We start from the raw sequence: 50,529 nt of genomic DNA, 5'->3' as shown, positions 1-50,529 counted from the left end.
CATGGGGTTATTCACTATCTAATCATGGCATCATGGGGTTGTTCACTATCTAATCATGGGGTTATTCACTATCTAATCATGGCATCATGGGGTTGTTCACTATCTAATCATGGGGTTATTCACTATCTAATCATGGGGTTATTCACTATCTAATCATGGCATGGGGTTATTCACTATCTAATCATGGTATGGGGTTATTCACTATCTAATCATGGCCTGGGGTTATTCACTATCTAATCATGGCATGGGGTTATTCACTATCTAAACATGGGGTTATTCACTATCTAATCATGGCATCATGGGGTTGTTCACTATCTAATCATGGGGTTATTCACTATCTAATCATGGAGTTATTCATTATCTAATCATGGCATCATGGGGGTATTCACTATCTAATCATGGCATGGGGTTATTCACTATCTAATCATGGCATGGGGTTATTCACTATCTAATCATGGGGTTATTCACTATCTAATCATGGGGTTATTCACTATCTAATCATGGCATCATGGGGTTGTTCACTATCTAATCATGGGGTTATTCACTATCTAATCATGGGGTTATTCACTATCTAATCATGGCATCATGGGGGTATTCACTATCTAATCATGGCATCATGGGGGTATTCTCTATCTAATCATGGCATGGTGTTATTCACTATCTAATCATGGCATGGGGTTATTCACTATCTAATCATTGGGTTATTCACTATCTAATCATGGGGTTATTCACTATCTAATCATGGCATCGTGGGGTTATTCAATGACAGGCATGTATTTGTTTAAAATCTATCACTTGATGGTGTCCTTTCAGAGGGACAAATAATTATGTTGTTTTGCAAAATGTTGTGTATCTGCCTCACTCTCAGATAAATGAGTAGTCTTGCTAGGTTTACACAGTCAAATGCAACAAATAACTACTTTTTTTCAAATAAAGAACTGTACAAACGATACAATTGTGATAACAGTACAGTAATATGAGATATGTATGTAAAACATTTACATTTGACATGTCAGTCATTTAGCAGATGCTCTTATCCAGAGTGACTCACAGTTACTGTTTCCGTCTTTAGATAGCTAGAGGAGACAACCACATTTCACAGTCAACTATGATACAGACATCACATTCCAGCTGAACAATATTGTGTTTTGCAGCAACAACAAAAATACTACACATCTAAAATCTATCAATAATAGTAATATTTTAAATGCACATGAGGGTACACACAAGCAATCTGAAAAAACACAAATGTGAAAAATGGTTGGATATATAGCTTTGGAAATTAACTCTTCACAGTGACACAGCTTAAAATGACCCGCCTCCTGCATCGTCAGTTATTTATTTATTATTTGAATAAAACATCCTTCATGTAAAGGTAAGAACACAGTCACTGACATTCTGTCTTGGAGAAGAAGAGTATCTCACATGCTAAACAAGATCTCTCTTTTATTCTCATCCTCTCTGCCTGTCGTTTTTCCTTCTCCAGGACATTAAAGAAAATGTCAAACTTTTCAAAAAGAGTCCCTTTGAAGTTGTGAGTGTTCTGGTTGGAGGGGAGGGAGAGAGGGATAGATAGAGGATAAAGTGTTGCTGTTTTTGTGGTCAAAGAGCAGAAGCAGTGGCTGGAGAGGGAGATTAGCAGTAACAGCAGAATGATCAACTCTGTATCAGGCTAGCCTGTACCCTCTGACATCCCATCTCTCTCAGAATGGTTTCATTCTTATTAAACTACTGAGAGAGGGAGGGGGACAGAGAGCAAGATGGAGGTAGACAGAGAGAGTGAGATAGGGACTGAAGGAGACAGAGAGAGGGAAGAGATTTGCAAGAGAGATAGAGTGAAAGAGTGACTGGGAGGAGAGATGCAGGGAGGGTGGGGAGGATGTATGGTGGAGGGGAGGGTGGTGGAGGGGAGGGTGGTGCAGGAGAGGGTGGTGCAGGAGAGGGTGGTGCAGGAGAGGGTGATGGAGGGGAGGGTGGTGGAGGATGTATGGTGGAGGAGAGGGTGGTGGAGGGGAGGATGGGGAGGATGTATGGTGGAGGGAAGGGTGGGGAGGATGTATGGTGGAGGGGAGGGTGGGGAGGATGTATGGTGCAGGAGAGGGTGGTGGAGGGGAGGGTGGGGAGGATGTATGGTGCAGGAGAGGGTGGTGGAGGAGAGGGTGATGGAGGGGAGGGTGGTGGAGGATGTATGGTGGAGGTGAGGGTGGTGGAGGGGAGGGTTGGCAGGATGTATGGTGCAGGAGAGGGTGGTGCAGGAGAGGGTGATGGAGGGGAGGGTGGTGGAGGATGTATGGTGGAGGAGAGGGTGGTGGAGGGGAGGGTTGGCAGGATGTATGGTGCAGGAGAGGGTGGTGGAGGGGAGGATGGGGAGGATGTATGGTGGAGGGAAGGGTGGGGAGGCTGTATGGTAGAGGGGAGGGTGGGGAGGATGTATGGTGCAGGAGAGGGTGGTGGAAGGGAGGGTGGGGAGGATGTATGGTGCAGGAGAGGGTGGTGGAGGGGAGGGTGGGGAGGATGTGTGGTGGAGGGGAGGTTGGGGAGGATGTATGGTGCAGGAGAGGGTGGTGGAGGGGAGGGTGGGGAGGATGTGTGGTGGAGGGGAGGTTGGGGAGGATGTATGGTGCAGGAGAGGGTGGTGGAGGGGAGGGTGGGTGGGGAGGATGTATGGTGGAGGGGAGGGTGGGGAGGATGTATGGTGCAGGAGAGGGTGGTGGAGGGGAGGGTTGGCAGGATGTATGGTGCAGGAGAGGGTGGTGGAGGGAGGGTGGGGAGGATGTATGGTGGAGGGTAGGGTGGGGAGGATGTATGGTGGAGGGGAGGGTGGGGAGGATGTATGGTGGAGGGGAGGGTGGGGAAGATGTATTGTGGAGGGGAGGGTGGGGAGGATGTATGGTGCAGGAGAGGGTGGTGGAGGGAGGGTGGGGAGGATGTATGGTGGAGGGGAGGGTGGGGAGGATGTATGGTGGAGGAGAGGGTGGTGGAGGGAGGGTTGGCAGGATGTATGGTGTAGGAGAGGGTGGTGGAGGGGAGGGTGGTGGAGGGGGAGGGTGGGGAGGATGTATGGTGGAGGGAGGGGTGGGGAGGATGTATGGTGGAGGGGAGGGTGGGGAGGATGTATTGTGGAGGGGAGGGTGGGGAGGATGTATTGTGGAGGGGAGGGTGGGGAGGATGTATTGTGGAGGGGAGGGTGGGGAGGATGTATTGTGGAGGGGAGGGTGGGGAGGATGTATTGTGGAGGGGAGGGTGGGGAGGATGTATGGTGGAGGGGAGGGTGGGGAGGATGTATGGTGCAGGAGAGGGTGGTGGAGGGGAGGGTGGGGAGGATGTATTGTGGAGGGGAGGATGGGGAGGATGTATGGTGGAGGGGAGGGTGGGGAGGATGTATGGTGGAGGGGAGGGTGGGGAAGATGTATTGTGGAGGGGAGGGTGGGGAGGATGTATGGTGGAGGGGAGGGTTGGCAGGATGTATGGTGCAGGAGAGGGTGGTGGAGGGAGGGTGGGGAGGATGTATGGTGGAGGGTAGGGTGGGGAGGATGTATGGTGGAGGGGAGGGTGGGGAGGATGTATGGTGCAGGAGAGGGTGGGGAGGATGTATGGTGGAGGGGAGGGTGGGGAGGATTTATGGTGGAGGGGAGGGTGGGGAGGATGTATGGTGCAGGAGAGGGTGGTGGAGGGGAGGGTTGGCAGGATGTATGGTGTAGGAGAGGGTGGTGGAGGGGAGGGTGGTGGAGGAGAGGGTGGGGAGGATGTATGGTGGAGGGGAGGGTGGGTAGGATGTATGGTGCAGGAGAGGGTGGGGAGGATGTATGGTGGAGGGGAGGGTTGGCAGGATGTATGGTGCAGGAGAGGGTGGTGGAGGGAGGGTGGGGAGGATGTATGGTGCAGGAGAGGGTGGTGGAGGGGAGGGTGGGGAGGATGTATTGTGGAGGGGAGGATGGGGAGGATGTATGGTGGAGGGGAGGGTGGGGAGGATGTATGGTGGAGGGGAGGGTGGGGAAGATGTATTGTGGAGGGGAGGGTGGGGAGGATGTATGGTGGAGGGGAGGGTTGGCAGGATGTATGGTGCAGGAGAGGGTGGTGGAGGGAGGGTGGGGAGGATGTATGGTGGAGGGTAGGGTGGGGAGGATGTATGGTGGAGGGGAGGGTGGGGAGGATGTATGGTGCAGGAGAGGGTGGGGAGGATGTATGGTGGAGGGGAGGGTGGGGAGGATTTATGGTGGAGGGGAGGGTGGGGAGGATGTATGGTGCAGGAGAGGGTGGTGGAGGGGAGGGTTGGCAGGATGTATGGTGTAGGAGAGGGTGGTGGAGGGGAGGGTGGTGGAGGGGAGGGTGGGGAGGATGTATGGTGGAGGGGAGGGTGGGGAGGATGTATGGTGGAGGGGAGGGTGGGGAGGATGTATTGTGGAGGGGAGAGTGGGGAGGATGTATTGTGGAGGGGAGGGTGGGGAGGATGTATTGTGGACGGGAGGGTGGGGAGGATGTATTGTGGAGGGGAGGGTGGGGAGGATGTATGGTGGGGGGAGGGTGGGGAGGATGTATGGTGCAGGAGAGGGTGGTGGAGGGGAGGGTGGGGAGGATGTATTGTGGAGGGGAGGATGGGGAGGATGTATGGTGGAGGGGAGGGTGGGGAGGATGTATGGTGGAGGGGAGGGTGGGGAAGATGTATTGTGGAGGGGAGGGTGGGGAGGATGTATGGTGGAGGGGAGGGTTGGCAGGATGTATGGTGCAGGAGAGGGTGGTGGAGGGAGGGTGGGGAGGATGTATGGTGCAGGAGAGGGTGGTGGAGGGGAGGGTGGGGAGGATGTATTGTGGAGGGGAGGATGGGGAGGATGTATGGTGGAGGGGAGGGTGGGGAGGATGTATGGTGGAGGGGAGGGTGGGGAAGATGTATTGTGGAGGGGAGGGTGGGGAGGATGTATGGTGGAGGGGAGGGTTGGCAGGATGTATGGTGCAGGAGAGGGTGGTGGAGGGAGGGTGGGGAGGATGTATGGTGGAGGGGAGGGTGGGGAGGATGTATGGTGGAGGGGAGGGTGGGGAGGATGTATGGTGCAGGAGAGGGTGGGGAGGATGTATGGTGGAGGGGAGGGTGGGGAGGATTTATGGTGGAGGGGAGGGTGGGGAGGATGTATGGTGCAGGAGAGGGTGGTGGAGGGGAGGGTTGGCAGGATGTATGGTGTAGGAGAGGGTGGTGGAGGGGAGGGTGGTGGAGGAGAGGGTGGGGAGGATGTATGGTGGAGGGAGGGGTGGGTAGGATGTATGGTGCAGGAGAGGGTGGTGGAGGGGAGGGTGGGGAGGATTTATTGTGGAGGGGAGGGTGGGGAGGATGTATTGTGGAGGGGAGGGTGGGGAGGATGTATGGTGGAGGGGAGGGTGGGGAGGATGTATTGTGGAGGGGAGGGTGGGGAGGATGTATGGTGGAGGGGAGGGTGGGGAGGATGTATGGTGCAGGAGAGGGTGGTGGAGGGAGGGTGGGGAGGATGTATTGTGGAGGGGAGGGTGGGGAGGATGTATGGTGGAGGGGAGGGTGGGGAGGATGTATGGTGCAGGAGAGGGTGGTGGAGGATGTATGGTGCAGGAGAGGGTGGTGGAGGGGAGGGTGGTGGAGGATGTATGGTGGAGGGGAGGGTGGGGAGGATGTATGGTGGAGGAGAGGGTGGGGAGAATGTATGGTGGAGGGGAGGGTGGTGGAGGGGAGGGTGGTGGAGGATGTATGATGGAGGGGAGGGTGGGGAGGATGTATGGTGGAGGAGAGGGTGGTGGAGGGGAGGGTGGGGAGGGAGGGTGGTGGAGGGGAGGGTGGGGGGATGTATGGTGGAGGGGAGGGTGGGGAGGGAGGGGAGGGAGGGGAGGGGAGGGTGGGGTGGGGAGGAGAGGAGAGGGTGGTGGAGGAGAGGGTGGTGGAGGGGAGGATGGTGGAGGAGAGGGTGGGGAGGGTGGGGAGGGAGGGGAGGGTGGGGTGGTGGAGGAGAGGGTGGTGGAGGCGAGGGTGGTGGAGGAGAGGAAGGGGAGGGTGGGGAGAGAGGAGAGGGTGATTGAGGTGAGGGTGGTGGAGGAGAGGGAGGGGAGGGTGGGGAGAGAGGGGAGGGTGGGGAGAGAGGGGAGGGTGGTGGAGGTGAGGGTGGTGGAGGAGAGGGAGGGGAGGGTGGGGAGAGAGGAGAGGGTGGTGGAGGTGAGGGTGGTGGAGGAGAGGGAGGGGAGGGTGGGGAGAGAGAAGAGGGTGGTGGACGTGAGGGTGGTGGAGGAGAGGGAGAGGAGGGTGGGGAGAGAGGAGAGGGTGGTGGAGGTGAGGGTGGTGGAGGAGAGGGAGGGGAGGGTGGGGAGAGAGGAGAGGGAGGGGAGGGTGGGGAGAGATGCAGGGAGAGGAGGCTGCTGCTGCAACTATGGGCTCATCCTGTGACTCAGCATATTCCACAAAACAACAACTGTTCTGTTCACCTGGTGGTGATAGAGAGGCTTAATGTCACACCTCAGTTACTAGAGCAAACACAATCCTATATGTACTGCATACCTGTCCGGATGTAGTCACTGTATACTCTTCTTGTCTTGATACAGTACCCAACAGTCATTTTGTATAGTTCTTGTTCAGTTCAACACAGTAGCTACAATTGATCTGGTTCCTCTCCCAGTAAATTATCTGATCTAATAATTACTAGTGTCTCTGTGATTCTGTTACCGTGGTAACGTAAATTAAATAATTGTGTGCAGGCACTGTTCAGTTACTATTGTTTGTTATTTATTGTTATCATTTACAATAACACCCTATGGACTGCTTTCTCAAAATAAATCACGCAGTGAATACATGTACACTGTACTGCTCTGTAACTTTCTGTAGTAGAAACTGCTCAAGTGCATCATTGTGGCACATGTATTTGTATGTGTAAATAAAACCAAATGTATTGTAAGGGATTGTGTTGCACAGTATAGCGAAGGTGCATCAACCTCACGCAAACTTAATGAGGCCAGAAGAAGGAACGTCTCTCAGCCTCAGTGTCACCGCAGAGAGTGATAATCAACCTGATAATTGAGGTATTGATAGATCTGATAATTTATGTATTGATAGATTTGGGCCATGTCGTGACATTGATAAATGTGAGACTGAAGGTCTTGTATCCAATGGCAAGGATGGCTGTCAGGGAGAATATTGACTTGCTATTGAAATGAATCTCTACACCCCACAGGCCTTTCTCTCCACATCACATCACAGCTACACTACTACAACCTCTGGATGGGAGAGGAGGAGAAGGATTAAAGAGTGACAGAGAGTATGTGGTAGATATTTAAAGAGAGGGATAGGGAGAGGCTGAGACAAAATAAATAGAGGAGGGAGAGCGAGAGAAAGACAGAGAGAGAGAGAAACAAAGAGAGAGAGAGAAAACGTGAGAGAGAGAAAGAGAGAGAGAGAGAGAGAGAGAGAGAGAGAGAGAGAGAGAGAGAGAGAGAGAGAGAGAGAGAGAGAGAGAGAGAGAGAGAGGAAATGTGAGAGAGAGAAAGAGAGAGAGAGAGAGAGAGAGAGAGAGAGAGAGAGAGAGAGATGCAGAGAAAGTAGGGTTTAAAGGTTCAGAGATGCCATTCTGTGTGCGTGGACAGCCGTGTAGTGCAGGATGGCAGAACGGAGCTGAATGCTGTAATTCTTCGGTGCACTGGACCAAAACAGAACGTCCCTTCTGGCTAACTCACAGGAAGTGGCATGTTATTGCCAACTGAACACAAATGTGTGTATTCTTAGTCTCCATATGTGCATGTGTGTATGGGTGTGTACTGTGAGTGTGTGTTTACTTGAGCATTTGCATCAGGGGATAAAACATTGGAACAGCTGAGATCCTCTTGCTGCATGACTTCATTTTGATATGCCCCATGAGCAGATGCAATGAGTTCTCTAACAAAATTGAAAAAATGATTTCTATTGAACGTATGAGGATGATTAGGACGTCTAGATAAAGCTGGTGACTGCTGAGTAGGGGTAGAGGGACGTTATATTGTTTTAAAAACCCTGTGAGAGAGTGCAGTCAGTGTGCCATTGGATCACCTCCATTTTTAGATTGACATTTTAGTCATGTAGCAGATGCTTTTATCCAGAGCGACTTACAGTTAGTGCATTCATCTCAAGATAGTTAGATGGGACAACCACATATCACAGTCATAGTAAGTACATTTTCCTCAATGAAGCAGCTATCAGAGGCAGAGACAGAAAGGAAGGGATATTGTGCAAGTGTTGGTTCAGGAATAACTGTTATTATTATTTATTATTTTTATGTGTGTGTTCCCCTCGACTAACCTTGCAGTGCTCTTCGGGGGATGCTTCATGCTCTGTGTTGGCCAGTACTCTTCAGGGGATGCTTCATGCTCTGTGTTGGCCAGTACTCTTCAGGGGATGCTTCATGCTCTGTATTGGCCAGTGCTCTTCGGGGGATGCTTTATGCTCTGTGTTGGCCAGTGCTCCTCGGGGTATGCTTCATGCTCTGTGTTGTCCAGTGCTCCTCGGGGGATGCTTCATGCTCTGTGTTGGCCAGTACTCTTCAGGGGATGCTTCAAGCTCTGTGTTGTCCAGTGCTCCTTGTGGAATGCCTCATGCTCTGTGTTGTCCAGTGCTCCTCGTGGAATGCTTCATGCTCTGTGTTGTCCAGTGCTCCTCGTGGAATGCTTCATGCTCTGTGTTGGCCAGTGCTCCTCGGGGGATGCTTCATGCTCTGTGTTGGCCAGTGCTCTTCGGGGGATGCTTCATGCTCTGTATTGTCCTGTTTCTGGGTTATGGAGGTCAGCGTTCTGGTCAGTCAATCAACTCTGCCATAACCACCATCTCCAGGTCCATTACTGATGGTTGGTAATGTAGTAGTCTCTCCAGGTCCATTACTGATGGTTGGTAATGTAGTAGTCTCTCCAGGTCCATTACTGATGGTTGGTGATGTAGTAGTCTCTCCGGGTCCATTACTGATGGTTGGTAATGTAGTAGTCTCTCCTGGTCCATTACTGATGGTTGGTAATGTAGTAGTCTCTCCAGGTCCATTACTGGTGGTTTGTAATGTAGTAGTCTCTCCAGGTCCATTACTGATGGTTTGTAATGTAGTAGTCTCTCCAGGTCCATTACTGATGGTTGGTAATGTAGTAGTCTCTCCAGGTCCATTACTGATGGTTGGTAATGTAGTAGTCTCTACAGGTCCATTACTGATGGTTGGTAATGTAGTAGTCTCTCCAGGTCCATTACTGATGGTTGGTAATGTAGTAGTCTCTACAGGTCCATTACTGATGGTTGGTAATGTAGTAGTCTCTCCAGGTCCATTACTGATGGTTGGTAATGTAGTAGTCTCTCCAGGTCCATTACTGATGGTTTGTAATGTGGTTGTCTCTCTTCAGGTCTGGTGTGTGTGGGGGCTGTATTGAGTGTGTGTGTGTACATGTTGTGTGTGTGTGTGCATGCACATGTGAAATGCTGTTAACACCACTACGTGCACGAACATGTTTTATCTCCACAGATTGAACACGAGATTAGCTGCACCTGCACCTGCATGTTGCTATGGCAACAGGGCATCCTCTCTGCGTCACCTGCAACCATGTTTGGTTAGGTTTCCTTTTCCTTTTTTTCTAAAACAGTTCAACCGAGAGAGAAGCAACATACTTCTGTTCCTCTTTTCTCTAGTTTGTGACATAACATCGCATAGCATTATTGTCCTCGAGAATAGAGAATATAATCGAGTTTCTGTGTCTTTTATCCACACGGATGTAAACAAATGATCATTATGAAATAGTGATGAAAGAACGGACAATACTAATACAATAAGCAGCAACAGCTATGGAAAAGTCACCGTTCACAGAAGCTATTTAGCGACAGCTATTTTCTAGAAAGAGAGAGAGCGAAAGAGAGGGAGAGAGAGAGAAAGAGAGAAAGAGAGCGAGGGAAGGAGAGAGAGAGGAAGGGAAAGAAAAAGAAAAAGAGAGAGTGAGAGAGAGGAGAGAGAAAGAGAGTGAGGGAAGGAGAGAGAGTGAGAGTGAGAGTGAGAGAGAGAGAGAGAGAGAGAGAGAGAGAGAGGGAGGGAGGGAGGGAGGGAGGGAGGGAGGGAGGGAGGGAGGGAGGGAGGGAGGGAGGGAGGGAGAGTGAGTGAGTGAGAGAGAGTGAGAGAGTGTGAGAGAGAGGTGGGGCAGGGCAGAGAGTCTCCACTGCAGTGAAACAGTACCCCTGAACCCCAACCAGCCAACCAGCTCTATCGATTCAGTGTAGCAGAGGGGGGAGCGGGCACGGGTTGGCACATCCACGCTTCAGGCTCTGCAGCACTACACAGTTTGAGGAAAACACTCCACTCTCCCTCCCTTGCCAGAAAGAAACCTCCATTCCTCCTCACCTCAGCTACCTTTTCAGAGATTCTCTCTTTCTCTCTTTCACCAGGTCCTCATTCAATGTCTCTCAGTTTGTGGTCAACTTAAGTCACTAAATTAAGTCAAATGAAATCTAATTTTATTTGTCACGAACACAGTTTACAACAGGTATAAAAGGTGCAGTGAAATGCTTATGTGCTAGGTCCCTTAAAAAAAGAAGAGATAATTAGAAGAATCACTCAGCCTGTGTTCCACATGGCACCCTATTCTATAATGTGCTACTTTTGACCAGAGTCCAATGTTCCCTTTGGGATGCATTCATGGACCTTCTCTTGCCTGTCAGTTGGGTTGATGTGCTGTCGGTCAGACCATTCCCTACAGCAGCTCTCCTCTTCCGTGTGTCTTTACATAACAGCCCATTGCATTATACATAGAGTCATCAGATGCACTTCCTCATCCAGGATGACTTATATAACATTCATTTTTTGAGAATGTGTTTCCCTGTCGCAGTAGTTTGATTAAAGGTTCTTTACCCAAGGGTCCATCTGTTGTGTTTGCATATGAAATGAAACCCTAGTTTTCCACATAAGGCATTACTTTAGCCATAGGCCCTGGTCAAACGTAGAGCACCATGTGGGGAATAGGGGACCTTTTGGGACACCGTCTCTCATCAGGGAGAGGATTTGGCCAAGGAAGTTGTTGTTGTTGATGCTGTTGTTGATTTGGCCTGAGAATGAGACAGTTTGGGACGGGCGGGAGAGGCTGAAGGAGCTGCAGGAAAGAGCCATTTGCAGTTTAGAATGCATTATTTATTTATTCCATTTATTTACTATAGGAATATCAGCTGTCTCCCAGTCATCCAGAAATTACAACCATTTTGAACATTTCATTTTGTTATGTAACTCCTGTTTGTTCCAGCATTATTATTGTCTTTAGGTTAAGATTGATGTGCATCCTTTTGGATGGATTAGGCTTTGTGAGTCATAAGAGCCTCTGCATCTTACCAAACTATTTAGATTCAGAGTCATCATCAGAGAAACTCTTCGTCTTGCACCAAATAGTTACTTAAATGTCTGGACTTTTTTGCAACTGAAAATGCTGAATCATTGGTTCCGTAAGAATCAATCACTGCACAGATCTGAGGACAGAGGGCTATCCTCTAGTAACAGCCCTATAAGCAGTCAGCCAATCTGACGTGAAATATGACCTATCATTAATAATGTATACGAGTCGCATATCACAACCACAAAGCAAACATTCCTTTACTGTACAGCTCATTCCTATAGTGTGTAGTGTTTCTACAGTTGAGAACATTCCTTTACTATACAGCTCATTCCTATAGTGTGTAGTGTTTTACAGTTGAGAACATTCCTTTACTATTACAGCTCATTCCTATAGTGTGTAGTGTTTTTACAGTTGAGAACATTCCTTTACTGTACATCTCATTCCTATAGTGTGTAGTGTTTTACAGTTGAGAATATTCCTTTACTATTACAGCTCATTCCTATAGTGTGTAGTGTTTTACAGTTGATAACATTCCTTTACTATACACCTCATTCCTATAGTGTGTAGTGTTTTACAGTTGAGAACATTCCTTTACTGTACAGCTCATTCCTATAGTGTGTAGTGTTTTTACAGTTGAGAACATTCCTTCACTGTACAGCTCATTCCTATAGTGTGTAGTGTTTTTAGAGTTGAGAACATTCCTTAACTATACAGCTCATTCCTATAGTGTGTAGTGTTTTTACAGTTGAGAACATTCCTTTACTATACAGCTCATTCCTATAGTGTGTAGTGTTTTTACAGTTGAGAACATTCCTTTACTATACAGCTCATTCCTATAGTGTGTAGTGTTTTTACAGTTGAGAACTTTCCTTTACTATACAGCTCATTCCTATAGTGTGTAGTGATTTACAGTTGAGAATATTCCTTTACTATACAGCTCATTCCTATAGTGTGTAGTGTTTTACAGTTGAGAACATTCCTTTACTATACACCTCATTCCTATAGTGTGTAGTGTTTTTACAGTTGAGAACATTCCTTTACTGTACAGCTCATTCCTATAGTGTGTAGTGTTTTACAGTTGAGAACGTTCCTTTACTATACAGCTCATTCCTATAGTGTGTAGTGTTTTTACAGTTGAGAACATTCCTTTACTATACAGCTCATTCCTATAGTGTGTAGTGTTTTTAGAGTTGAGAACATTCCTTTACTGTACAGCTCATTCCTCTAGTGTGTAGTGTTTTTACAGTTGAGAACATTCCTTTACTACACAGCTCATTTCTATAGTGTGTAGTGTTTTACAGTTGAGAACATTCCTTTACTATACAGCTCATTCCTATAGTGTGTAGTGTTTTACAGTTGAGAACATTCCTTTACTACACAGCTCATTCCTATAGTGTGTAGTGTTTCTACAGTTGAGAACATTACTTTACTATACAGCTCATTCCTATAGTGTGTAGTGTTTTACAGTTGAGAACATTCCTTTACTATTACAGCTCATTCCTATAGTGTGTAGTGTTTTTACAGTTGAGAACATTCCTTAACTATACAGCTCATTCCTATAGTGTGTAGTGTTTTTACAGTTGAGAACATTCCTTTACTATACAGCTCATTCCTATAGTGTGTAGTGATTTACAGTTGAGAACATTCCTTTACTATACAGCTCATTCCTATAGTGTGTAGTGTTTTACAGTTGAGAACATTCCTTTACTACACAGCTCATTCCTATAGTGTGTAGTGTTTTACAGTTGAGAACATTCCTCTACTACACAGCTCATTCCTATAGTGTGCAGTGTTTTACAGTTGAGAACATCCCTTTACTACACAGCTCATTCCTATAGTGTGTAGTGTTTTACAGTTGAGAACATTCCTTTACTATACAGCTCATTCCTATAGTGTGTAGTGTTTTTACAGTTGAGAACATTCCTTTACTATACAGCTCATTCCTATAGTGTGTAGTGTTTTACAGTTGAGAACATTCCTTTACTATACAGCTCATTCCTATAGTGTGTAGTGTTTTACAGTTGAGAACATTCCTTTACTACACAGCTCATTCCTATAGTGTGTAGTGTTTTACAGTTGAGAACATTCCTTTACTATACACCTCATTCCTATAGTGTGTAGTGTTTTCCTCTATACTATAGTTGAGAATACAGAGAATGCATTTCAAATGGCACCCTATTGCTTATATAGTGTATTACTTTTGACCAAGGCCATAGTGCATTGATCAAAAGTGGTGCACAATGTAGGGAATAGGGTGCCATTTAGGAATCAGAGAGAGAAAGCAGAAGTAAAGGACCTTTATAGCTAACGTATGATCCCTGTAGAATGAGATCAATGGGTCAGCAGATAAATAATACAACAAGCTCTATTGGAGAACTTTTCACCTGGCATATTTATTGTTAGTTCAAGTGCATTCATTCAATAATAAGAGGAGAAGCATTATGACCCCTTGACCTTCTCAGACACTGAGTCATTTATGGATGACCTTCAACGTAATTAGGTGTTGGCTTTAATGCATCTTGTCAACTCTTTGACAAAAAAAAGTGGATCCTACTTGGTTGTTGCTAGTGGACTGATTGATAGGTTATTCCTGGCCGTCAATAGGCATGATGTGAGTGAGTGAGTGTGTGAGTGAGTGAGTGAGTGAGTGAGTGAGTGAGTGAGTGCTATGTTCTGCTCATGAGGAGGTGTAGTGAATGAGTACAGAACCTGGCCAGGCCAGAGCTGTCCCAGTGGGTGGTGGGAAGTGAAGGAATGCTGAGTAAGCATTGCATTGTGCTCCGAGTGCTCTGAAACACTGCAGTGCTGCGGGGAGCTCCAGACATTGATCTCAGACAGCAGCATAGTAGAGCCAAGGCAAGGCCCAGACAGGACTATTCATCAGAGAGAGAGCACACACCCAGACAGGACTGTTCATCAGAGAGAGAGCACACACCCAGACAGGACTGTTCATCAGAGAGAGAGAGAGAACACACCCAGACAGGACTGTTCATCAGAGAGAGAGCACACACCCAGACAGGACTGTTCATCAGAGAGAGGGAGAACACACCCAGACAGGACTGTTCATCAGAGAGAGAGAGAGAACACACCCAGACAGGACTGTTCATCAGAGAGAGAGCACACACCCAGACAGGACTGTTCATCAGAGAGAGAGCACACACCCAGACAGGACTGTTCATCAGAGAGAGGGAGAACATACCCAGACAGGACTGTTCATCAGAGAGAGAGAGAACACACCCAGACAGGACTGTTCATTAGAGAGAGAGCACACACCCAGACAGGACTGTTCATCAGAGAGAGAGCACACACCCAGACAGGACTGTTCGTCAGAGAGAGAGAGAGCACACCCAGACAGGACTGTTCATCAGAGAGAGAGCACACACCCAGACAGGACTGTTCGTCAGAGAGAGAGAGAGCACACCCAGACAGGACTGTTCATCAGAGAGAGAGCACACACCCAGACAGGACTGTTCATCAGAGAGAGAGCACACACCCAGACAGGACTGTTCGTCAGAGAGAGAGAGCACACCCAGACAGGACTGTTCATCAGAGAGAGAGCACACAACCAGACAGGACTGTTCATCAGAGAGAGAGCACACACCCAGACAGGACTGTTCGTCAGAGAGAGGGAGAACACACCCAGACAGGACTGTTCATCAGAGAGAGAGCACACACCCAGACAGGACTGTTCATCAGAGAGAGAGCACACACCCAGACAGGACTGTTCATCAGAGAGAGAGCACAAACCCAGACATGACTGTTCATCAGAGAGAGAGAGAGAGCACACACCCAGACAGGACTGTTCATCAGAGAGAGAGAGAACACACCCAGACAGGACTGTTCATCAGAGAGAGAGACAACACCCAGACAGGACTGTTCATCAGAGAGAGAGAACACACCCAGAAAGGACTGTTCATCAGAGAGAGAGCACACATCCAGACATGACTGTTCATCAGAGGGGGAACACACACCCAGACAGGACTGTTCATCAGAGAGAAAGACAACACCCAGACAGGACTGTTCATCAGAGAGAGAGAACACACCCAGAAAGGACTGTTCATCAGAGAGAGAGCACACATCCAGACATGACTGTTCATCAGAGGGGGAACACACACCCAGACAGGACTGTTCATCAGAGAGAGAGAACACACCCAGAAAGGACTGTTCATCAGAGAGAGAGAACACACCCAGACATGACTGTTCATCAGAGGGAGAACACACACTCAGACAGGACTGTTCATCAGAGGGGCAACACATACCCAGACAGGACTGTTCATCAGAGGGGGAACACACACCCAGACAGGACTGTTCATCAGAGGGGGAACACACACCCAGACAGGACTGTTCATCAGAGAGAGGGAGAACACACCCAGACAGGACTGTTCGTCAGAGGGGGAACACACACCCAGACAGGACTGTTCATCAGAGAGAGGGAGAACACACTCAGACAGGACTGTTCATCAGAGGGGGAACACACACCCAGACAGGACTGTTCATCAGAGAGAGAACACACACCCAGACAGGACTGTTCATCAGAGGGGGAACACACACCCAGACAGGACTGTTCATCAGAGGGGGAACACACACCCAGACAGGACTCTTCATCAGAGGGGGAACACACACCCAGACAGGACTGTTCATCAGAGGGGGAACACACACCCAGACAGGACTGTTCATCAGAGGGGGAACACACACTCAGACAGGACTGTTCATCAGAGAGAGAACACACACTGTTCATCAGACAGGACTGTTCATCAGACAGGACTGTTCATCAGGGAACACACACCCAGACAGGACTGTTCATCAGAGGGGGAACACACACCCAGACAGGACTGTTCATCAGAGGGGGAACACACACCCAGACAGGACTCTTCATCAGAGGGGGAACACACACTCAGACAGGACTGTTCATCAGAGAGAGAACACACACCCAGACAGGACTGTTCATCAGAGGGGGAACACACACCCAGACAGGACTGTTCATCAGAGGGAGAACACACACCCAGACAGGACTGTTCATCAGAGGGGGAACACACACCCAGACAGGACTGTTCATCAGAGGGGGAACACACACCCAGACAGGACTGTTCATCAGAGGGGGGGAGCACACACACACATACCGTTTATGCAGACATGTGCTCTGACACATACGCAATTGTCCTACAGACACAAACACCGTAACACACCCACTGCATCATAGCTTTCTGACCGACAATTAGAGCCTCCGGCCTTGTTTACTCCTACTAACCTGCATAGCATTGATTGTGGTAGAACAGCCCTCCTCTCTCCACCCTCCTCCCTGCCCTCCAACTCCTCCTCCCCCAGCTCACTCCCCCTTACTGACTCACCCTGCACTGCTCTCACTCCCCTTCTCTCCATCTCCTCCTCCCCCAGCTTCCCCCTCACTGACTCACCCTGCCCTGCTCTGCTTCTCTCCATCTCCCCACCCCCAGCTTCCCCTCACTGACTCATCTGCTCTCCACCCACCCCATCTCCTCCTCCCACCTTCCCTCCCCCTCACTGACTCACCCTGCCCTGCTCTCACTCCTCTTCTCTCCATCTTTCCATCCCATTACACACATGCATGTCACTACTGGGCTTTATTTCTCTCTCTCTCTCCCTCTATTGTGTTAATTCAGTCATCTTTTCTTTCTTGCTCTCTGCCATCTCTCTCTCTCTGTCGTCTCTCTCTCTCTGCCGTCTCTCTCTCTCTCTGTCGTTTCTCTCTCTGTCGTCGTCTCTCTCTCTGCCGTCTCTCTCTCTGTCGTTTCTCTCTCTCTCTCTGCCATCTCTCTCTCTGCCATCTCTCTCTCTCTGCCATCTCTCTCTCTGTCTCTCTCTCGCTCTGCCGTCTCTCTCTGCCGTCTCTCTCTCTCTGCCATCTCTCTCTCTCTGCCATCTCTCTCTCTCTGCCGTCTCTCTCTCTGCCGTCTCTCTCTCTCTGTCTCTCTCTCTCTGCCGTCTCTCTCTCTCTGTCGTCTCTCTCTCTCTGTCATCTCTCTCTCTCTGCCGTCTCTCTCTCTCTGCCGTCTCTCTCTCTCTCTGCCGTCTCTCTCTCTCTGTCATGTCTCTCTCTGTCATCTCTCTCTCTGTCTCTCTCTCTGCCGTCTCTCTCTCTCTGCCATCTCTCTCTCTGTCATCTCTCTCTCTGTCTCTCTCTCTCTGCCGTCTCTCTCTCTCTGTCATTTCTCTCTCTCTGTCTTCTCTCTCTCTGTCTCTCTCTCTCTGTCGTCTCTCTCTCTCTGTCATCTCTCTCTCTGTCTCTCTCTCTCTGTCATTTCTCTCTCTCTGTCTCTCTCTCTCTCTGTCTCTCTCTCTCTGTCGTCTCTCTCTCTCTGTCTCTCTCTCTCTGCCGTCTCTCTCTCTCTGTCATTTCTCTCTCTCTGTCTCTCTCTCTCTGTCTCTCTCTCTCTGTCGTCTCTCTCTCTCTGTCATCTCTCTCTCTGTCTCTCTCTCTCTGCCGTCTCTCTCTCTCTGTTGTTTCTCTCTCTCTCTCTCTGTCGTTTCTCTCTCTCTCTCTCTGTTGTCTCTCTTTGTGTCAGGTTTAAGCTACATCCCTGTCTCACCCCAAGCCCTGTGGAAAGAAATGTGTGAGTTTATTGACAATGTTAACCGCACACTTGTTGTTGTGTACATGAATTTTATAACGTATTATGTTTTTCCCCAACACCACTTTCCATCCATTTTTATGGAAGACCCTCATGCCAAATTGAGTCTAAAGCTTTTTTGAAACCAACGAAGCATGAGAAGACTTTGCCTTTGTTTTGGTTTGTTTGTCATTAGGGTGCGCAGGGTGAATATGTGGTCTGTCGTACGGTAATTTGGTAAAAAGCCAATTTGATATTTGCTCAGTACATATTTTTCGCTGAGGAAATGTACGAGTCTGCTGTTAATGATAATGCAGAGGATTTTCCCAAGGTTGCTGTTGAGGCATCTCCCCCACACCCGGTATTTATTACGTTCAAATGTGTCTCCACTTCTGTGGATTGGGGTGATCAGTCCTTGGTTCCAAATATTGGGAAAGATGCCAGAGCTGCAGAAGATGTTAAAGAGTTTAAGTTTAACCAGTTGGAATTTGTGGTCTGTATATTTTATAATTTCATGTCGGAAACCAACAACACCACAGGACTTTTTATATATGCCATTTAGCAGACGCTTTTATCCAAAGCGACTTACAGTCATGTGTGCATACATTCTACGTATGGGTGGTCCCGGGGATCGAACCCACTACCCTGGCGTTACAAGCGCCATGCTCTACCAACTGAGCTACAGAAGGACGGTTGGTTTGTATTTTGTCTTGTAGTTCATTCAATGTAATTGGAGAATCCAGTGAGCTCTGGTAGTCTTTAATAGAGGATTCTAAGATTTGTATTTGATCATGTATATGTTTTTGCTTGTTTGTTCTTTGTTATAGAGCCAAAAAGATAGGATAAGTTGTTTATCTATACATCTCAATTTTGGATAGATAATTCTTCATGTTGTTGTTAGTTTAGAGTTTTCCAATTTTCCCAGAAGTGGTTAGATTTGCTGGATTCTTCAATTACATTGAGCTGATTTCTGACGTGCTGTTCCTTCTTTTTCCGTAGTGTATTTCTGTCTTGTTTTAGTGATTCACCATAGTGAAGGCGTAAACTCAGGTTTTCTGGGTCTCTATGTTTTTGGTTGGTTAGGTTTCTCAATGTCTTTCTAGGGTTTTTGCATTCTTCATCAAAACAGTTGTCGTTGTTGTTCATTTTCTTAGCTTGTCTGCTTGAATTTTTTAGATTTGACAGGGAAGCTGAGAGGTCAAATATACTGTTTAGGTTTTCTACTGCCAAGTTTACTACTACAGTGAAACCTTGTGTCCAGGAAATTCTCTAGAAGGGATTGAATTTTTGTTGCCTAATTGTTTTTGGTAGATTTCCACATCTATAGGATTTCTTAATGTTATTCAGCTCCTTTGGCTTTGATGCCTCATGATTGACTATTTCTCTGTTCAAGTAGACTGATTTTGCTGTGATCTGATAGGGGTGTCAGTGGGCAAACTGAACGCTCTGAGAGACTCTGGGTTGAGGTCAGTGATAAAGTAATCTACATTACTACTGCCAAGAGATGAGCTATAGGTGTACCTACCATAGGAGTCCCCTCAAAGCCTATCATTGACTCTTTACATACCCAGCATCCGACAGAGATGCAGGAGTTGTGGCCCGGTTATGTTGTCGTAGTTGTGCTTAGGGGGGCATATGGGGGAGGGAATGCTGTCACCTGCAGGCAGGTGTTTGTCCCCCTGTGTGCTGAGGGTGTCAGGTTCTTGTCCAGTTCTGGCATTTAGGTCGCCACAGACTAGTACATGTCGCTGGGCCTGGAAATGATGGTTCTCCCCCTCCAGGATGGAGAAGCTGTCATCGTTAAAGTACGGGGATTCTAGTGGGGGGATATAGGGGATTCCAATGGGGGATATATGTAGCACACAGGAGGACATTTTTCTCTGTTGAGATCATTTCCTTATTACATTCTAGGCAGATGTAAAATTTTCCTGTTTTGACTAATTTAATAGAGTGAGTTAGGTCTGCTCTATACCAAATTAGCATACCCCCTGAGTCTCTTCCCTGTTTCACACATGATAGCTTGGTGGATGGGACTACCAGCTCTCTGTAACCTAGAGGGCAACCAGTGGGTCCGTCTCCTCTATACCATGTTTCTTGTAGGATGACAATGTCTGTATTTCCAATTTCTTTGATGACGCCTGGGTTCCTGGTCTTTAGGCCAAAGCCAGATGACCTCAGACCTTTATATATTCCAGGATATAGTAAAAGCTTTGTCTTCCATAGTGTCTAGTGTTCTTTTGTGAGTTCGCTCTCTGTCGTCTCTCATCTCTAACGTCTCTCTCTCTGTCGTCTCTCTCTGTCGTCTCTCGCTCTCGTCTCTCTCAGCCCTTCCTCATCCTCTCCTTTTCTCTCTCTGGTTGATATCATTAAGGTCTAGTGGTAATGCATATTCAACAACGTCGGCCTCTATCACTAACCTCAGAGTTGTTATTTTTCCTTTTATTCGATCATGTAACTATGTCCAATGGACCTTGAGGACACTGTAGTCTAATTTGATTTGGAGATGGAGAAAGAGTGTGGATCAGCATCAGCAAGTGCTGACACGTTTAACACAGATAGAGAGATAGCGAGAGAGACATAGAGAGAGAGACAAGATAAAGTAGTCTACACTACTCCTTCCAAGAGATGAGATATAGGTTTACCTACCATAGGAGTCCCCTCAAAGCCTACCAACTCATTACATAACCAGCATATGTAAAGAGTCTGTTTGCTGATGATCTGGTGTTTCTGTCACCAACCAAGGAGGGCCTACAGCAGCACCTAGATATTCTGCACAGATTCTGCCAGACCTGAGCCCTGATAGTAAATCTCAGTAAGACCAAAATAATGGTGTTCCAAAAAAGGTCCAGTCAACAGGACCACAAATACAAATTCCATCTAGACACCGTTGCCCAAGAGCTACACAAAAAACTATATATACCTTGGCCTAAACATCAGCGCCACACATAACTTCCACAAAGCTGTGAACGATCTGAGAGACAAGGCAAGAAGGGCATTCTATGCCATCAAAAGGAACATAAAATGCAACATACCAATTAGGATCTAGCTAAAAAGACTTGAGTCAGTTATAGAACCCATTGCCCTTTATGGTTGTGAGGTCTGGGGTCCGTTCACCTACCAATAATTCACTAAATGGGACAAACACCAAATTGAGACTCTGCATGCAGAATTCTGCAAAAATATCCTCAGTGTACAACGTAGAAAACCAAATAATGCATCCAGAGCACAATTACCACAATCACCACCTTCCGGAGACACCTGAAACCCCACCTCTTTAAGGAATACCTAGGATAGGATAAGTAATCCCTCTCACCCCCCCTTTAAGATTTAGATGCACTATTGTAAAGTGACTGTTCCACTGGATGTCATAAGGTGAATGCACCAATTTGTAAGTCGCTCTGGATAAGAGCGTCTGCTAAATGACTTAAATGTAAATGTAGGCCGATACCCGCTAATTATCAAAATCCAGAAAAGAGACGTTAAATTCTACAACCACCTAAAAGGAAGCGATTCCTAAACCTTCCATAACAAAGCCATCACTTACAGAGAGATGAACCTGGAGAAGTGTCCCCTAAGCAAGCTGGTCCTGTGGCTCTGTCACAAACACAAACACACCCTACAGAGCCCCAGGACAGCAACACAATTAGACCCAAGAAAATCATGAGAAAACAAAAAGATAATTACTTGATACATTGGAAAAAATTAACAAAAAAACAGAGCAAACTAGAATACTATTTGGCCCTAAACAGAGAGTACACAGTGGCAGAATACCTGACCACTGTCACTGACCCAAACTTAAGGAAAGATTTGACTATGTACAGACTCAGTGAGCATAGCCTTGCTATTGAGAAAGGCCGCCGTAGGCAGACCTGGCTCTCAAGAGAAGACAGGCTATGTGCACACTGCCCACAAAATGAGGTGGAAACTGAGCTGCACTTCCTAACCTCCTGCCTAATGTATGACCATATTAGAGACACATATTTCCCTTAGATTCCACAGATCCACAAAGAATTCGAAAACAAACCCGATTTTTTAAAACCCCCATATCTACTGGGTGAAATATCACAGTGTGCCATCACTGCAGCAAGATTTGTGACCTGTTGCCACAAGAAAAGGTCAACCAGTGAAGAACAAACACCATTGTAAATACAACCCATATTTATGCTTATTTAATTTCCCTTTCGTACTTTAACCATTTGTACATCACTACAACACTGTATATATAAATAATATGACATTTGTAATGTCTTTATTCTATTGAAACTTCTGTGAGTGTCACTTTTGTATATTATCTTCATGACTTGCTTTGGCAATGTTAAGATATGTTTCCCATGCCAATGAAGATCCTTGAATTGAATTGAGAGAGCAAGAGAGAGCGAGCGAGAGCAAGAGAGAGAGAGAGAGAGAGAGAGAGAGAGAGATTTTTATTGTTTATTTCACTTCTGTATATTATCTACCTCACTTGCTTTGGCAAGTCATAGAGAGAGAGAGATAGCTGGAGAGGCATAGAGAGAGAGAGAGCAAGATAGTGAGATAATTAGATAGATAATATACAGAAAGACAGACAGACAGACAGACAGACAGACAGACAGACAGACAGACAGACAGACAGACAGACAGACAGACAGACAGACAGACAGACAGACAGACAGACAGACAGACAGACAGACAGACAGACAGACAGACAGACAGACAGACAGACAGACAGACAGACAGACAGACAGACAGACAGACAGACAGTGATAGCTAGAGAGAGAGATAGCTAGAGAGAGAGAGAGATCAATATAAGAGCTCATACAAATTATTTTCTCGTTATTTATCGTCAGATTGAAATCTGGCAAAACATACAATTGTAAAGCAAGCTATGATGGCCATGGTGGTATTTATATAATCAAGGTAAATATACACGGCTGCCATTTTGCTTCATTCTGGGCTGTAAGACAAGAGCTCCCTAGAAGTTTCTATTCACTGCAATATAAACAACCACTTTTTCCCCCAGTAAAGTTAGCCAAACAGTGTCCTCTGCTGGTTCAGAGGAAGAACTGTGTATTGCATTGGAAACCATTACCTCTCAAACAGCCTGACTCTCCCAGTCAATTACAGGCACATGGATGTCTAACAAAGGATGAAACAGGCACATTACAGAACCAGTCAGTCAGGCAGTGACATCAACCATGTGGGATGCCATTCACAGGATTATGGAGATGTCTGCATCTTAACAAGGGGTGTGTGTGTGTGTGTGTGTGTGTGTGTGTGTGTGTGTGTGTGTGTGTGTGTGTGTGTGTGTGTGTGTGTGTGTGTGTGTGTGTGTGTGTGTGTGTGTGTGTGTGTGTGTGTGTGTGTGTGTGTGTGTGTGTGTGTGTGTGTGTGTGTGTGTGTGTGTGTGTGTGTGTGTGTGTGTGTGCGTGCGTGCGTGTGTGCGTGCGTGCGTGCGTGCGTGCGTGCATGCGTGTGTGCAGTGGTTGTGGGTACCTGCAGAGTGAGACCTGCTGCCCAGCATGTCTGACAGATGGTGATGGAGAGACGAAGAGGAGGGGAGAGAGGAGATATTGACACATGTCAACCACCAGCCTGCAGCCCAGATCTACATCCTCCTCAGCATATTTCACGTCATTGGGCTCTACCTCCAGCTCAGATCAGTAGAACTCTAAAGCTGTCTGGAGGAGAGGAAGCTGTCTGGAGGAGAGGAAGCTGTCTGGAGGAGAGGAAGCTGTCTGGAGGAGAGGAAGCTGTCTGGAAGAAAGGAAGCTGTCTGGAGGAGAGGAAGTTGTCTAAGGTCTGAGGAGAGGAAGCTGTCTGGAAGAGTGGAAGCTGTTTGGAGGAGAGGGAGCTCTCTGGAAGAGAGGAGGCTGTCTGGAAGAGTAGAAGCTATCTGGAAGATTGGAACCTGTCTGGAAAAGTGGAAGCTGTCTGAGGGAGAGAGAGCTGTCTGGAGGGGGGGAGATGTCTGGAAGAGTGGAAGCTATCTGGAAGATTGGAAGCTCTCTGGAAGAGAGGAGGCTGTCTGGAAGAGTGGAAGCTGTCTGGAAGAGTGGAAGCTGTCTGGAGGAGTGGAAGCTGTCTGCTGGAGAGGAAGCTGTTGGAAGAGTGGAAGCTGTCTGGTGGAGATGAAGCTGTCTGGAAGTGTGGAAGCTGTCTGGAAAAGTGGAAGCTGTCTGAAGGAGTGCCAGCTGTCTGTAAAGGGGAAGCTGTCTGGAGGAGAGGAAGCTGTCTGGAAGAGTGGAATTTGACTGGAAAAGTGGAAGCTGTCTGGAGGAGTGGAAGCTGTCTGGAAGAATGAAAGCTGTCTGGAGAAGTGGAAGCTACAAACCTGGAAGAACGATAGCTACATGTCTGGAAGAGTGGAAGCTGTCTGGAAGAGTGGAAGTTGTCTGGAAGAGTAGAAGCTGTCTGGAGGAGAGGAAGCTGAGTGGAAGCTGTCTGGAAGACTGGAAGCTGTCTGGAGGAGAGGAAGCTGTCTGGAAGAGTGGAAGGCACCGCTCATCACCTTGCCAATACCATCCCTACAGTGAAGCATGGTGGTGGCAGCATCCTGCTGTGGGGATGTTTTTCAGTATGAGGGACTGGGAGACTAGTCAGAATCGAGGGAAAGATGAACAGAGCAAAGTACAGAGAGATCCTTGATGAAAACAGGCTCCAGAGCACTCAGGACCCCGGACTGGGGTGAAGGTTCACCTTCCAACAGGACAACAACCTTAAGCACACAGGTAAGATCCAGTGGCCCAGGCAGAACCCGGACTTGAACTTTATCGAACATCTCTGGAGAGACCTGAGAATAGCTGTGTAGCGACGCTCCCTATCCAACCTGACAGATCTTGAAAGGATCTGCAGAGAAGAATGGGAGAAACTCCCCAAATGCAGGTGTGCCAAGTTTGTAGTGTCATACCCAAGAAGACTCGAGGCTGTAATCGCTGCCAAAGGTGCTTCAACAAAGTACTGAGTAAAGGGTTTGAATACTTGTAATTTTTAATACATTTGCATGGAGTGTGTGTAGATATTGTGTGTAGATTTATGAGAGAAAAAAAACAATAATCCATTTCTGAATAAGGCTTTAAAGTAACAAAATGTGGAAAAAGTCAAGGGGCCTGAATACTTTTGGAATGCATTGTATAAGCGGTCCTTCATGTCCAACTGGACCCCCTGACTAAAGGCCAGGCTCAGAGACTCCAGGTCCCCAGTCTTCACACAGTAGTTGATGTTGATTTAGACCCTCTCTGGCTTGCCTATATACCAGGCCGAGTTGTCCTCGATGGGGTGGCCTGGCGTGCGGTCGCGGTCGAACCACGTGACGTCAATGCAGTGCTGGTACGTCTGGATCACGAAGTAGGGCGACCCGTCGTTGTCCCCCTGGTAAATAAGCTCAGGTGGGACGGTGCAGATAAGGGTGGGTGAATTTAGCCTTTTTACCTTTCTTCTTCTTGGGGGCATAGGTGGCAATGGTAAATGGTTTATGGAGGTATTTGAGGCCATTGAAGAAGTCATTGACGTTGACTAGTCTTCCTCTCCTCTTGTAGTAGGCCACTACCACTGTATAGAGCTGGTCTGGTTCTACTGGGACCTGGAGCTTCTGCAGCACGGACATAAACATCTTCTTGGATACCGTCTCCGTGCATTCGGTTCCTGATTCATCAAAAAAAGGCGTTCCGAAGGGCAGTCTCGTACTCGTGGGACCAATAGTAGAGAGTCAGAGCTCAGGGAGTGTTGGGATTGGACACACCGGGTTTGGAGTATTTCCTGTGTATCCTCTCTGATTTCTTTTCTCCCCTATAGGTTCAGGTTTTCCGGCTGGAGACGCGCCTTTGGGGGGGGGGGGGGTACTGTCACGTCCTGACCTTAGTTCTTTTGTTGTCCTTGTTTTAGTATGGTCAGGGCATGTGTTGGGTGGGTTGTCTATGTTAGTTTTTCTATGATTTGCTATTTCTGTGTTTGGCCTGGTATGGTTCTCAATCAGAGGCAGCTGTCAATCGTTGTCCCTGATTGAGAACCATATTTAGGGAGCCTGTTTTATATTGTGTTTCGTGGGTGATTATTTTCTGTTTTCTGTTGAGTGTCTGCACCAGCCAGAACCGTTTTCGGTTGTTCTCTTTGTTAGTTTTGTTATTTCCGTTTTCATTTAATAAATATGGACACATACCACGCTGCATATTGGTCCGATCTCTCATACTCCTCGTCAGAGGAGGACGAATCCTGTTACAGAAGGTCTATACCTCTCTGCGCTAAAAATCCGCAGCAGTCAGGCAGCGTAGTGAAGAGGTGTGTCCCCCTCTAATGTCATCACTCCCATGTCATCTGAGTTCGCAGACAGCACCTGGATCACCTTCAGGACAATTATAGTAACTGATGACGGTTGTATTCAAAACAACAGTTGACATATCGGCATGGTTTCCCAGACCAGAAAAAAGCCTTGTCCTGTTCAATGGAAAGTCTCTATTTAAAGGGCTTTTCAGTCCAGGACTAGACTTAATCTGGGTCCAGGAAACCGGTCCATGGAGTATAGACATACAGTATATGTGGCCATGTGGGAATCAGACCCACAACTAGACATGGTTAGCCTTTACTGACAGACATCTGACGTTCAAATGCATTATTTAAGCAATAAGGCCTGAGGAGGTGTGGTATATGTCCAATATACCACGGCTAAGGGCTGTTCTTATGCACGATGCTACGAGGAGTGCCTGGACAAAGCCCTTATCTGTGGTAAATTGGCCATATACCACAAGCCCTCAAGGTGCCTTATTACTATTTGTTACAGGAATTAAATTCCTATATGTTTTAATGCCCAATTACAATTAAACACTCTGTCAATTCCTAAGAATTTGTAAGACTCATATTTGCATAAAATGGTCAGCGACCAGTCTCAAAATCTATCAGCAGCGTTTATTCCCGAGAGTACTGAACATGATACAGTTTACCACAGATTATAAACTGAAAATTACATCATTAGTTTTCGAACTGTCCCGTCTCTTCTCCACCCTGGTACAAAAGCAGTATCTCAAGCCTTCCCACATCGTCTCTCCTAATTTAGATAATTTATGACCCGAGCCAAGGTCTGCCTGTGTAGATAAGCATTCTAGCCAGTCTGGCGATAAGTTCCTTCATTTCTACCAAGGAACAGACAGTCATTGTTCTAATTCTTGATTATATTTACACACATTATATTCAGTACTAGGATTAAAAGAAAATTCATACATCTATACAGCAACATAATAGTATTCTGATTAGTCAGTCCTGATTGAAATGTATACATAATTAGTCATTATTGATTTAAAAAAATCCCTTACTGACAGGCCGGTCAGTGCAGCCTGTCAGTACGGCCTGTCAGTGCAGTCTGTCAGTACGGCCTGTCAGTACGGCCTGTCAGTGCGGCCGGTCAGTACGGCCTGTCAGTACGGCCGGTCAGTACGGCCTGTCAGTACGGCCTGTCAGTACGGCCTGTCAGTACGGCATGTCAGTACGGCCGGTCAGTACGGCCTGTCAGTACGGCCGGTCAGTACGGCCGGTCAGTACGGCCTGTCAGTACGGCCGGTCAGTACGGCCTGTCAGTACGGCCGGTCAGTACGGCATGTCAGTACGGCCGGTCAGTACGGCCTGTCAGTACGGCCGGTCAGTACGGCCTGTCAGTACGGCCTGTCAGTGCGGCCTGTCAGTGCGGCCTGTCAGTACGGCCTGTCAGTGCGGCCTGTCAGTGCGGCCGGTCAGTACGGCCTGTCAGTACGGCCTGTCAGTGCGGCCTGTCAGTGCGGCCGGTCAGTACGGCCTGTCAGTGCAGCCTGTCAGTGCAGCCTGTCAGTGCGACCTGTCATGTGATGAATGACATTAAGAAGAATTCACACAGCAAAGTCTAAGTTACTTTATTCCATTCAACACAGGTATCTAGAGACTAGATGTCTAATTCAGACATTCAGGTCATTTACATTCACAAATTTCAACAGTTCAATTTTAGGAATAGAACCCTAGTTGAATCCAAAATGGCATACTTGTACCACTCCACCAAACTCTACCTCATAACACTAAAGTAGTGCACTACATAGGGAATAGGGTGTCCTTTCAGATTTGGCCTTTGATCTCCCAGAACCCCTCATGTCATGATCAGCTGAGTCAGGGTCGGCGCCCTGCACCAGGATGCAGAGGCACAGGCCAGCCAGCAGGAACACGGGTGTCCCGGCAAGCGAGACGTTGTTGACATCGGCCATGCTGTGTAGGCCACCTGTAGCCAGTGCATGGGGGGAAGACGCAGCAGAGGAGCACACCTGGGAAAAGAGCCAAGAGACACCGAGTCGGTGAGCCGATCAGATGGGATTACCCAGCAGGCCAGCAGGCTTTACAGACCAGGGAGAGGATCCCTTCTGATCTGTAATTAGATGTCCACAATCATCCCCTCAAAAGAGCCCAGCGTCATTGACTGTAACTGAAGACTGGACCGCACTGCAATTGAGGCTATTATCATAATTGGGTTTTAAGGAGTTTGTATGAGTGTCGTTGCGTTGGTTCCTTTGGAGTGGGTGAGTCGATTTGAGTCGCCTGAAACATAATACAATTGAAAAAGTCCCATGATGGTTGTGACTGCCCATTAATGCTTATCACTTAACCATCATTTATTCACATTACTTTACTTTAATAAAATATTTCAGTTGTGTATATTACATGAATTTGATGAATTTATTATTTCATTCCAAGTCATGATCTTATCTCTATAGAAATGCTGCCTGTGCTGTCTGACAAAATCACTATTTTGTAGTTCTTCAATGTAAATAAAACATACTTTTATGATAATGTATTTTCAGGTAGAGATACCTCCCGAAGCAACAGCTGCTCTCCCTGACAAGTAGATGCGCAATGGATTATGTCATTGTAGCAAAATTCTGGCCTCCCTAATACATTGCACAGTTCAGGCTGGATCGGATTAATCTCTAGAGAAACTGTGCAATGTGAGCATTTATCTTACAGAAGAAGAAAATGAAATAAATTCAGATAATTGAACCAAAAATTAACCGAAATTGCGGTCAATGGCTCAGCACTATTTGTTGACAAATTTAGTCAACATTAGGAGTGAAAATAATCAGTAATGCAGGGAATAGTTAGGACACTACTTTGTTCAAAACACAACCTCTGAAAAATGTCCCATAGCAACGGAATGCAAGGGTAAACTCACTAGAGGACTAGTCCGAGTCAATATTCACATAATAATAAGAAATCCCTTTCCCCCAGTGTAAAAAAAGCCAACTTTCTCGTTGATTTTTAAAAATACGGAAATAACTAAACAAGCCGAAAAGCTGCTGTTTTGTTCAATGTAGATGGAACGGTTCGCAATGCTCCCATATAGGGAAATAGACACCGCGAGAAGAGCCCTGTGGCTTCAGACTATTCCTCAGCGTGAGAGAGTGGGAAATTGTGGGGAGCCGTTGTCCAAGTAGGCTACACATGTAGCTAGCTATGTGTGTGTAAAAAAAAGTCCTCACACGTAAGACATTTAACTTGTTTAGTATAGTCCGTTTGTAACTCCATTCACTACTTGTAGCTGTATAGTCCATTTGTTAAATTGTTGGTCTTGGCTAGCTTAATGTTCCGGTCGGTAGCTAGCTAGCTAGCACTCACTCATTCACTCAGGTGGCTGCTGGAATCATCATGAAAAGGGCCTCAGGGAAGCTCTATAATATTACGTTTTTCTAAGTAGTGAGAACGCTTGGGAGCAGGCAATGTTTACTTCCGGGTTGGAGCGAGTGGTCGCATCGGCACTTCGCTCCCGCAGGTAGTATAACTTTTTCATTACATTTCATTATGTGTTCCAAGATGGCGTAGCAGTCGGACGTGTGTTTAGTCTTGTCCCGTCCTGTCTAGTGTAAATATAGTTTTCTTCGTTTTTTTTTTCTGTATATATTTCGTACATATTTTAATCTCACTTTCCAACTAGAGCTGAAAATACTCTCCTGCAACCCGCATCACCCAATGTGGTACGGATCTGCTTTTTCTATACTTTACTTTAGAACCGGAACCCCCATCAGAAGCTAGCCAGCTAACTAGCTACTAGCTAGTACTCAGTTAGCCATTGCTAGCGGTCTTCAAAGCTAACTAGGACACCAGCGCGACATCAACCCAGAGCACATCAGACTGCTTTTTCTCCGGATTCCTACCGCAAGCTCTGAACCTTTACACCGGATCATCGCAACTAGCTAGCTGCAATCCGAGTGGCTACTCCTGGCTAACATCTCTGTCCCAAAACAAGCACCAATTAGCCTTGAGCTAGCCTCGAGCTAAGCCCATCTCCCGACTAGCCGAAGAGGCCCAACAATACCTCTTTTGCCAATTGGCCTGGACCCTTTACTGCCGACACGGAGCCCCGCCGATCCATCACGACTGGTCCGCCGACATAATCGTCCGAGGTGGTTTCAACAGGCTTTTTCGTTGCGACATCGCCAAAGATCCATCTGCCGGCCAAGGCCCGCGAGCTTTCTGAAACGCTGTGTCTCCAGCTCACCTAGCGTACTAGAGCACCTGTAGCATACTCCTGGGCTACAATTACCCGGGCCCACGACCGGTCTGTCGATGTCACCGCATGAAGAGGAATAAACAGACTCACCCCATCGCGACGTCCCCCCAAAGGTTAACTCTCTAGCCCTCGCTATCTCCCTGCTTGCTAATTCGGCCTGCTAACGTCTAGCCCGGGCCTACGAACTGTTAGCTTGTTAGCACAGGCCTGCTAACCATCTGAATCACTGCATCCCAAACACTCTGAACCCATTTACTTTCTATCTCTTTTTGATTTTTATTTTGTTTATACCTTCCGGAAACCTGCCTCACCCACTGTGGTACGGAATCGCTGTTACTTTTAATTTTTATTTTATTTTTATGACACACTCAAGAACCTCCAGACGCTAACCAGCTAACTAGCTACAAGCTATTTAGTCATTGTTAGTTAAAAATAAAAAATAAAAACCTGGATAACAATCGCCAGCCCAGCCCCCCTGCCCCATCCACCGCTGCCTCCTGGACACTGATCTCTTGGCTACATAGCTGACGCACACTGGACTGTCCATTAATCACGGTACTCCACTCTGCTTGTTTGTTTTATCTGTCGGCCCAGTTGCCTAGTCAACGCCATTTTACCTGCTGTTTGTTGTGCTAGCTGATTAGCCTCGCCCACTGTTTTTAGCTAGCTTTCTCAATTCTACACCTGTGACTACTGTATGCCTCGCTGTATGTCTCTCTCAAATGTCAATATGCCTTGTATACTGTTGTTCAGGTTAGTTATCATTGTTTTAGTTCACAATGGAGCCCCTAGATCCACTCTGCATACCCCTGTTACCTCCCTTGTCCCACCCCCACACATGCGGTGACATCACCCATTACAACCAGCATGTCCAGAGATACAACCTCTCTCATCATCACCCAGTGCCTGGGCTTACCTCCGCTGTACCCGCACCCCACCATACCCCTGTCTGCGCATTATGCCCTGAATATATTCTACCATGCCCAGAAACCTGCTCCTCTTATCCTCTGCCCCCAACGCTCTAGGCGACCAGTTTTGATAGCCTTTAGCCGTACCCTCATACTACTCCTTCTCTGTTCCGCGGGTGATGTGGAGGTAAACCCAGGCCCCGCATGTCCCCAGGTACCCTCATTTGTTGACTTCTGTGATCGAAAAAGTCTTGGTTTTATGCATGTCAACATCAGAAGCCTCCTCCCTAAGTTTGTTTTACTCACTGCTTTAGCACACTCTGCTAACCCTGATGTCCTTGCCGTGTCTGAATCCTGGCTCAGGAAGGCCACCAAAAATTCAGAGATTTCCATACCCAACTATAACATCTTCCGTCAAGATAGAACTGCCAAAGGGGGCGGAGTCGCAGTCTACTGCAGAGATAGCCTGCAAAGTAATGTCATACTTTCCAGGTCCATACCCAAACAGTTTGAACTACTAATTTTGAAAATTACTCTCTCCAGAAACAAGTCTCTCACTGTTGCCGCCTGCTACCGACCCCCTCAGCTCCCAGCTGTGCCCTGGACACCATTTGTGAATTGATCGCCCCCCATCTAGCTTCAGAGTTCGTTCTGTTAGGTGACCTAAACTGGGATATGCTTAACACCCCGGCAGTCCTACAATCTAAGCTAGATGCCCTCAATCTCACTCAAATCATCAAGAAACCCACCAGGTACAACCCTAACTCTGTAAACAAGGGCACCCTCATAGACGTCATCCTGACCAACTGGCCCTCCAAATATACCTCTGCTGTCTTCAACCAGGATCTCAGCGATCACTGCCTCATCGCCTGTATCCGCCACGGAGCCGCAGTCAAACGACCACCCTCATCACTGTCAAACGCTCCCTAAAACACTTCTGTGAGCAGGCCTTTCTAATCGACCTGGCCCGGGTATCCTGGAAGGACATTGACCTCATCCCGTCAGTTGAGGATGCATGGTCATTCTTTAAAAGTAACTTCCTCACCATTTTAGATAAGCATGCTCCGTTCAAAAAATGCAGAACCAAGAACAGATACAGCCCTTGGTTCACTCCAGACCTGACTGCCCTCGACCAGCACAAAAACATCCTGTGGCGGACTGCAATAGCATCGAATAGCCCCCGTGATATGCAACTGTTCAGGGAAGTCAGGAACCAATACACGCAGTCAGTTAGGAAAGCTAAGGCCAGCTTCGTCAGGCAGAAGTTTGCATCCTGTAGCTCCAACTCCAAAAAGTTCTGGGACACTGTGAAGTCCATGGAGAACAAGAGCACCTCCTCTCAGCTGCCCACTGCACTGAGGCTAGGAAACACGGTCTCCACCGATAAATCCATGATTATCGAAAACTTCAATAAGCACTTCTCAACGGCTGGCCATGCCTTCCGCCTGGCTACTCCAACCTCAGCCAACAGCTCCGCCCCCCCCGTAGCTCCTCACCCAAGCCTCTCCAGGTTCTCCTTTACCCAAATCCAGATAGCAGATGTTCTGAAAGAGCTGCAAAACCTGGACCCGTACAAATCAGCTGGGCTTGACAATCTGGACCCGCTATTTCTGAAACTATCTGCCGCCATTGTCGCAACCCCTATTACCAGCCTGTTCAACCTCTCTTTCATATCGTCTGAGATCCCCAAGGATTGGAAAGCTGCCGCAGACACCCTGGACCCAAACTGTTACAGACCTATATCCATCCTGCCCTGCCTATCTAAGGTCTTCGAAAGCCAAGTCAACAAACAGGTCACTGACCATCTCGAATCCCACCGTACCTTCTCCGCTGTGCGATCTGGTTTCCGAGCCGGTCACGGGTGCACCTCAGCCACACTCAAGGTACTAAACGATATCATAACCGCCATCGATAAAAGACAGTACTGTGCAGCCGTCTTCATCGACCTCGCCAAGGCTTTCGACTCTGTCAATCACCATATTCTTATCGGCAGACTCAACAGCCTCGGTTTTTCGGATGACTGCCTTGCCTGGTTCACCAATTACTTTGCAGACAGAGTTCAGTGTGTCAAATCGGAGGGCATGCTGTCCGGTCCTCTGGCAGTCTCTATGGGGGTGCCACAGGGTTCTCGGGCCGACTCTTTTCTCTGTATATATCAATGATGTTGCTCTTGCTGCGGGCGATTCCCTGATCAACCTCTACGCAGACGACACCATTCTATATACTTTCGGCCCGTCATTGGACACTGTGCTATCTAACCTCCAAACGAGCTTCAATGCCATACAGCACTCCTTCCGTGGCGTCCAACTGCTCTTAAACGCGAGTAAAACCAAATGCATGCTTTTCAACCGATCGCTGCCTGCACCCGCATGCCCGACTAGCATCACCACCCTGGATGGTTCCGACCTTGAATATGTGGACATCTATAAGTACCTAGGTGTCTGGCTAGACTGCAAACTCTCCTTCCAGACCCACATCAAACATCTCCAATCGAAAATCAAATCAAGAGTCGGCTTTCTATTCCGCAACAAAGCCTCCTTCACTCACGCTGCCAAGCTTACCCTAGTAAAACTAACTATCCTACCGATCCTCGACTTCGGCAATGTCATCTACAAAATGGCTTCCAACACTCTACTCAGCAAACTGGATGCAGTCTATCACAGTGCCATCCGTTTTGTCACTAAAGCACCTTATACCACCCACCACTGCGACTTGTATGCTCTAGTCGGCTGGCCCTCACTACATATTCGTCGCCAGACCCACTGGCTCCAGGTCATCTACAAGTCCATGCTAGGTACAGCTCCGCCTTATCTCAGTTCACTGGTCACGATGGCAACACCCATCCGTAGCACGCGCTCCAGCAGGTGTATCTCACGGATCATCCCTAAAGCCAACACATCATTTGGCCGCCTTTCGTTCCAGTACTCTGCTGCCTGTGACTGGAACGAATTGCAAAAATCGCTGAAGTTGGAGACTTTTATCTCCCTCACCAACTTCAAACATCAGCTATCCGAGCAGCTAACCGATCGCTGCAGCTGTACATAGTCTATAAGAAAATAGCCCACCCATTTTCACCTACCTCATTCCCATACTGTTTTTATACTGTTTTTATTTATTTATTTTTCTGCTCTTTTGCACACCAATATCTCTACCTGTACATGACCATCTGATCACTTATCACTCCAGTGTTAATCTGCAAAATTGTATTATTCGCCTACCTCCTCATGCCTTTTGCACACATTGTATATAGACTGCCCATTTTTTTTCTAATGTGTTATTGACTTGTTAATTGTTTATTCCATGTGTAACTCTGTGTTGTCTGTTCACACTGCTATGCTTTATCTTGGCCAGGTCGCAGTTGCAAATGAGAACTTGTTCTCAACTAGCATACCTGGTTAAATAAAGGTGAAATAAAATAAAAAATAAAAAATTATATTTCATTATAGCACAACAGTTTGATTTGTGTAATCTTAGCAATTTCTTCTCAGCTAGCTACATTGCCATCTTTGTATCAAAGATAATTGCGTAATTATCGTATTTCGCCGTCCTAACGTAGTCTTCACTAGCCAGCTAGCTAACGTCCACTGATTAGCTGCACTGGAGAAACTATTACACTCAACTGAACGACTTGATTAGTGTAGTGTTAGCTAGCTACATAGCTGTCTTTGCTGTCTTCGTATCTTCGTATCCAAGATAATTGTGTAGTTTAGGTTTAGAGTGTGTAGTCTTAGAGTGATTAATCTTAATTTACCGAGGTTAGCTAGCCAGCTATTTGTCGTCCTTAACGTAGGAGACTCTGCTAGCTAGCCAACAGCTAGCCAACAGCTAGCCGACAGCTAGCCGACAGCTAGCCAACGTCTACCGAATAGACTCACAACCCGGTCGCATTCACAGGTAGTATCACATTTTCATTTCATTTCATTACAGTACAACGGTTTGATTTGTTTGATCGTAGCTAGCTACATAGCCGTCTTTGTACCAAAGATAATTGTGTAGTCTAGAGCGATTTTCTAGGTTAGCTAGCCAGCTATTGTCGTTCTTTTAACGCAACGTAACATAAACAACACTACTAGCTAGCCAGCTAGCCCCCGAATAGCAGCACTGTAGAAACTATTACACTCAACGGAACGACTTGATTAGTGTAGTGTCAACAACGCAACCACTGCCAGCTAGCCTACTTCAGCAGTACTGTATCATTTTAATCATTTTAGTCAATAAGATTCTTGCTACGTAAGCTTAACTTTCTGAACATTCGAGACGTGTAGTCCACTTGTCATTCCAATCTCCTTTGCATTAGCGTAGCCTCTTCTGTAGCCTGTCAACTATGTGTCTGTCTATCCCTGTTCTCTCCTCTCTGCACAGACCATACAAACGCTCCACACCGCGTGGCCGCGGCCACCCTAATCTGGTGGTCCCAGCGCGCACGACCCATGTGGAGTTCCAGGTCTCCGGTAGCCTCTGGAACTGCCGATCTGCGGTCAACAAGGCAGAGTTCATCTCAGCCTATGCCTCCCTCCAGTCCCTCGACTTCTTGGCACTGACGGAAACATGGATTACCACAGACAACACTGCTACTCCTACTGCTCTCTCTTTGTCCGCCCACGTGTTCTCGCACACCCCGAGAGCTTCTGGTCAGCGGGGTGGTGGCACCGGGATCCTCATCTCTCCCAAGTGGTCATTCTCTCTTTCTCCCCTTACCCATCTGTCTATCGCCTCCTTTGAATTCCATGCTGTCACAGTTACCAGCCCTTTCAAGCTTAACATCCTTATCATTTATCGCCCTCCAGGTTCCCTCGGAGAGTTCATCAATGAGCTTGATGCCTTGATAAGCTCCTTTCCTGAGGACGGCTCACCTCTCACAGTTCTGGGCGACTTTAACCTCCCCACGTCTACCTTTGACTCATTCCTCTCTGCCTCCTTCTTTCCAATCCTCTCTTCTTTTGACCTCACCCTCTCACCTTCCCCCCCTACTCACAAGGCAGGCAATACGCTCGACCTCATCTTTACTAGATGCTGTTCTTCCACTAACCTCATTGCAACTCCCCTCCAAGTTTCCGACCACTACCTTGTATCCTTTTCCCTCTCGCTCTCATCCAACACCTCCCACACTGCCCCTACTCGGATGGTATCGCGCCGTCCCAACCTTCGCTCTCTCTCCCCCGCTACTCTCTCCTCTTCCATCCTATCATCTCTTCCCTCCGCTCAAACCTTCTCCAACCTATCTCCTGATTCTGCCTCCTCAACCCTCCTCTCCTCCCTCTCTGCATCCTTTGACTCTCTATGTCCCCTATCCTCCAGGCCGGCTCGGTCCTCCCCTCCCGCTCCGTGGCTCGATGACTCATTGCGAGCTCACAGAACAGGGCTCCGGGCAGCCGAGCGGAAATGGAGGAAAACTCGCCTCCCTGCGGACCTGGCATCCTTTCACTCCCTCATCTCTACATTTTCCACCTCTGTCTCTGCTGCTAAAGCCACTTTCTACCACTCTAAATTCCAAGCATCTGCCTCTAACCCTAGGAAGCTCTTTGCCACCTTCTCCTCCCTCCTGAATCCTCCCCCCTCCTCCCTCTCTGCAGATGACTTCGTCAACCATTTTGAAAAGAAGGTCGACGACATCCGATCCTCGTTTGCTAAGTCAAACGACACCGCTGGTTCTGCTCACACTGCCCTACCCTGTGCTCTGACCTCTTTCTCCCCTCTCTCTCCAGATGAAATCTCGCGTCTTGTGACGGCCGGCCGCCCAACAACCTGCCCGCTTGACCCTATCCCCTCCTCTCTTCTCCAGACCATTTCCGGAGACCTTCTCCCTTACCTCACCTCGCTCATCAACTCATCCCTGACCGCTGGCTACGTCCCTTCCGTCTTCAAGAGAGCGAGAGTTGCACCCCTTCTGAAAAAACCTACACTCGATCCCTCCGATGCAACAATTACAGACCAGTATCCCTTCTTTCTTTTCTCTCCAAAACTCTTGAACGTGCCGTCCTTGGCCAGCTCTCCCGCTATCTCTCTCTGAATGACCTTCTTGATCCAAATCAGTCAGGTTTCAAGACTAGTCATTCAACTGAGACTGCTCTCCTCTGTATCACGGAGGCGCTCCGCACTGCTAAAGCTAACTCTCTCTCCTCTGCTCTCATCCTTCTAGATCTATCGGCTGCCTTCGATACTGTGAACCATCAGATCCTCCTCTCCACCCTCTCCGAGTTGGGCATCTCCGGCGCGGCCCACGCTTGGATTGCGTCCTACCTGACAGGTCGCTCCTACCAGGTGGCGTGGCGAGAATCTGTCTCCTCACCACGCGCTCTCACCACTGGTGTCCCCCAGGGCTCTGTTCTTGGCCCTCTCCTATTCTCGCTATACACATGGTCTCTCCTATCATTGCTATGCAGACGACACACAATTAATCTTCTCCTTTCCCCCTTCTGATGACCAGGTGGCGAATCGCATCTCTGCATGTCTGGCAGACATATCAGTGTGGATGACGGATCACCACCTCAAGCTGAACCTCGGCAAGACGGAGCTGCTCTTCCTCCCGGGGAAGGACTGCCCGTTCCATGATCTCGCCATCACGGTTGACAACTCCATTGTGTCCTCCTCCCAGAGCGCCAAGAACCTTGGCGTGATCCTGGACAACACCCTGTCGTTCTCAACCAACATCAAGGCGGTGGCCCGTTCCTGTAGGTTCATGATCTACAACATCCGCAGAGTACGACCCTGCCTCACACAGGAAGCGGCGCAGGTCCTAATCCAGGCACTTGTCATCTCCCGTCTGGATTACTGCAACTCGCTGTTGGCTGGGCTCCCTGCCTGTGCCATTAAACCCCTTCAACTCATACAGAACGCCGCAGCCCGTTTGGTGTTCAACCTTCCCAAGTTCTCTCACGTCACCCCGCTCCTCCGTTCTCTCCACTGGCTTCCAGTTGAAGCTCGCATCCGCTACAAGTCCATGGTGCTTGCCTACGGAGCTGTGAGGGGAACGGCACCTCAGTACCTCCAGGCTCTGATCAGGCCCTACACCCAAACAAGGGCACTGCGTTCATCCACCTCTGGCCTGCTCGCCTCCCTACCACTGAGGAAGTACAGCTCCCGCTCAGCCCAGTCAAAACTGTTCGCTGCTCTGGCCCCCCAATGGTGGAACAAACTCCCTCACGATGCCAGGACAGCGGAGTCAATCACCACCTTCCGGAGACACCTGAAATCCCACCTCTTTAAGGAATACCTAGGATAGGATAAGTAATCCCTCTCACCCCCCCCCTTTAAGATTTAGATGCACTATTGTAAAGTGACTGTTCCACTGGATGTCATAAGGTGAATGCACCAATTTGTAAGTCGCTCTGGATAAGAGCGTCTGCTAAATGACTTAAATGTAAATGTTCAAAATAAATGGTATGCCAGCAGCATACCACCCTGCATCCCACTGCTAGCTTGACGCTGAAGCTAAACAGGGTCCGTTCTGGTTGGTCCCTGGATGGGAGACCAGATGCTGCTGGAAGTAGTGTTGGAGGTCCAGTAGGAGGCACTCTTTCCTCTGGTCTGCAGTGATTGGGGACATGCCCTGTGTAGGGTGCTGTCTTTCGGATGGGATGTTAAATGGGTGTTCTGACTCTCTGTAGTTAAGGGTTATAACACCCTTATTGTAAAAGTGTTAACCCTGGTGTCCTGGCCAAATTCCCAATCTGGCCCTCATACCATCATCGCCACCTAATCATCCCTAGCTTCTAATTGGCTCATTCATGCCTCCTCACTAAGTATTCCCCAGGTCAATGCTGTAAATGACAATGAATTCCCAGTCAACTTACTTGGTAAAATAATGGTTTAAGAAGAGTATTTAGGCATGTTGTCTTTTTCTTAAATGTAGTTTTGTAATTGACTAAAACAAGCAGAAAACAAGAAAATTGTGTTTGAAAAAGTTTTTGCTGTGAGCCAATGAGGTAACCTAGGTAACCACAGTTTGCCACAATGTTCTATATAATTGTGTTTGAAAAAGGTCAAGATTTTTCTATGAGCCAATGGGGTAACCTACTGTAGGTAACCACCGGTTGCCGAGACTTTCTATCTAATACCTACTGGGAGTATGGGCCTCAACCTTGAGGAATAACTTCAAGCATCTTTAGTGCAGGCAGGCAAAGCAAATTCAATCTTACTCAATGGCTATGTTCTTAAGTGGGTAGAATTAAGGTTTCACTTCACTGACGCTGCAAATATCAGTTTATATGGTCTATGTTCGTGACTTTGTGGTTGAGTGACAATCTTTAAAAAGGTAAAAACAATAGGCCACAACGTGTCTGAGAAGGATTTAGATTCGACTGCATGAATAAACGAGGACGAATGTTACTCCCTCCTTCAAAATCCAAAGGTAGTCTCTAAATCTTCAGACTGGTGCTCAGCACAGTCAATTAGAGCTATCTTACATTTTTGGACACCAGATGTTACTAGTGCAACAACACTTTACTGCAAAGACAACTAAGTTCATGGTCAAGTGTGAGTCATTGTGGCCTGGACAGAAACAGCTTTGACAGCCTATTGTAGGCTACTGGTAAAATATCAAATATACAGGCTAAAACATGAATTATTTTTAGACCACAGATTAAGTTTTCACACAAAAGTGGGTGGAAGGAGGTGTGTCCCATATAAAGACGTAGTAGCATTGTAAATAATATAATTACAGTCCAGATTAATCATTGTCAGACTCTGTATGCAGATTCCTATGTGACCTCTGAGTTATTTCAAGATTGAGATTAATAGTAATATTTATTTTTTATCTGCATCGGTTGTGTCATCACTCATTGGAACAGAATGAGAAAGGGAAGTGGAGAATACAAGGGATATTGTCACACAGTAGACTGATGCAAGGCCATCAGTCTACTGTGTCTCTGAGCAACTCTCTCACTATGTCTCTTAGAAAGATCTTCTTGACCCCAAGACAGGTCACACAACTGAGACTGCTGTTCTCTGTGTCAAGGAGGCTCTCCACACTGCCAAAGCTAACTCTCTCTCCTCTGTTCTCATCCCCCTAGACCTAGCACCTGCCTTCGTCACCGTGAACCATCAGATCATCCTCTACAGCCTATCAGGGCTGGGCGTCTCAGGCTCTGCACACTCTTGGTTTGCATCCTACCTAGTAGGCCGCTCCTACCAGGTGACGTGGAGAGGATCTGTGTCTGCACCACATACTCTCACTACTGGTGTCCCCCAGGGCTCCATCCTAGGCCCTGTCCTCTTCTCCCTATACATCAAGTCCGTCATATCCTCACAAGGTCTTTCCTATTATTGCTATGCGGACGACACTCAACTACTTTTCCTCATCCCCCCGTATGACACCAAAGTGGTGACACGCATCCCTGCGTGCCTGGCAGATATCTCAGCTTGGATGTTGGCCCACAACCTCAAGTTCAACCTTGACAAGACGGCTGCTCTTCCTCCCGGGGAAAGCCTGCCCGCTTCAAGGCCTGCCTGCTCCGTCTGGACTTCTGAACTCGCTGTTGGCTAGGCTCCTTACTTGTGCCATCAAACCCATGCAATTTATCCAGATTGCTGCAGTCCACCTGGTGTTCAACCTTCCCAAATTCTCCCATGCCACCACACTCCTCTGAACACTCCACTGGCTTCCAGTCTAAACTTGCATCCAGAACATGACCGTGGTACTTGCCTACGGAGCAGCAAGGGAAACTGCCCCTCCCTACCTTAAGGCTCTGCTACAGTACACCCCAACCTCAATTCTGGCTTCTACTTTGGCTCATCTGTCCTGGGCTTCCAAAGCCAATTCTTGGGCTACCCAAGAGGAAACGCTGAATTTACAGAGGCAAGAGAGGGAGGGATCCTGGCGAAATTAAGGCGAAGGGAAAACTGGCCAACTCTTCCCTCCGTTATCACTTGATAATAAGATGGATGACCTTCGATTGTGGATTTGCTACCAACGAGACTCTCGAAACTGCAATATTCTCTCATTTCCTGAAATATTGCTCTTGGAAAGGATACCCCTCATGGCTATCCAACTCTATGGATTCTCTAATCACCATGCCGACAGGACAGTGGATTCAGGGAAATTGAGGGTGGGAGGGGTTTGCCCCTTCATCAATAACAACAGGTGTGCTGACCCGAGTGCGATGGAAGTGTCGACCCATTGTTCACCCGTCTTTGAATACCTGATGGTCAAATGCAGACCCTTTTTACCCCCAGAGGGAGTTTTCAGCTAATATTGTGACTGTTGTATACATTCCACCTCAGGACAAGAAAAATAACACCCGGGTACTTAACAAACTGTACAAGGCCGCTTTTCTGGTTGCTGCCGATTTGAATTCCACGTCATTAAGACGCGTGAAGCCCAACTTCCATCAACATGTCTCCCGCACCACTAGGGGTGATAAAGTCCTAGACCACTGTTATTCTACCCACAAGCAAGCATACAAGGCCCTCCCTTGTCCACCAATCGGCAAATCAAATCAGGACAGGACTGCTTTGCTTGCGCTGATTGGAATATGTTTCGGGACTCCACCAATAACATCGATGAGCTAACCACCTCTGTCATCGGCTTCATTAGGAAATGCATCGGCGATGTTGTCCCCACAATTAAGGTTCGCTGCTTCCCCAATCAAAAGCCCTGGATTAACACTGAGGTTGGCGCTAAACACATTTTTTACAATTCCTGGATGACACTGGGCCAGGATAGGGCTACCGCACACAGGGCCATCGCAGACAACCTTGAGACTACGGCTGTGGACAGGAACAAGTACAAGAAGTCCCGCTTTGACCTTCGCAGAGTCATCAAATTAGCAAATGGACAATATAGGAATAAGGTGGAATCATATTACACAGGCTCTGACATGCGCCGCATGTGGCCGGAGTGAGTAAAGTCTTTAATCAGGTCAATAACCGCAAGGCCGCAGGGCACATTCTCAGAGCATATGCAGAACAGCTGGCAGGTATATTCACTGTAATTTTCAACCTCTCCTTTCCCAGTCTGTACTCCACACATTTTAACATGATCACCATCATTCCTGTTCCCAAGAACTCTAAGAATTCATGCCACAATGACTACCGCCCTGTAGAACTCACATCTGTAATCATGAAGTGCTTTGAAAGGCTGGTCATGGCTCACATCAACTCCATTATCCCAGACACCCTAGACCCACTCCAATTTGCATACCGCCCCAACAGATCCATAGACGATGCAATCTCAATTGCACTCCACACTGCCCTCACCCACCTAGGTGTAATACCTATGTGAGAATGCTGTTCATTGACTACAGCTCAGCGTTCAACACCATTGTCCCCTCCAAGCTCGTCACCAAGTTTAGGAACCTCAGCCTGAACACCTCCCTCTGCAACTGGATCCTGGACTTCCTGACAGGCTGACCCCAGATGGTAAGAATTAGCAACATCACCTCTGCCATGAAGAACCTCAACACATGGGTGTGTCCAAGTTCCCTGCCATCCATGACCTTTACTGTTTATCAGGCGGTGTGAAAGGAAGGCCCAGAAAATAATTAAAGACTCCAACCATGCAAGTCACTGTTTTCCCTGCTTCAGGATGGCAAGCGATACCGGTGCATCAAGTCTGATACCAACAGGCTCCTGAACAGCTTCTATCCCTGTGCCATAAGACTGCTAAATAGCTTCACGGATGATCTAAACTGACCTTTGTATTTTATTCTTATTATCTATGCACACTCACAGGGCCCTACACACTACGCACATGGACACTCCAACACAGACACAAACACTCTCTCATTTGCTCACACTCACATTCAATTATCATATATGCTGCTGCTACTCTGTTTATCACATATCCTGATGCCTAGTCACCTTACCCCTATACATATCTACTCCCATCACTCCAGTATCCCTGCACATTGTAAATATGCTACTGGAACTGACCCTGTATATAGTATGCTTACTTACTTTATCATGTTCTTATTATTGTAAATGTAAATGTTGTAAGAACCACACTTTTTGGTATAGCTTAACTCAGAAAGTTTATTTCAAGGGAACCTTCAAGTTCTTACATCTCCACTTCATAGCCCCCTCAAATTAAAATCTGGACCTTGAAGCCAGTTCCATTCTTATTTGTTTCATTTAGACCCAGGACACCAGGTGGGTGCAATTAGTCATCAGGTATTCCAGAAAACCAACAGTACTCCAGACCTGCAGGGTAGGATTTGAATACCACTTCTTTACAGCCTCAATACAGAACAGTTTATGATTCAGGGTCATGTTCTGATGGTTGCATACTCTGTCTGTTGGTCTTTCTCCACCATCCTCCTACTAGTGGGAAGGTTGACCTCAGCATAGGTCATGTCTGCTCTCTGGTCCTACACACACACACACACACACACACACACACACACACACACACACACACACACACACACACACACACACACACACACACACACACACACACACACACACACACACACACACACACACACACACACACACACACACACACACACACACACACACACACACACACACACACACACACTATATCCACAGTAACAATCAAAGGGAATTATTTTGTTGACAACCCATTTACTTACATCCCTGTTGTTTGCTTGCACCATATTTCCTGGGTTGACTGGCATCTGATTTCCTGAAACACAATCTGAGAACAAACGACCATGAATCATTCATAAAATACACATTTAGCAAGTAAAATCTAATCAAATCAAATGTATTTATAGAGCCCTTCGTACATCAGCTGATATCTCAAAGTGCTGTACAGAAACCCAGCCTAAAACCCCAAACAGCAAGCAATGCAGGTGTAGAAGCACCTTGAGCAAAAAAGCACCAGAAGCAAAAATAAGGTTTTATTTTCTATACAACATTATAAATATCTACTGTATGAAGGAAATTAGTTCATTTCAGATAGAACAGAACCTGACTTCAGAAGGGTAAATAAGAGAGTTATAGTTGACTTACATGCCCTCCTTCTGAAGGTGACTGCGGTCACACACACACACACAGCCACACACACCACCACCCCCATTGGCACCCAGATCAGCAGCGACTGTTTAAGACCTGATGGAGGAAGACAGAGAGCACACCTGTGTCACTTGAGATCTGCCTGGCTCACAACAAGGAGGTTAGTGAAGGAGGGACTGGCACACAATAGTCCATAGATGAAGTACAATGAGGTACAGTAGTAAAAGCATTGCCTTGGTAAACAAAGTTTGAATTTGACTTAGTACACTGTAAACCCCAAGGCATTTTTAACTGAAATAATTCTAGTACTCAAAGTTAATGAAAAGTTATTAATACTTAAAATGTTTATGTGGTACTGACTCAGAACTAAATGAGAAGTTGTACCAACAAGTTTTTTTTAAAGATATGATAATAAATTAACTATTTTCTGAGCATGCTGTACTGCGGGGTAGAGTTTTCTAAATAGTTTTAATATCTGTGTTTTTGCATGTACATTGACTGATTGGTTGATTCAAAAGTTATGCTACATAAAGATAAATAACATTTTTTGAAACTAATCCGATCACCGAATATTTGCCCCATTACTGAAATGGTTGTTCCAGTTTAAATGGTTTAGGTCGTCTCCTCCCACTGTTCTGAACCCTGGCAGTCATTATAAATGCAGGTTGTGGATGAATACACATTTCAACTGTTGGATAGATGCATGATCAATTTCAATATGAGTTACACATCACTTTGCAAGCCAGCATGATGCGATTTAGAGTAAGGGTTGGAAAATTCTGGCACATCCTTGTTCGAAGATTACTGGACATTTTGCAACCCCACTTAAACTATAAGTTTCAGGCTACTGTATTACACTTTATGATAAAGATCATGGTTTAATTATAATGTTATTATAATAATATTCACCTAGGAACTCGCTTGAAGGCCACAGGACTGAAAATTTACGAATTCAACAACCATGTCTCACAAACTACAAGCTACAATTCAATCGAAGAGCCAAGGCACACAGGGAAAGTATTGGATTTGTTGCTTAGTGGGGGTGTTAAATTGAAGTATATCTTAGTCCAAAAAACTGCATTTGTATTTCTCATATGAAGGTAGTACTGCTCGGTTCAGCTATTTTTAAGTTTCTTAAGTTCATATTTTTGAGGTAATCGTTTCCTCTGGCTGTTTGAACAGCCAGAACTTATCTGCTTTTACGGTGTAGATGGTTTCTTACCGTCGTTTTCCTCTCCACCGTCATCATCCGTGTCTTTAATATCTAGTTCAGTAGTTCAGGAGAAGAACATGCTCTTCATTATCAGACTCATACAGTAGAGCAGTATGCATGTTCACTCATCACTGATATCAAGAGAAAGGATCAGGTTTGACATTCACTTTAATGTCATTAAATCTTGTGAACTTATTCAGATTATAGGAACATAACAAGAACACATACCTGAGAATGTGGAGGTGAAGTCAATGGAGATCTTCACGTTTCCCTTGTCAGTCAGTGTGCACGTCCACTTCCTGTTGTTGTCCTCCTTCTGGAATGTCACATTCAGAGTGATGTCACAGCGAGGCCCTGTGAGCTGGTATCTGGGGTCTCCCTGCAGCTTCCTACCAGTCTCATCCATCCAGCTCAGATGAACTTGACTATTGCGAACTATCCTACACTTTCCACTCCCTTCATTGGTGTGCAGAGAGCACCTTATTGTTACTGGTCTATCAGGCTTTAGATATGTCAGTAGTGTGGACAAGGAGACTGCAAGAGATGAGAAAACATTCAATTTTACCATGGTTTCTCTTCAAGGAATAAAGTATTGTTGTAGGTCACTCATGTATAGAGTAATACTATAATGGCAATACTATAATACTGCAATGCTATAATACAAATACTATAATACTGTAATCCTGTAAAACTATAATACCAATACTATAATACTGCAATACTATAACACTAATACCAAAATACTGTAATACTATAACTAATACTATAATACTGTAATACTATAATACTGCAATACTATAACACTAATACTAAAATACTGTAATACTGTAATACTATAATACTGTATTGCATATGTTTTACGAAGACAGATTTTCATCCTTGAATTTACTGTAAACAGAAATACTCACTGGTCAGAACAGACAGATAGGTATCAGTGTCTGAAAAGGGATTTTGGGGTTTTAAAATTCGACATGTGTAGCGTCCAGCATCCTCAGCTGTGACATTGTGAATATGTAGAGAACAGTCAGCGTCCACACTCAGTTTTTTAGCTCTCTTTGAGTTAACTCTCACCTTCCCGTTAAAAACCTCTTGAATAGCATTTTGAAAACTCTCTCTGCTGTGAAGCCACATAATTAAGGAGCAGTCTGAATTAACCACATTGTCACACAGCAGACTGACATCAGCCCTCTCATTGACGTATTGAGATAATTGTTTTCCATGCACACCTGAAGAGAAAAACAAAATGTATCCATGTAACACAGTAAAATCCTTACTCAAATAACTTCATCAAGGATCCATTATAAGTGGTAAATACTATGTAGATTAGTCTCTAACCACCTGTTAGCAAACCTACACACAGCATGAATGGTTAATGAGCATGGCTGATATTTTATCCTACAGTAGGTGTCCTCTTACCTGCATTGATAAGCTTTAGGATCAGCAGTGGAATGAGAGTGTGATGGGCCCCAGCCATGTTGCTCTTGCTCTGCCTTCCGTAACCGTTTCTTTCTCTGTTCTGTGTGGTGTTGGATTTGTCTTGTTTTTACGAACCAGACTTCACTTCTTAGATTGGCTAATACCCTCTTCTTCGATTTGAAGTTGATGCGCAAGGATGATGACATCAATTCTATCACAACAGGCCGTTTGGCTATAACTGTACATCACAGGAAATTGGTGCCGCCTTAATTGAGGGCTCGAGTTTGTGGTAATGACTGGAGCGGAATCAGTGGAATGGCATCAAATACATCAAATACATGGTTTCCTTGTGTTTGATGCCGTTCCATTTACTCCATTCCAGCCATTATTATGAGCCGTCCTCCCATCAGCATCCGACTGTGCTGGACATTCCCACATCACCAACCTCAAATAGAAGCTCAAAAGGATGGCTACATCTAAAGGATGGCTACATCTAAAGGATGGCTACATCTAAAGGATGGCTACATCAAAAGGATGGCTACATCAGCACTTTAATTGTGGATGAATGATCACAACCAATGTGATTTAATAAATCATCAAGGATGATTCAGCATGATCCTGTCATGTCGACTAGAAACAGAACTTGGATTGCACAAGTTGGTTCTTTGAGTTACTGAGAATACGGAATGGCGTGTGTGGTCCATTAACCACTTGGTATGATGTTGCTTTACAAGCTGGTCTTAACATATATTTAAAGATTGTGGTGGTGGTCTATCATCACGTATCTAAAAAGAAAAACAAACAGACACATTGCACACTCATAGACGTCATCAATATACGAAGGGGAAGTAAGTGTAAGTAAGGGGAAGTAAGAGCTTCAGCACGGCTACACAGCTGTTTAGCTCTTCCTTTCTATGTCGTTAAAGCCTTTTTTCTTGTGTCTCCATTTTTTGTTTTGTTGCAAGTTACTTTTACTCCCTAACCTAAGTTGGTGGGGGTTTTCTCTTCCCTTAGTTTGTCTGATGTCAGGCAAATCTAATGGGCTTCATGGTGGGTGTTTGTTAAGACGTGGATGAGTGCAAACCCTGGATGACGGACAGGGGTGCTGTATTGAAGCCACAGGCGCCAACAGAGATGGCCACCTCGCTTCGCGTTCCTAGGAAACTATGCAGTTTTTTGTTTTTTTACGTGTTATTTCTTACATTAGTACCCCAGGTCATCTTAGGTTTCATTACATACAGTCGGGAAGAACTACTGAATATAAGATCAGCGTCAACTCACCATCAGTACGACCAAGAATATGTTTTCCGCGACGCGAATCCTGTGTTCTGCCTTACAAACAGGACAACGGGATGGATCGCATGCAGCGACCCAAAAAAAACGACTCCGAAAAAGAGGGAAACGTAGCGGTCTTCTGATCAGACTCAGGACAAGGGCACATCGCGCACCACTCCCTAGCATTCTTCTTGCCAATGTCCAGTCTCTTGACAACAAGGTTGATGAAATCCGAGCAAGGGTAGCATTCCAGAGGGACATCAGAGACTGTAACGTCCTCTGCTTCACGGAAACATGGCTCACTGGGAAGACGCTATCCGGGGCGGTGCAGCCAACGGGTTTCTCCACGCATCGCGCCGACAGAAACATACATCTCTCTGGTAAGAAGAGTGGCGGGGGCGTATGCCTCATGACTAACGAGACATGGTGTGATGAAAGAAACATACAGGAACTCAAATCCTTCTGTTCACCTGATTTAGAATTCCTCACAATCAAATGTAGACCGCATTATCTACCAAGAGAATTCTCTTCGATTATAATCACAGCCGTATACATCCCCCCCAAGCAGACACATCGACGGCTCTGAACGAACTTTATTTAACTCTTTGCAAACTGGAAACCATTTATCCGGAGGCTGCATTCATTGTAGCTGAGCATTTTAACAAAGCTAATCTGAAAACAAGACTCCCTAAATTTTATCAGCATATCGATTGTGCAACCAGGGGTGGTAAAACCTTGGATCATTGTTACTCTAACTTCCGCGACGCATATAAGGCCCTGCCCCGCCCCCCTTTCGGAAAAGCTGACCACGACTCCATTTTGTTGATCCCTGCCTACAGGCAGAAACTTAAACAAGAGGCTCCCACGCTGAGGTCTGTCCAACGCTGGTCCGACCAAGCTGATTCCACACTCCAAGACTGCTTCCATCACGTGGACTGGGACATATTTCGTATTGCGTCAGATAAAAATATTGACGAATACGCTGATTCGGTGTGTTAGTTCATTAGAACGTGCGTTGAAGATGTCATTCCCATAGCAACGATAAAAACATTCCCTAACCAGAAACCGTGGACAGCATTCGCGTGAAACTGAAAGCGCGAACCACTGCTTTTAATCAGGGCAAGGTGTCTGGTAACATGACCGAATATAAACAATGCAGCTATTCCCTCCGCAAGGCTATTAAACAAGCTAAGCGTCAGTACAGAGACAAAGTAGAATCTCAATTCAACGGCTCAGACACAAGAGGCATGTGGCAGGGTCTACAGTCAATCACGGACTACAAGAAGAATCCCAGCCCAGTCACGGACCAGGATGTCTTGATCCCAGGCAGACTAAATCACTTTTTTGCCCGCTTTGAGGACAATACAGTGCCACTGACACGGCCTGCAACGAAAACATGCGGTCTCTCCTTCACTGCAGCCGAGGTGAGTAAGACATTTAAACGTGTTAACCCTCGCAAGGCTGCAGGCCCAGACGGCATTCCCAGCCGCGCCCTCAGAGCATGCGCAGACCAGCTGGCCGGTGTGTTTACGGACATATTCAATCAATCCCTATACCAGTCTGCTGTTCCCACATGCTTCAAGAGGGCCACCATTGTTCATGTTCCCAAGAAAGCTAAGGTAACTGAGCTATACGACTACCTCCCCGTAGCACTCACTTCCGTCATCATGAAGTGCTTTGAGAGACTAGTCAAGGACCATATCACCTCCACCCTACCTGACACCCTAGACCCACTCCAATTTGCTTACCGCCCAAATAGGTCCACAGACGACGCAATCTCAAACACACTGCACACTGCCCTAACCCACCTGGACAAGAGGAATACCTATGTGAGAATGCTGTTCATCGACTACAGCTCGGCATTCAACACCATAGTGCCCTCCAAGCTCGTCATCAAGCTCGAGACCCTGGGTCTCGACCCCGCCCTGTGCAACTGGGTACTGGACTTCCTGACGGGCCGCCCCCAGGTGGTGAGGGTAGGCAACAACATCTCCTCCCCGCTGATCCTCAACACGGGGGCCCCACAAGGGTGCGTACTGAGCCCTCTCCTGTACTCCCTGTTCACCCACGACTGCGTGGCCACGCACGCCTCCAACTCAATCATCAAGTTTGCGGACGACACAACAGTGGTAGGCTTGATTACCAACAACGACGAGACGGCCTACAGGGAGGAGGTGAGGGCCCTCGGAGTGTGGTGTCAGGAAAATAACCTCACACTCAACGTCAACAAAACTAAGGAGATGATTGTGGACTTCAGGAAACAGCAGAGGGAACACCCCCCTATCCACATCGATGGAACAGTAGTGGAGAGGGTAGCAAGTTTTAAGTTCCTCGGCATACACATCACAGACAAACTGAATTGGTCCACTCACACTGACAGCGTCATGAAGAAGGCGCAGCAGCGCCTCT

The 50,529-nt window shown here is 47.0% G+C and overlaps 1 protein-coding gene across 1 annotated transcript; it reads right to left on the bottom strand.

Annotated features, from left to right (window-relative positions):
• Positions 1-27,822: 27,822 nt before the first annotated feature.
• On the bottom strand, positions 27,823-46,958 carry LOC123995830. Its single transcript, XM_046299512.1, has 7 exons — positions 46,846-46,958; positions 46,338-46,655; positions 45,658-45,963; positions 45,439-45,480; positions 44,214-44,312; positions 43,832-43,896; positions 27,823-28,150 (listed from the first exon to the last, which is right to left on the bottom strand). The coding sequence occupies exons 1-7, from the start codon at positions 46,901-46,903 to the stop codon at positions 27,911-27,913; spliced, it is 1,128 nt and encodes a 375-aa protein (XP_046155468.1). The 5' UTR covers positions 46,904-46,958; the 3' UTR covers positions 27,823-27,910.
• Positions 46,959-50,529: the final 3,571 nt, after the last annotated feature.

Source organism: Oncorhynchus gorbuscha, linkage group LG14, assembly GCF_021184085.1.
Source record: "Oncorhynchus gorbuscha isolate QuinsamMale2020 ecotype Even-year linkage group LG14, OgorEven_v1.0, whole genome shotgun sequence".
NCBI classification, from domain to species: Eukaryota; Metazoa; Chordata; class Actinopteri; order Salmoniformes; family Salmonidae; genus Oncorhynchus; species Oncorhynchus gorbuscha.
The sequence above is the reverse complement of the archived record's forward strand: the minus strand, read 5'-3'. Positions and strand labels throughout refer to the sequence as shown.

Coding starts and splice junctions, on each gene's coding strand:
- LOC123995830 (XM_046299512.1), bottom strand. CDS start 46,903: ATGGCTGGGGCCCATCACACTCTCATTCCACTGCTGATCCTAAAGCTT. Junction 44,313..45,438: donor CGGTGGAGAGGAAAACGACG/GTAAGAAACCAT, acceptor TTCCTCCATCAG/GTCTTAAACAGTCGCTGCTG. Junction 28,151..43,831: donor TGCAAGCAAACAACAGGGAT/GTAAGTAAATGG, acceptor CTCTTTTCCCAG/GTGTGCTCCTCTGCTGCGTC.